At 33.6% G+C, this 59372-nt stretch overlaps 1 protein-coding gene across 9 annotated transcripts; it reads left to right on the top strand.

Annotated features, from left to right (window-relative positions):
• Positions 1-26808: 26808 nt before the first annotated feature.
• On the top strand, positions 26809-56274 carry LOC105793878 (phospholipase SGR2). Of its 9 annotated transcripts, none has more exons than XM_052628202.1 (23): positions 26809-26837; positions 27092-27192; positions 27339-27555; positions 28607-28707; positions 29344-29538; positions 32718-32873; positions 33197-33268; positions 33359-33511; positions 33677-33727; positions 34689-34859; positions 37669-37818; positions 42573-42638; positions 42746-43267; positions 43436-43496; positions 43617-43744; positions 43975-44047; positions 44634-44736; positions 45171-45264; positions 45400-45462; positions 46327-46375; positions 46553-46650; positions 47426-47472; positions 55487-56274. In XM_052628202.1, the coding sequence occupies exons 3-23, from the start codon at positions 27339-27341 to the stop codon at positions 55725-55727; spliced, it is 2811 nt and encodes a 936-aa protein (XP_052484162.1). In that variant the 5' UTR covers positions 26809-26837; positions 27092-27192; the 3' UTR covers positions 55728-56274. The 9 variants fall into 9 exon arrangements, 8 of the variants coding, with proteins under 8 accessions (XP_052484162.1, XP_052484164.1, XP_052484163.1 ...); XR_008194338.1 differs by lacking the exons at positions 26809-26837; positions 55487-56274 and adding exons at positions 48942-49123; positions 49213-49905 and having other exon boundaries at positions 26844-27192; XM_052628204.1 differs by lacking the exon at positions 26809-26837 and having other exon boundaries at positions 26844-27192; positions 43436-43493.
• Positions 56275-59372: the final 3098 nt, after the last annotated feature.

The raw sequence follows: 59372 nt of genomic DNA, 5'->3' as shown, positions 1-59372 counted from the left end.
AACCCAATATGATTTAAACTCGAATTAAAATCTCGAAACTCGTAATTTTTGTCATAATCCCATCCAAAAATTCTGCTCACAAAGTCTTCACAAAAACAATCATAACTTGAGCTCCTGAACTTAAAAGCGAGTGATTCAAAGTGCGTTCCGAAGCTAAAAAATAGATCTTCGAATTCCATGAGACATATTAACCAAGAAATTCGTGGATCCCATTCAAAAAGTTGTCGCAAGTTTGATGATTTCCCAAACTTGAGAATTGGCAGCTTCAGTGATTAAATACTAAAGTTACATATTTTATGTAATTAAATTGGTTAATTTATGAGAATGCACCACTAATTTTGTTATATTTATTGAATTTTGTGCAGGAATGCAATTTGGGACTAAATAGAAGAAAAAGGAAACAATTGGGCCAAATTAAAGAAAGAAGCAAAGAAGGAGGGCGAAAGTAGAATTTTTCCAATATTAATTAGCTGAAAATTTTGTTGACTTAGTGGGGTAGATTATTTTGGGATATTTTTGTCATGGAATATTTTTTTTCCTTGAATTTCTAGACTAGTTGGCTCCTAAATTAGTAAATCCTCTAGTATAAATAGAGCATGTATTGTTCATCAATTCATCAATCAAAAAACATTTAGCTTTTATCTTTCAAATTCTCTCCTTTCTCACGTAACCTTTGTTATTTCTTAGTTTGTCTTCCTTCAATTTATTAGTTCCAGTAGCCTACCTTCCATTTCACCTTTATTTTCAACTTTTCACAAATTTATTTATTGTCTTTAGTTTCTTTAACTTTCAATTCCTTAAACTTCTAGCTTGTTACTACTTACCATTTACAATTCTTTTTTTTCAAATTCCCTTTTTCAACCACCCCCCATACTCAATCACATCACCCATCTTTTCACCCTTTCTACCTTATTTAATTTATCAAATACCAACATGCCCCAAACCTTAGCCAACTAAACCCATTTTCACTTTAGTAGAAATTAGCCTCGTCAAAACACGTGAGTTACTGAACCCGAGCCATTTAACTCCTAAAATTCCAGTACTTATTACTTCTCCGGATTAAGAGTATGATTTTGTCAACTCATAAAGTCAGATCAATACTAAGTCAAAAAAGACATCGTTTGATTTAGTGTGATTAGACGTACAGTTGGAATTCCGAAAGGTACGTTTCTAATCGGTTTTCTGTGAACACATTGGCGTGCCAAGTGGAGATAGCTATTTGGTTCCGTCAAGGGAAGTAGTAACCGGATTTGAATGCCCCACGCGGTTGAGGGCACTGGTTCGAGCTAGGCTCTTCTAGAACGCAAAGCTGCCGGAGTTCTAAATCACGAACGTTTCGTGGTTGTTCGATCGGTAAGGGTTAGTTATTGGACGTTCCATAACTAATTTACACAATGAAGAGTTGGTGTCCGAGGCGTCCTTGGTAGCTATAACTAGCTTATTGGAAAAGGGGAGTTCATCCAATTTCGAGGATCGGTTCAAAGACGAGGAAAATTCGCGCCTAAAGCTGAGCTCATTCTAATTAATTTTTCTTAATATTTATTTCACGCTTTTATTATTCATTTTCAACTTTTACTTTTGACGTTATTTTTACGTTAATTTCGGTTTTCAAATTTTATCCCCGAACGTCTTGGGCACGGCATACCGCCCGACATAAATCTGGTCAAGTGAGCAACAATTTACAGTAAACCAGTCTCTGAGGGATCGACCCTACTCCCTATACTGCATAATTTGCAAACTAAGGCGTAGGTTTATATTGGTGGATTCGACACCCATCATTCAGTGAACGGAATTTAATAATTTTTACCCCATCCATGCATGTATCAAGGGAGATCAGTGGTTATGGAGAAAGAGTTAGCGAATCTGAATCCTGTGGATGAGGAGGAGGTGTTGATACAGTTTTAGGCAGATTCGGAAGCGGTAGAGGAGGACTATAGTTTGTGTTTGGTGGGAAGAGTCTTGATGGATAGTGTAGTTCATTTCCCTTCTATGAGAAGGACTTTGGTTTATTTATGGCATTTGTTGGGAGGAGTTTCGATCACTGATATTGGGGAAAAGAGGGTTATGTTCCAATTATATTATGAAGTTGATATAAAAAGGGTGATAGATGGCATGCCTTGGTCGTTTATGTAAAACCCCTAATCCATATCCGTCGCCGAAATAGGGTTACGGAGCATTACCGAAATTTACAAATCAAGTAGAAATATTTCATAACATTTAATATTTATACCAAAAAGAGTCATATTCAATCATATTGTCCCTTAAATTAACCCTCAAGGCCCAAAATATACATTAGAAACAAGTCAGGACTAAACTGGGTACTCAGAGAATTTTTCGTAAAATTTTCCTAAGGTGCAGGGGACACATGCCCGTGTGGTCAGGCCATATGGCTCACACGGCCAAGAGACACGCCCGTGTCTCAGGCCATGTGGGCATTCGAAATAGGGTACACGGTCATGTCCCAGCCCGTGTTAGTACCCGTGTAACTTTCTAGCTTAGGTCACATGGCCAAGTCACACGCTCGTGTGCTAGGCCATGTGAACATGAAAATTTGCATTAAATAGGTGCAGGGGTAACACAGCCAAGCCACACGCCTGTGTGTCAGGCCGTGTGAAAATAGTTAATCATTCCATTTTGAATTTTAAAGATGCAGGGGACACACGGCCAAAACACACGCCCATGTGCTAGGCCGTGTGTCGTACTTGGCTGAGACACATGCCTGTGTCTCTGCCTGTGTGGACAAAATAGGCCATTTTCAAGCCTCATTTCTCACCCAAATTCTGTCATCACTCTAACTCAACCAATTTGCATATCAACACTTCAAATCAATACATTCAATTCAAGCTTGGATCATGTTTTAATCATGTAATATTGTCACATTTATTCTTGTATCCAAACTTACCTATTTTATCAAATATTCATATGCATAATCTCTCCTCACTTCAACTTTAATCATTTTACCATACACATTAACTAGATAAAGACACACACACATATATAAATATATATATCAAAATATATCAATCACAAGCCATTTCAAATGACTAGTTACAACCAAACATTTATGTACCAACATTGGCTAATTAACCTATACATGCCATTATAACCAAAATTAATTTACTATTTATACTGAATTGGGCCAATGGATAGTGTGAGTGATCTTCGCCAAGCTTCCAACCCAACGAGCTTCTGAATTACTATAAAACAGGGGAAAAATAAATCCAAGTAAGCATGTAATACTTAGTAAGTTCGTATAACGGGAATTTAACTTACCATTTATTTACATTTAAGGTAAGTATTCAAGACACACTCAAATTAAATTGGCCAAATGCCATAAACACATATTCTCATCAAGCATGTTAGTCATGAGATTCATGTAACAAATCATTTTCATAAATGTACATAGTCATCAAACAAGTTTCATACACATGAATCTTTCATCCCGTTTTTCAACATGTTAAATATTATCACTTTCATGTATTTCAGGAATATACGGGTAATAATTCATCTTATACTCATGTTATTTCAGATCAAGATTTTGCCTGTTAAATCATTTAAAATATCAACGGATACACAAGTAGTACACATGAAGCTTACGAATTTGTAATCCGTCAATTCATATTTGGGAATGCTTATTAGAGCACATAATCAGGAAGCTTTCTCTTGAGCCATATAACAGGAAACTCATGTGAGCCATGTAACGGAAAGCTTATCCGGGCTGTATAACGGGAAGCTCATAAGAACCATAATTAGGAAGCTCATGCGAGAAAATAATGGGTAGCTCCGAAGAGCCATTAATCGGGAAGCTCCGGATAGCCATTAATTAGGAAGCTGACAAAGAGCCTTTAATCGGGAAGCTCACGAAGAGCCATATATTGGGATGCTCATAAGATTTGTTGTGTGTCTACAACAAATGTAGAATCACAACCAATCGGGATGCTCTGAAGAGCTATTAACGAGAAGCTTGCAAGAACCATATAACAGGAAGCTCGAGAAGACCATAGATCGGGATACTCATGAGAGCTAATAACGGGACACTCTTTCAAGCTGTGGTGTGTCCATAACATATGCAGGACCACAACCAATACGAGAATCCTGTATCCATCGAATTTCATTTATTCAATCAAGACTTAGTGTTTGTCGGGCATTGTCGGATATGCAATTAATTTCATATACATTGCAACAATACAATCACATACTTACAATTCAATTAACACATATGAATTCTCAATTTAGTTACACGAACTTACCTCGACAATTGTTCGTGTACGAAAAATCTACTAATCTGACACTTTTTCTTTTTCACGATCCGACTTCCTATTTGATCTAACTGGATATATATGAATGAATTTAACATTAATTTATATTCATTTCAATTCAACTGACATCTTTGGCAAAGATACCATTTTGCCCCTATACTTTTAATTAATTATGATTTCGTTCCTAGGCTCGGAAAATAAAATTCATGCAAGTTAATCCTTATTCCAAGCCTAGCCGATTTTTACATATCACAATAGCAGCTCATGTATCTCATAAAATTTAGAATTTTTCCATTAATTTTACAAATTTTCAATTTAGTCCCTAAATCATAATTTCATCAAAATTCTCTTTACAAAAGTTGTTTATCTATCAACAACCTTTCATTTTCTACCATAAAACTTCATAATTCAACTATATTCATCCTTGGCAAAACCCTAATACTTTGATAACTTTACAAATTAATTCTTGAGATAGCTAGATTAAGCTATTACAATCTCGAAATATAAAATTACTAAAAGCGAAATAAGAAAACATACCTAATTGAGCCAAATGAGTTTGCTCAAACCCAAATTCCATGGCTAGGGTTTTCATGTTTTTGTTTTAGGAAAGATGATAATATGATGATATTTTATGTTATTTTATTATTTATTATCTTTTCATCTTTTCTTTCCAATTTAGTCCTTTTTATTTTATTTTTCATGGATGAATCATCATACTTATCTACTAACTCCTCTTAATGGTCTATTTGCCATATAAGGACCTCAAATTTTGAATTCCATAGCTATTTGATACTTATAGCTACTAGAACTCAACTTTTTCATTTTATGCAATTTGGTCATATCTATTAAATTAAACATGTAATCAGTAAAATTTCTTTATGAATTTTTCATACGATATCTCTATCATAATGTAGATCATGAAATAATATTAAAATAATTTTTCTTACGACCTCGAATTTGAGGTCCCGAACCTACTGTTCTGATTTCACTGAAAATGGGTTGTTACAGTTTAATAGGCATATTAATATATTCCATCGAATGGGGCCAAAGGAAGATCCGTTGCAAGTACCACTAGTTTACACGAATTTCTGGGTGCAAATTTATAATCTCCTGATGGGAGTGATTTCAGAGGGTGTGGCACGTTAGTTTGGGAATTTCATCGGACAATTTGTTGATGACCAGGGGAATTAAGAGGGATATACGAATTCGAATTAAAATAGACATGAGAATTCCCTTGAAGCAAAAGAAGATCTTGTGATGCTTCATTAAGAGCACCACCGAGAAGGGAGGCTGTGGTGAGTGTAGGTGGTTTTGGGAGGACTCTTCAAGCATTAAAAAGGCAAGTGGTATTTTGCTAGGTATGGATGTGGACGAGAGTGCGGATGCAAGGAGTTTTAGTGATATCCAAATTTCTAACACTTATTGGAATGGGTGGAATGCGGAAGGAGTTGTGACTGGTCAGGTAAATATGGGGCAAATAGATATGGGCTCTAATTTAGATGACAACCCAATTGAATAGGTAGATGGGAAGAAGAAGCAACGAATGTAGAAAGGTAAATTACATGGTTCTGGCTCTATTGATGTGGTCTTTGGAAAGCAGGCAAGCCAGAGGCAATAGAAGCCCTAAGTTGGAACATTCGTGGGTTGGGGCATCCACGGGTGGTTAATCATCTCAAGAAGAAGTTGAGACATGTACAACCCTAGATTTTGTTTCTAATAGAGACAAAGTTGAGTGCAAGGAGAATAGAGCAAGTCCGAAGGAAATATGGATATGTTAATAGTATAGACGTAGGAGCGTATGGGTCGAGAGAGGGATTGCCGCTAGGATGGAGAAGTGATTGTGTGGTTCATTTGAGGAGTTTTTCTTCTAGTCACATTAATGTAGAGATACATGAGGGGAATGGATTGTCATTTTGGAGGTTAATAGGCTTCTATAGGTCACCTAAAGAACATAGAAGAGGGGATTCATGGGATCGGTTGAGGAGATTAGAGAGAGATCAAAGTATGTCGTGGTTGGTAATGCGTGATTTTAATGAAATTATGTTTTCTTTTGAAAAAAAAGGAAGTAGGTTACGAAGTGAAAGTAACATGGCAAAGTTTCGGGAAATGTTGAAGGAATGTGAACTTAGTGATTTGGGATTCTCGGGGTAATGGTTCATGTATGAGAAAGGGATATTGCTAGAAAATAACGTTAGAGAAATACTTAATAGGGAGTGGCTAATTCAGCTTAGTGGGAGTTATTTTCGGGATATTCTATGAAGTATCTACCACATGTCTTTTCCGATCACTGCCCAATTCTAATTGACTTGAGGGATAACAGGAGAGATAAATCGGCCCGAGATAAGGGGCGATTTAGATTAAATGAAAATTGGACAATTGAGGAGATTTTTAAACAATAAGTGAAGAACTTTTGGGAGGAGAACTCCAGTAAAATTCCTATGAAGTTAGAAAAGCTGGGGGCAGTTTTGAAGAATGAAATGGGACAGATCTATGTTCACTACACCAAAACAGGTTTTTAGCGGCGTTTTTTAAGCCTTTAGCGGCGCTTTTTAGAGCCACAAAAAGTATTTGAGGTGCTTCTTAAAGCGCCGCTAAAATTGCCGCTAATGACAACGCCATAAACATTTGCGGCGTTTATTAATAAAAGCGCCGCTAAAGAACATGTTCTTTAGCGGCGCTTTTATACAAACGCCGCTAAAGTTCATGTTCTTTAGCGGTGATTTTTACACAAATGCCACTAAAGCTCATGTTCTTTAGCGGCGCTTTTTACACAAACGCCACTATTTGTTTGGTTGCTTTTAGCGGCGCTCTTTTAAAAAACGCCACTAATTTTGGGGTTTTTGAAAAAATACCAATTTTTTTTACCCCTCCTGTAGCAACAAATCAAAAGCAACTAAATCTAAACCAGCCAATAGCAATAAATTTATATAATATTTCAAATTAAACGAATAATATTATATTAATATCAATATTCTATTATTTTCACAAAAATGTTAAAATGATAAAAATATTTATACAATACACTATGACGACGGAGGTTGGGATTGCTGAAACATCTTCATCACATTCTGAAGCTGCTGTTGGAGTTCGTCATACTTTCTGCTCTGCTCTTCTTCTCTCGCTGCAGCCTTTGCTTCTCTGGATGCCGCATCAGCTTTAAGTTGTTGCTGGAGTTCTTCATATTTCTTTTGAACCTCTGTTTCTCTCGCTGCCGCCTCTGCTTTAAATTGTAGCTAGAGTTCTTCATATTTCCTTTGAACCTCAACTGTGGTCGCTTGCATCTGAGCCGTCTGATCTTTTAACCTCTGGACTTCAGCTTGAGACTGACTCCCCGAAGGCATGTATTGCTGCGAGCTGGATCCAAAATATTGGGTTGGGCTAACAAAAGATCCTTGAAATCGAACCCGGCCATACCTTTCAGGACCCATAACTTCAGTAATAATCTGGTTATCAATGTCTTCAAGATGAACAGAACTATCACTAGAAGCAATCGCTTCGTACTCCGCCTTTTTATTCTTTAGTTTCTCCTAATAAATAAATCACATATTTAGGAACACAATATATATTAAAAAAACAAATGCAACACAAGTTAACAATAGTAGCATTACAAGCAATGAATTAAACTATTAGAAAATCGTATTAAGTAAACGTACCATTATTTCTGCAGCTTCAGGAGTCATAAGAGATCCATCTTTCTTCTTATGTGTAATCTCAAAAAGTTGAAGGCGTCCAACTTTTTAACCGGACGACCGTTCCTACAATATAGTAGTAAAAATATTATTTAATGGAAAGTAACACATATTTGAAAGTATTAAAAAATTAAAAATACCTCAGCCTCAGCTACACAAGCAAAACTTTTCGACCCGGCTGTGTGCGTGAATTTTTGTTTTTCCCTGCTATTTTTTCCAACCCGTTCACGATCCTACGTTATGAAATTATTAGTAACGTAAATAGTAAATACAATAAACCAAAAAAATTACAAGAGTTTAGAAGTACATCATACCTTGCCTTTCTTCGAATGCCAAAATCTAACCGCATCTTCCCATTGGTACCTCGGCATACCCGGCGGGACATTTTGCAATTTCTCATCGAGGGTTGTTTTTACCTTATAATAATCTCTCTTTAAAGTACTTTTATGGTCTCTCCATCTTTTTCCCAATGCCTTCTTTACATAGGCATCCGAGACCTCTAAAGCAAACATCGCCTACAAAAAACACAAGTTAAGAAATTAAATATAAGTGAAACTAATTCCCAAGTATTACAGATGACATTAACGTTTTGTTACCTTAATATTATCGAGGGCTTGATTTTTGTTACTATCGGGCATTTGATGCCATGACTCGTAGTTGATAGGCAACATATTCGCATTTCGTGCTAAAATGCCCATGTATCCTGCTAATAGTCGAGCTTCTATTCCAACAGGCTGACCAAAACTGTTTCTGCATACTTTGACACGCTCGACTGGATCTAACTCGTACAACTCGTTAAGTAGCGTACGACCTCGACCTCTGCGCGGCCTACCATTTTTAGCTGAAAAACATATATTATAATATAAGATTTTGAAAAATAAACCAATTACAAGTCAACACGTATGTAAATTAAATGTAAAATTACTTTGAACTTCTGTAGGATCCTCAGGTATAATCGGAACATTCAAGATCCAATTCACATCATTCTTCACTATTTATTTCGCTGAGTTTGGAGCACTTTGAACAATGCCTACCTCTCGCATTTTCTTACGGGCATTTTTACGCAATACATATAAAATAGTTGAAAACTTAGTAACTAATTACAACAGTAACAGCAAATATAAAATAGTTGAAATATATAATAAGACCAAGATTTAAATTATGATATACATATAATTAAACAATCGTATATTCTTACTACATCATTATTCGTAAATATCTTCATCTGCATCCTGGCGAACCCATTGAAATTGCGTACTAGTACTAGGGATATTTTCGTTTAAGTGTTGTTCCGGAAAGGGCAAAGTTTCTGATCTATCATCGATATTATCTCTACTTCCACTACCCATGTCAAACAAGTCTCTAGGGATGTTACGGAGTACAACGTACCAACACTCGTCGGTTGGATCTTTTGAGTAAAAAACTTGTCTGACTTGAGATGAGAATACATACGGCTCATCTATCAGTTGTTGTCCTGTGTGAATCAATCGAGCGAAATTGACCATTGTAAAACCAAATTGATCTTTCTTAATTCCACGAGCAGTATTAACATCGGCCCAATCACCTCGAAATAAGACAACTTTCCATCTGCCTTAGTAATCTAACTCAATTATGTCAATAAGAAGTCTGAAATATTCCACATTTCCCTCGACAGGATTATTGTCCCTAGCACTAGCATAACTTGTAATTGAGGAATTAACAACTATTCCACAATTTTGCGTTCTCCTCAATCTCTCGTGATATTTTGTATGAAATCTGAATCCGTTGATGAGGAACGCACTATATCTTTTAACCACTCGATTTGGACCTTGGGAAAGCCATTTAACTTCATCATTCACATTCTTCCCACTCCAAACCTATTGAATGGAAAGTAAACTGAGTAATTAAAAATGTAATGGGAAAAGTATTACTTTTAAATGAAGCTCCAATTGCATACCGTTTGGCTTAACCATTCATGAAAAGTTTCAGTGAACAACTTATTGATATCTCGATATTGTGTTCTTCGGGAGCGCGAACGAGATCTCAATATTTGTTTGTACTCACTATGTTAAAAAAATGTTCACTTTTGTTAGAAGATAAACAATTTTAGATTGATGAATATTTATCAAATTTCTATAACTTACTTCCGTAATGGTTCCATTGATTCATGGTGAAACAGAACATATAGATGTGCTTGTACCCACGATAAATCATCTAATTCTGTAATATCAACTTTGCTGATTGGTTCTCCAAAACTTTGGAACAGAAAAGAATCGGCAGAGTTATGTTCCGTGAGTCCAGCATTTCTACTTGGTCTGTTCAACCTTGTTTCAACATCTTCCAAATATCTTGAACAAAAGGTCATACATTCTTCTGCCAAGTAGCCTTCAGCAATCGATCCTTCTGGATAACGCTTGTTGCGGCAATAAGACTTTAATTTGGATAGGAACCTAAACACAATATACAAATTATCAAAAGTTGTAACTAAAACAACTATAGATGAATGAGGAAAAATTTTAAAAAGAAATTAACACCTTTCTATGGGATACATCCATCGATAGAAAACGGGTCCGCCGAGAATTGCTTCATGCGGGAGATGGATTATCAAGTGAACCATAATAGTGAAGAAGGAAGGTGGGAAGATTTTCTCCAAGTTGCATAAAGTCAAAGCAGCTCGATCTTGTACCTTCTGAAGTTCTTGAACATCCAAAACTTTGCCACAAATGGCTTTCATTATATTGGACAGTTCAATTATACAAGACTTTACCCTCTTCGACATACAACATCGTAGAGCAACTGACAGTAAATCTTGCATCAAGATGTGATAGTCATGTGATTTTAGCGAATATAGTCTTCGATCTTTAACACTAACACATCGAGATATATTTGATGCGTACGCATCTGGAACCTTTATATCCTTCAACACCATGCAAAACAGTTCTTTCTCCGTCTTGGACATTGAGAAAATTGAAGGCGGCAACCGATATTTCCCATTCGGAAGTGGATTCGGATGAAGATCAGGTCGAATTCCCATCTGAACTAAATCAAGTCGACTCTGAAAATTATCTTTTGATTTTCCGTCTACATTTAAAATTGTACCGACAACGTTCTCGCAGACATTTTTCTCAATATGCATAACATCAAGATTGTGTCGTAATATGTGGTGCTCCCAATAAGGCAACTCAAAAAAAATACTTCTTTTTTTCCACAAGTCCGCCTCATTAGGATCATCCTCTTCATCGGAGTTATCATCAGCTTCATCATTTGATCTTTTATTTCTTTGCATATATGCCGGTTGGTTCATCTTCCCATAACTGAAATCTATATCTTCCAACATTAACAAGATTTCAGATCCAGTTGTCTGCGAAGGAGCTTCTCTGAACTCTTCATCTCACAAATACGTAACTTTGAAATCTAAATCTATGATTTTCTGGTAACCACCGACGATGCCCCATGTAAGAGAACTTCTTCCCATTGTACAACCATTGCGAACATGTTTGTGTAGCACAACAAGGACACGCATAACGACCCTTGGTACTCCAACCGGATAAATTGGCATAAGCGGGAAAGTCATTAATGGTCCACATCAAAGCTACATGTAAATTAAAGTTCTCCTTTCTCAGCACATCGTATGTCTCGACACCAGCCCATAATTATTTTAACTCTTCAATAAGTGGCTGTAAATAAATGTCGATATCATTTCCGGGTCCTTTCTCTCCAGGGATAATCATGGATAAGATAAGAGAAGATTGCTTCATGCAAATCCACGGAGGCATATTGTAAGGAACAAGCACTACTGGCCAAGTACTGTACGCAGTGCTCATGATCTTGTAAGGATTAAATTCATCAGATGCTAGCCCAAGCCTCACACTCCTAGGATCGTTTGCAAAGCTTGGAAATTTATTGTCAAATGATTTCCAAGCTAAAGAGTCTGCCGGATGCCTTAGTAATCCATCATCAGTTCGTTCATCATGGTGCCACGTCATAGACTCTCCTGTCTTCGACGACATGAAAAGCCTTTGAAGCCTCGGTATCAGCGGAAAATACCGCAAAATCTTTACTGGCTTCTTTCTTGACTGTGCATCATTTTCATCGTCATTCTCATCCTCTGTGTTTTTATTTATCCAACGGGATTGGCCGTATACATGACAGAACTGTTGGTTTCTCCGATCGGCCCAATAAACATGCAGTCATTCGGGCAACTATGGATTTTGGTGTACCCAAGGCCTAAATATTTTATCATTTTCTTCATATCTTTGCATGATCGAGGGATTTTTGCAAACGGAAACATATCTCTCAAAAACTCTAACAGCATTGTTAAAGAGTTCCCGGTCCACCCTCCCAAACATTTTAACTGAAAAAGACGAATACAAAAAGACATTTTTGAGAATTTTGATCCCTCATATAGTTCTTCGTTCATGTTATTAAGTAGCGCGTAGAACTTCGCCATTTCTCCATTCGGCTCTTCATGAGGTACATTTCTTCCCTGTTCGGCAAAAGCATTTCCACCGAGATTACAATCATCAAATGCCACAAAGTCGGCTGAGAACGACTGCAAACCATGATTGTGCATATTAAATGCATCCCGCAACATCCCTTCCATGTCATCCCCTCTAACAGACTGATAGTAAGCATTACCATCATAAGATACATCCATCCTTGAAGAGGAAGTACTAGGCGGGCATTCTCCATGAAAAAGCCATTGTTTATAACCCCGAACAAAACCATCAACAATTAGATGCTCGTATACAACTTCACGATAATGCCAGTTTATGTTCACACACTTCTTACACGAGCAAAGAATCATGTTCTCTTGGCTTGCATATTGAAATGCAAAATTTAGAAAAGTCTGTACTCCATTTCGATAACCGTCGCTTACCCTTGACAAATTCATCCAAGAGCGATCCATTTCTTAATTATGTATGTCTGACATTGACAATAAATTGCACGGGTTTAGGATTTAGGAATAAGTGTAATTAAGGTATGTAAGTTATTATTTAAGTTAAGGTATAGTAAATATCACGGTAACTTATAAGTGTATTTAACTTATTTGAGTTCCACCACATAAGGGATATTTATGTAAGTTATGTAAGTTATGTATTAAGTAAATTATGTAAGTTATGTATTATGTAAATTATGTAAGTTATGTATTAAGTAGGCTATGTAATTTATGTCTTATGTAAGTTATGTAAGTTTTTGTTTTTGTGTATTATGTAACTTATTTAATTTGATCCTGTTATGTATTATTATGTAAGTTATTATTTAGGTTATTATGTAAGTCATTATGTTGGTTATGTAAGTTGTGATATGATTAATATTTATGTATGTAAGTTATGATATGATTGATAAATTTAAGTTATATAAGTTATGTATTATTACGTAAGTTATTTAAGTTATATGATTGATAAATTTTACAAATTATTTTAGTTACGTAAGTGGTGTATTATGTAAGTTAAGTAAGTTACTAGTAGGCTATGTATTATGCAAGTTATTTATGTTAGTGGTGTATTATGCAAGTTATTTATGTAAGTGGTGTATTATGTAAGTTATGTACGCTATGTATTATCTAAGTTTTATGTTATTATGTAAGTTATGCAAGTTTCTATATAAGTTTCTATGTAAGTTATGTAGGTTATTATTTAAGTTATGTATTATGTAAGAATAAATAAAATTTTATTTAAGTTATGTATTATGTAACTTTATATATAAGTTATGATATGATTGATAAATTTGAGTTATGTAAGTTATGATATAATTTATAAGTTTTGGAAAATATATAAATTTTAAATATATATTAAAAATTATAAAAATATTATTTAATGTAAGTAATATATTACAAATTTAAAGAAAATTAATTACTTTTTAATTAATTATAAATTTTCATCAAATTAAACACTAAAATTAAACAACCTACTTTCAAACATTAAAATGTTCATCAAATAAAAATTATAAATATCACATTAAAAAAATGTTAAACTCGTTTTAAACCTTTCATAATTACGTACATATAATCATGTCTACATTAGTGTCGTGTTTTAATTACTCATAAAATGACACATATTTTGCAATGCTAGTGAGGAAAAACACCTTAGTTACAAAACAAAATAATGAAAGAATAAATCAATGTCACCGACCTCTGTGAATAACATCATAACACAACATGCCTGTTGTGGGGCAATGGGACTTGGCCATTGCCAGATTGGCTAACTGCCACTCAGACCCTACCACCCTCACATGCATAGATGTGCTTCCCCAATATGCCTTTACAGTTAAAAAAGAAAAAAAAATTGAAAAACTCACTCATTTCTCTCGATATTATCTCTGTTTATATAACCCCATGAAGGAAGAGAGGTTTTTCCATAGTTGGAAAAAGTAAAGAACTTGCTTTCTGGGTTTTCAGGCTCACCAACTCTCTTCCCAAGCTCTCGTTTCAGCCAATTAAGAAGACATGGAAGTGGCTGTTGAGGTAGAAGATGATCTATTTTTTTGCAGATTTAAACAAGCAAATCTCTTTGCTTATCATGGATGATGAGCAAATAAATCCTCAGGTTAGGTAGCATTTCTTTGGTATCGAAAACACTCAAGAGTTGAAATAAATCCTCCCAAATATAATGCAAATCTTAGTAATTCACTGAGAAATAGCAAAAATAAAGAATGAGGATCATCAGGTTAGGTAGCATTTCTTTAACATTGCATGATGGAATTATGTTTTGGTAGATATTCACCAAACTATTAATAGTCACCAAGAAACCTAAGAAGAAAGTTAAATATTTTTACTAGAATTTACTTTGACCGAATCAAATTAATAGACAGCTGTCAGAAATCAAGGTGCTCTTCTCTTTTATACTACATTTTCTCAGCTACCAAACAGAGCATCATGTGAGGGGGTAAAAAAAAAAGTTTCCAATGTTGAGAAATTACAAAGCCAAGTTCATCAATGGCTTCAGTTGAAATGCAAAAAGAAGATCTAATCAAAAAGCAAAAGATCTTAGAATCAAAAGCTCGCTTCAGCAAAACTTTAAAAATTGAAACCTCACCGACAAAAAAAAAAAGAAAAAAGAAAAAAAAGACCATCTCAAATGAAACATTTTAGTCTGCAAAAACTCAGTCTTATTTGTCTTGCAATTAAAAGAAACCAAAAAGAAACAAAAACTAAGGGCAGAGGGAAAAACATAAGAAAAATAGAAGAATAGAATAATCTTACCGATTTCTCTGACGGCAGAGGAGTGTGACGGTAGAGGCTGCGACGGTCCACGAAAAGCGACGATGCGCAGATTTGGGGAAGGTCTGTCTCGTCAAGGCAAAGAAAGTTAAGGTTCTTGATTTGGGGAATTTTGGGAAAATAGGAGGGAATAGAACCAAGGTTTTCGGTATGGGGAAATTTGGAAGCGAAATAATTGAAAATTTGTCTGCGTTTCTCAAGATGCCAAGAATGCCCACAAAAACGGTGACGTTTTGTTTAAACAACACTCAACATCACGGCGTTTTATAAACGCTACCGCTAATCTTGCACATTTAGTGGCGTTTTCCCTAGCGCGCTAAAGCCATTAAAATCGCAGACTAAAGCTATGCCGCTTTTGTCTATAAAATTAAGAATTTTGTATGCGTTTTATGCCAAACGCTAATGTCTCGTTTATTGTATGCTTTTAATGGAAACGCCACTACTAAATCAAATTTTCTATTGAAACAGCCGCTTTAGGTATTCCATAGTTTTGTTAAGTAATATTTATAATATATAGTAGTAAAAATTATAAATTTTAGTGTTTTTATTTTTTATTTTAATTTAATTCCATTTGTTAATTTGGTCCTCTCCTAAATTATCAAATGTTATATATTAATTTTTTAACTTATTTATTAGTTTCCTTTAAGTAATATTTATAATAAATTAGATAAAATTAACATTTTAGTGTTTTAATTTCATTTTTTCTACTTTAATTATCTTTTATTTTCTTCCACATTTGTATGCTTTTAAAGAAAAACGCCACTACCTAAACCAACCTATTGAAAAATTGCAATACATATTTGCGCGTTTTATCAAAACGCCGTAATGTCTACCTTTTTGCAGCGTTTTTGCTAAAAACGCCACTAAAAAATTTAAATTTTTCTACCCAAACGGCACCGTTTTGGGAAATTTTAATACATAGTAGTGGCGTTTTTTGCTGAAAACGCCGCTAAAGCTCGCATATTTTTTTATATTCAATTATTGTATCTTTCATATAAATTTTACATAAAGAATTATTAAAATTTTAAGTAATATTTAAAAGAATTAGAAAAATTTTTATTTCAATTTTATTTTTGTATTTCATTTTTCTTATAATTTGGTCCTATCCAAATTATAAAATTACATAAAGAATTATTTTTATTTCATTTTATTTTTGTATTTTATTTTTCTTATAATTTGGTCCTATCCAAATTAAATAATTACCTATCTATCCATATTAAATATATCAAATGGTTTAGATTAAATATTTTTAAATATAAAAGCATTAATTAATTGTATAAAATTGTATCATTTAACAATTCTAAAATAAACCTTAAATCTTAAATTAACCATTCAATATACATAATTAAAGTCTATCTATTATATATCTCTTAAATAATATAAACTATACTCATAATTTCAATATATTAAACTTATTATTATATCTTTTACAATTATATAAGAACATATTTAATATATAAATAAAAAAACTAATTAGTCTAAACCTTAAACCTTAACCCAACCCTTGAAACCCTAAATCCCTAGCTCTTAACCCCTAAACCCCAACCATAATCCCTAAATCCATATATAATCCCCAAACCTTAAAATAGTAACTCCTAAACTGGCCTTCAATCTTAAATTAACCATATACCGTAAGCCATATAAACCCTAAACTATAATGATAATTAATTAAATATTTTAAAATATTTGTTATCTTATCCTTTTCAATTATATATGCAATTATTTAATATATAAATTTAAAAACATATTTAAAATAAAAATAAAAAAATTAATCTAAACCCAAAACCCTAACTCGACCCATGAAACCCTAAACTATAAGTCCTTAGCTCTTAACCCCTAAACTCTTAAATCTCTAGCCCTAACCCTTAAACCTTAAATCCTAACCTGACCTTAAATCCCTAAACCCTAAACCCCAACCCAACCCAGAATCCTTAACCCTAAACATTATTTAATATATAAATTAAAACACACTAATTAATCTAAACCTAACCCCTAACCTCTAACCCTTAAATCCATAAACCCTAAATCCATAAACACCATATTTGGTGTTTTATATTTACTTTATTTGATTTATTTAATCGAACTATCAATTTAAGTTTTATGATATTTTATTTTACTCATAATTTAATATATTTTTCTAGTAAAGTAGTTTAAATAAACTATATGATTGAAAAAAATAATAAATAGTTAGGAGGTAGGACTTCTCTTTAATAAAAACATTTTGTATTAAACAATATTATTTGTTATCATTTAAATGTAAATTTGACTATTATATAATGAATATAACGAAATATCAGTTTTTTCAACTTATAATAAAAAAATATTAGCGGCGCTTTTTCAAAAACGCCGCTAAAGATCTTAACATTAGCGGCGCTTATTCAAAAAATGCCGCTAAAGGTCAGAGCATTACCGGCGCTTCTTCAAAAACGTCGCTAAAGGATACAGCATTAGTGTCATTTTTTAAGAAGCGCTAATGTTCGCCTTTAGCGGCGCTTAGTCAAAAGTGCCGCTAAAGGCGAGCATTAGCGGCGCTTACTCAAAAGCGCCGCTAAAGGCTAGAGCATTAGCGGCGCTTCTTAAAAAACGCCGCTAAAGGCCGGAGCATTAGCGGCGCTTTTTCAAAAACGCCACTAAAGGTAGAGCATTAGCGGCGTTTTCTGAAAAGCGCCGCAAAAAGCCTACCTTTAGCGGCGTTTTTATAACAGCGCCGCTAATGCTCGATTTTTAGTGGCGTTTTTTGTCCAAACGCCGCTAAAAATGCCGCTAAAAGCCTGTTTTGGTGTAATGGTTGATAGAAGGTAGATGTTAACCTCGTTGAATATATATTTGTCAATTTTAAATTTGGCTGAACCAACCGAAAAAAACTTAGCAGAATTGGAAGAGGTTAAGTTGGCACTGAACATAGAAGCCGATAAAGAAGAGTTGTTTTGGGAGCAACGAGCAAGGGCGAATTTACTCCATTTTGGTGATAGGAATATGTCCTATTTCCACAATTTTGCAAGTTAGTAGAAGAATAAAAACATGGTAAAGTGGTTGAGAAGTCCGAATGAGGAATAAGTGGAAAGGGGGAAAGATATAGCAAAGGTAGCAAACAACTATTTTAAGGATTTGTAACGCCCTTAACCCATATCTGTCGTCGGAACAAGGTTACTGAACATTACCAAAATTTACAGATCAAGTAAATAAACATTTCAAATCACATAACATTCATACCAGAATTCTATCATAATGTCCCTTATATGGGCCCCTTGAGGCCCAAACATACATTAGAAACAAGTCGAGACTAAATGGGGTACTGAGAAAATTTTTCGCAAAATCTCAATTTTTTTTCAATGGTGTGGGGGACACACGCTAGTGTGGTCAGGCCTTGTAGGCATTCGAAATAGGGCAAACAGCCGTGTCACAGCCCGTGTCCATACCTGTGTAACTCTTTAACTTTGGTCACACGGCTAAGTTACATGCCTGTGTGAACATAAAAATTTGCATTAAATAAGTGCGGGGGTCACACGGCTAAACCACACGCCCGTGTGGCAGGTTGTATGATAAATTATGAGCATTTTGTTTTGAAATTTTAAAGATGTAGGGGACACACAGCCAAAACACACGTCCATGTGCTAAGCCGTGTGTCTCACACGGCTAAGACACACGCCCGTGTGGATGAAATAAGGCTATTTCTAAGCCATATTTCTCACCAAAATTTTCCTTCCACCTACATAAACAATTAAACATATTCTCAAGTCAATACAAGACATTCAAATCCATTCAAAATCAAGTCTTATACATGATATAATACGTCTTATAACCAAGTATACAAACTTACCTAACTTACCAAATTTACATATATGCATATTTTACCAAATATGCTAACTCAATTTAATCATTAATATACCAATATGATTCTATCAATCAACCATTTCAAACACATATCAAACATAATATAGCCTCTTATATTCACATTAAAAACATGTCCATCACAAGCCATTCCAATGGCTAGTTACAACCAAAACATTTATATGCCAACATTGGCCAAGTTAACCTATACATGCCATTATACAAAAGTTGATTTACTAAATATACCGAGATGAGCCGAAGGATAGTGTGATGATATCTCCGCCAAGCTTCCAACCCAACAAGCTTCCGAATTACTATAGAACAGAGGAAAATAAAATAGAGTAAACATATTATGCTTAGTAAGTTCGTATAACGGGAAATTAACTTACCATTCATTTACATTTAAAGTAAGCATGCAAAATTCATTCAAAGAAATTTGGCAATTTGCCTAAACACATATAACCTCAAGAAACATGTTAGTCATGTACCTCATGTGAATATCAAGAAACAAGGATGAGCTCATCATGTAACAATTTTATATACATATGTTTTCCACATCATATATTCATATAAGATATACATTTCCATAATCATTCATCTCAAGTTCAAATTATACCATGTCGGAACTTTGCCCGTTGAATTTATTTAAAATATCGAAGGATACACAAGTATTACATGTAACAGTCCGACTTTTGACCCTAATCGGAATAGTAGTTTCAGGACCACAAATCCGAGTCTAAAAATATTTTAATATTATTTTCTATGTTAATTATGTGTGAATTTACATATGTAAAAGTTTCGTGAATTTATTTTATTATTTGTGTGCTTAATTTGAGAAAAGGGCTTAATCGCGTAAAATGAAAATTTAATGGTTAAATATGAAAGTGCCTAATTGTTGTTGTCTTTATAATTTAGAGGTTTTACGATGCAATTAGCTACTATGTAAGTTAGTGGGTGGCAAAGGACTAATGTCACCTTATTATATATGTTTTATATATATTAGTAAAGGTTAATTAAGTAAAATAATAAGGTTAATATATGTTATAATATATCAAATTAAAAGCCATTGTCATTTTTTTTCATCAACACTGAAACTTAGAAAATAAAAAAGGTTTAAGAGCTTTGAAATATTCGGTCATCATCTAGCTTAATTCAAGGTATGTTTTACTTTGATTTTTGATAATTTTTACGTTTTTAAGATCGTTGCTTCGAGTACTACAAGACCCATGCTTGAATTTTTCATTTTGATGAATATTTTAAGTTATGCCTTTGATGAATATTTGTGTTTTGTGATGTTTGATGATGAATACTGAAAGATATGTTTTAGATTAATATGTTTTGTACTGGAATTTTTTATGAAATTGAGTAATTAGGGCTAAATTGTAAAAATAATATTTTTAGAGACTAAAATGTGAAATAAATAAAATGTGTGGACTTAGATGGTCTATAGGAAAATTCGGCCTAGCTATGGTATATGCAAATTTTGTGTATTTTGTGTTCTATGCAATAGGGACTAAATTGAAAAAAATGTGAAATGTCAAGGGCAAAATGGTAATTTACCCATTTATGTGTTTTTGGATTAAATTGAATTAATGTGTGATTAAATTAGTTAAATTTGAATTTATTTAGTCAATAACGGAAGAAAAAGGAATTAGATCAGGGGAAGTCGAAAGTAGTCGAATAGTCGATTATACAGTCCGCCGACATCTGAGGTAAGTCTATAAGCATATAAATGTCGTTAAATTTGATAATATATAAATGTTACATGATGAATGGAATTTTTGTGAATAAAATTGTGTATGGCCGAATGTGTATTGAGCAAAGGAACTATGTTTCGAGTTCGATTCGATTGAAATTCAACGTTCAAAAGTCCCGTACGAACCCTAAGAATAGATAGGATACAAATTTCATCACATAGGACCTTCGATATGTGTTTTTGTGTAAGACCACGTCTGGGACGTCAGCATCGACTTGTGTTTACATGTAAGACCCTGTTTGGGACAGTGGCATTGATATGTGATTACATGTAAGACCACGTCTGGGACGTTGGCATTGTACAAGTTTTCCAATTATCCGCATATCCTTTTTAATTCCGAATGGTTCAACGGGCAGTAATAAGTTAAGATCGAGTATAAAATCAAGTTAGAAATGCTCAGGTATGTACTTATAATAAGTTATGAAGTTAAGGTAACTTGAGTATTTGAATTGATAATATACAAATATTATGTAATAGGAATTATATATTGGTATATTTAAGCATATATATATTTGGGATATTGATGTATTTTTATTGTGAAAATAATGGTTATTTATACTAATGCTTAATAGGTATCCGACTAAAGAAGAATTTATGCATAATTTATATGTTTTGGTTATACGAAATCAAGTTGGAAGTGTTCATGAGTTGATAATAACTTATTTTGATTTAAATAATTTAATTTTTGTATATGATTAAGTATTTGTTTGCTTATGACTTACTAAGCTTTAATAGCTTACTGTGTGTATGTTTACTCTTTGTTTTTATAGATTTTTTTTGCAGTCACGATACGAGCTCGGGGATCGTCAGCAAAGTCTACACACTGTCGACATCTTTTGGTATTTTGTTAAATTTTGAATTTGATCTTATGGCATGTATAGGCTTGCTTATGTTTTGGTTAGTTTTGGATCATGTATATAAATGACCATGCGAAAATGGCTTAATTTCCATGCTTATGATCGGTTTGGTTTAAAAATGACTCATCTATGATCATTTTGTTAAAGTTAGGTTTTTTATGAGTTCTTGATCAAGTGCTTAATGTGTTTGGTTTTATCATTTCGGCTATGGATTATTTATATGTGATATATGATTGCTATATTTCGTTAATAATGTGGTGAATGAGTTGATATATATAATATGTGTGGTATGTATGGATTTGGTAACTAATTGAGTTAGATGATTATAAGTTTGGATGTATAGGTTATTTTGATTCGATTTGTATTGATAATGTATTTAAGTGTATATTGGTTGCATATGTTTGATTGTTTAATGGTAAGTAGTATACGTGTTTCATAATTGTTTTAGATATGAATAAAAAAGGTAAATGATGGATATAGGTTAAGTATGTTTTGGATAGTTTTTTTTTGGATAGTTAAAAGGTTAAGTTGGTGCTAATGTTAAATTAGGTAGGTTTACATATGTGCTATAAACTCGTTCTCGTATTGGTCCATTATGATAATTGTATAATCTTGATAATTGTATGACCGAATCAATGATTAGTTAATAGGATAAATGTGAAGATTAGGTAAACTAATATGCATATGAGAATTTAATATACATAGAAATGTTATTTATGTTTAATATTAAACGTGACATTTGTTTATAGGGCAAGTGAGCATTACAATTATATAAACATCAATAGTATGTTCGCCATGACATTATGTTACCATGCTTGTATCTACATTTGGTTATTAAATGGTATGAAATGGTTCGGTTGGTTTAAGAGGCACATATAATTGAAGTAATAGGATTGATAATCAATTTATGTTATATATGTTTTGATCTATGTTCGATATATACTATATAATGATATATGCTGGGATATGTTTTAAGTGTATAAATGTTATTTATGTTAAGTCAGGTGGTTTGGACATTTTTATGTATTAAGTACTTGTAATATGATTTATTGCACATTGTTAAACCGAATACATGATTATTTAGACGATAATAATATGGTTAATTATTGAAGCACGATTTTTATGTGTGATATGACTATATCAAAAGTATAATTTGATTTTGGTTGACTATGTGATCCAAACATATATACAATTTTGCTTAATGCTTGAAATTAAATAAATGTTTGTTTTGAACTGTGCTATGTTCGGTAATGCCTCGTAACCCCAATCTGGTGACGGACATGGGTTAGGGTGTTACAGTACACTTGAAGTGTACAAAACTGTAATCTGTCAATTCATATTAGGGAATACTCATATGAGCATATAAACAGGAAGCTCTTTCTCGAGCCATATAACAGGAAGCTCATGTGAGCCATATAACGGGAAGCTTATTCGGGCTGTATAACGGGAAGCTCATAATAACCATATTTTAGGAAGCTCATGCGAGCCAATAAAAAATAACTCTGAAGAGCCATTAATCAAGAAGCTCTAGATAGCCATATATGGGGAAGTTCAAGCGAGCCATATTGGGAAGCTTCGGAGAGCCATTAATTAGGTAGCTCACAAAGAGCCTTTAATTGGGAGCTTCGAAGAGCCATATATTGGGACGCTCATAAGAGCTGTGGTGTGTCCATAACACATGCAGGATCACAACCGATTGAGATGCTCCAAAGATCTATTAATGGGAAGCTTGCAGGAACCATATAACGGGAAGCTCGAGAGGGCTAATAACGGGACTCTCTTTCGAGCTGTGGTGTGTCTGCAACATATGCAGGACCACAACCAATATGGGAACCCTGTATCCATCGAATTTCATTTATTCAATCGGGACTTAATGTTTGTCAGGCATTGTTGGATATAAGATTAATTTCATATACATAGCAACAATACAATCACATACATACAAGTCAATTAACACATATGAATTCTCAATTTAGTTACACGAACTTACCTTGACAAGTGTTCGTGAATTGTAATATACTAATTCGATACTTTTTCTTTTACTCTATCCAATTCCGTATTTGGTCTATCAAGATCTATACGAGTAAATTTAGCTCAATTTAATACAATTCATATTCAATTTAATCCAATTCACATCTTAGGAAAATTTACTATTTTGCCCTTATACTTTTGATTAATTACAATTTCGTCCCTAAGCTCAAAAAATAAAATTCATGCAATTTAATCCCTATTCCAAGCCTAGCCGATTTTTACATGTAACATTAACAGCCCATGTATTTCATAAAATTCAAAAATTTTTCGTAAATTTTACATCTTTACAATTTAGTCCCTAATTCATAATTTCATCAAAATTCACTTTACAAAAGTTGTTTATCTATCAACAACCTTTCATTTTCTACCATAAAACTTCATAACTCAACTATATTCATCCATGGCAAAACCCTAACACTTTGATAACTTTACAAATTAATCCCCGAGATAGCTAAATTAAGCTATTATGATATCGGAAACATAAAAATCATTAAAAACGGGACTTGAATACTCACCTAATTGACCCAAATAAGCTTGCTACCTTCAAGCTCTTCTAACTAGGGTTTCCATGTAAAAATAATTTGGGAAAGATGATAATATGATGATATTTTTTAATTAAAATATCATCTTTTATTATTTCTTCTTTCCAATTTAGTCATTTTCTTTATTTAATTTTCCGTGGATGAATCATCATACTTATCTACTAACTCCTCTTAATGGTCTATTTGCCATATAAGGACCTCAAATTTTGAATTCCATAGCTATTTGATACCTATAGCTACTAGAACTCAACTTTTGCATTTTATGCAATTTGGTCATTTTATCAATTAATCATGTAATCGGTAAAATTTTCTTAACAAAATTTTTATACGATATTCCTATCACACGGTAGACCATAAAATAATATTAAAATAAATTTTCTTCCGGGCTCGAATTTGTGGTCCCAAAACCACTGTTCCAATTTCACTAAAAACGGGCTGTTATAGGATCTGTTCACTGCTTCACTGGTAATGAATTGTGATAATGTTTTATCTGGAGTTCATATTTGTATACAGAAGAATATGAATAATGAGCTTATGACAGAATTTCGGCCTGAAGAGGTTGGGGAATCAGTAAATAGTATGACACTGTTAAAAGCATCAGGTGTGGATGGTTTTCCTGCGTTGTATTTTAAAATTTTTTGGCATATTGTAAGAGGGGAGGTGAGTTAGTATCTTTTAGACGTGCTGGATATGAGTAATTAATCAAACCAGTATTATTCTCAACCTGAAAATAAGTAAGCTGAGTGATATGACGCAGTTTTAGTTGATTAGCTTATGCAATGTGATTTAGAAGATGATATCCAAGGTCATGGTTAATAGATTCGAGAAGGTGCTTGATAGATGTATTAATGAAGCATAAGCGACTTTTATTCCAAGGAGACATATCACAGCTAATGCCTTCGATTATTCCATATTATTATGTTTTAGTTTTGGTTGGAACAATGTTGAACATACCTTAAAAATAAATAATTAAAAAAGCTTTAACGATTTTAAGTTTTAAATATAACAATTGTTAGATAACAAATAATTAGTGATGGTGATACCTATATATTCTACATATTTTTATATAAGCTAAGCTTATTATCCATTGCGATACATGGCATTAACTTCATCGATACATGCCATTCATCGATGACGTTTACACATTATTAACCCATTTTATACCTGAATAATAAAACATAATATTAAAGTAATGGAACATAATTTTAACAATCCAATTACCTTGCAGAATCAAGAATTATAAACATCTTTGTATGAAACCAAAAGCATTATATACCATTTTTTTAAGAATGTTGAACCCAAGAACATGGACATACTGCAAAATTTACAATTTTTTTATCTAATATTCTTAAATTGTAAATTTGAAATACCTGACACATATTATAGTTTAAATCCATGCAAACAAATGTTTTTATAAAATTACATATTCAACCCATTAATACTAAAACATGATTTTATTTTATATTTTGTATATCCAGCCCCATTAAACAACAATTTTGTATCTTCTATTTTCTCTTATTCTTTTTGGAAATAATATGTATTCAAAATAATTTAGAAACATATTAACCCAAATTGGCACCAAATTTGAATATTCTATTTCCTATTATTCATTACTTTAATAAAGTAAAATTTTATTTTCTTAAAACAATATATACAAAAATTTAAATAAAATATTTCAACTTTTAAAACACAATATTTAAACTTAACTACTTAAAATTATAATTAATATTAAATTATGCACTTTTTTTGTTTTCATCAAACTTTGAAATTAATATGTATAATAATAAATTCTAGATTTTTTATTTTTATTAAAATAATTGCACATTTTATTTAATCTGTTACGAAATTCAAAAAGTAATATTTTCTTAAATTTTAAGTTTTTTTTAAAATTTTTGTTGAATTTAGTTAAATATGTTATAAAAATCATAATTTATAAAGAATTTTAAAATATTATTAAAATTTATAAATTAACATTATTTATAACATATTAAATTGCAAATTAAATAAATTTTCAAACTAATATAAAATACTTTTGAAAATGAAAAATAAAAATAGAAAACAACTTTAAAAATTAATAATTTAAAATATTATTGAAAAACATATTGTTAAAATGCATATTAAAATACTTGTAAATTTATAATTAAAATTAATATGCATATTTACTTGGTTTTAAACTAGTAAATATACTATTGAAAATATTAAAGCATAATAATAATTTAAGTAATTAAGATTATTGCTAACACACATTATTAATAAAATTTATTAAAATATTAAATAAATTAATACATTTTAATTTATAAATGCAATCAACCTGTAAATTATACGGGTAAAAATTAATTTTTATTATATTTTAAGTTTATATATTTCATATGTCAGTCATACTACTAAGGAATTTGAGTTTATATATACCATAATATTAATTACTTAATAAATTATTTTTAACTTTTATTATAATTTAAATTTATATATTAAAATATTAATAAATTAAATATAATTTAAATACATATTTACTTTTTTTTTAGAGCGATTGCACTTTTCAATCTGAATGTTAAACTCGCTTTAAGAAGTGCGGTCCGAAATGGAAAGCCAATGGGCTGAATTATAAATTATAGCCCAACAATGTTAGGCAATCAAGCTCGTCTTCTCTTTCGATGCTCTGCTTCTGTCCACAGTAATGAATCATCGTCATCGCTCGGCCTGTTGCCTCTGCCTATCTAATCATTCTTGCAAAGTTTTCTAGACTATTTTTTAGAATTAGAATTGGACTTAGAGCTTCTCTCTTGGAAAATAATTTCTCTACTTAATATATTACTATTCTTGTAAAATATGGTTCCTTGTCTTCATATTTTGCCTTGCAGTTTATTACTGCAATTCTGATAGGAGCAAAGAAAGAATTACTCCTTACAATCTATCTTGAAATTTCAGAAGCAGCAGCAAGAAGCATCACATAGAGAGGCAGCTGCTGCGAAGAGAATTCAGGATCTTATGCATCAATTTCCATAAATATTTTGACGTTTTCTTTGGCGGTACTTGATCATATCTTCTGTTTCCACCTCCTAAATTTTGGTCTTCATCTAAGTTACTTTCTTCTAGATCTCAATTTATTAATAAAAATTTAGGGGTTTCGCCCTGCTCCACACAGTGCAGGTATTCTGATTAGTTTTGATTTTAGATGGCGGATTCGTTAGCAAACCCCTCGGTTGTGGAGGCAAATGGAATTGACGAAGCATTACCGGATTTGTTGAAGAACACGCCGTCTAACATTGCGAGATTGGAGGATGTGATAGAGCATTGTAAGGGTCGTCAGATGTATCTTGCGCAGACAAGGAGTCCTTCAGATGGGGGTGATGTCCGCTGGTACTTTTCCGATGTTCCTTTGGCTGAAAATGGTTAGTTTCTGCTGAATTTCAAAGTCTAGTTTTAGGTTGCAATTTTAGCTTCCATTTGCAGTTAACATTTAAAGTAAGCTACAAATTCTAATGCATTTGAAATTTGAAACATTTAAAGAGATTTTTTGTTCATAGTAAACGCATGTGCATTCAATGAATTGTGGTTGATCACGGGAATCCATGGAGTACCAAGTTAGAAGATAATTGAGGGCCTCCAGTTGAGACGAATTTGCTATGCAGGCTAGGCAAGCTGATGGAGTGGAACGGATGCTTTATATGTTAGCTTTGTGCACAATTTGAAGGGGCAATAAATTTGCATTCTGTTGGTCTTATTGTCTTTCAGTTTCTCTTTGGAATACTTAGGTTTATCAACTTTTTGACAAGGATGGCACTTGGACGCGGTTACCAAGGAAGGAATAGTTCATTCAGGAATTGGAATTTAATTTCTTATCCATTTATAATTCTTATTTAAATAATAGTAACATGAATTCCCAAGAGAGAATCAAGCTTACTAACCGGAAAGAACTAGGCATGTTGGAGAAGTTGGTTGCAACGCCTTCTCTGAACATTGTCTGTCGAGATATCTGTTTGCCTCTGGCTATAATTTTTTGAAGTCATTAGTAGACAAGAAAACATACTAGGTGGAACAGATGTAATAGGTGTTCTTAATAAGGGCATGGGAAAGAGGAGACAAAAGGTTGCGGTTGGCTGCTGGTTGTTAGGATTCATAGTTTAATGTTATGTAGCTTTTCCATGCAAGGAGATAAGACATTTGCTCTTGATTTCCTTCTGAAGTAGGTACTCTTCTTTTTGGGTTATATATACTTATTTTTTTGTGCTTCTGCAGCCATGCTTGGTATTATTTTTCAAAATTAATTAAGAGAAGGTTTATTTTCTGTAGTTGGTGTTATAAATTTATAACATTTATTTAGAACTCTTCTCCACCCTGACCCCCCACCCTGCTGGGTGTAGGATAGCCTTTTTTTTTTTTCCTTTGAGGAATGGGGAGTTAGATTTAATTTTTGTTGACTTTTTTTTTTTTCCCTTACAGAGTTAGCGGCCTCATTTCCTCGAACTGAGATAGTGGGAAAGAGTGACTATTTTCGTTTTGGGATGAGGGATTCTCTTGCAATAGAGGCATCTTTCTTGCAGGTCCTCTTTTCAAACTATATTTATTTTGCAGATTAAGCTGCAGTTTTATATTAATCTTGGGGCTAGACCTCTTTTTGACACTTGAACTTTTTATGGAATTTAATAGGCCTATAGCTCCTTATTCACCTAAATGCTAGAGTAGGTTAGTTAGGTTTAATAAGGAATCAGAGAATACTTTCTCATTGTTTATGATATTGGAACTATTAAGTAATAGGATTACACCCTTTTTTTTTAAGAATTACTTGTCCCATCAACTGGCTTAGGCAATCTAAAAGGATGGGATTTAAAAAATCTGGTAGGATGAAGAATTTGAATGTCAACTTTCAAAATGGAAAAAGGCAACATCTCCACTTTCTTTTCTCCTATCTTCTTGTTCAACAACTAGTCCCAAATGTATAATGATGGCCTCATGTTTGTGTCTGGTCCTGCTATTGGTCTTATGTCAACCAGATATAAAAGTAATCTTTATCCTATCATATCCTCCCTTTTCTTTTTCCTGATACATCTAGTGAGTCCCTGAGAAATTGTTATTGTTTTAGAATTGTCTTCTTATTGTATTTTTTGTGAAAGGGACCTTTTATTAATTAGGTTGTGACTATTCTTTGTTCATCTAGTTCTTTGTTTATGATTTGACAGATAGAAGAAGAGTTGCTGTCTATTTGGTGGAAAGAGTATGCTGAATGCAGTGAAGGTCCAAGAGCATCGAGTAGTTTTGGAAAGAAGTTGGACATGGTAGAGGATTTATCTTCTTCAAAGGGTTCTCAATCAGCCCAACTATATACATTTGAAGAAGAGAGGGTTGGTGTCCCTGTAAAGGGAGGGCTCTATGAGGTATCTTGTTCTTACTCTAGTTTCCTCCTGTCCCAACTACTCAGGTCTTTGTATGCGATACTGTTATGCGCCTTGGCGTAGGATCTAGTCACAGGTCTAGTCGAGTGAGAATTCTTGCTTTGACCTATGGTTACTCAAAGAGGCAGATTTGTCCTTCACTAAACCCCTTCCAAAATAACGTTTCTTTTTGATAGAATAATTGTTTATCTCTTTATTTCATATTGGAAGCCTTTTATAGACTTTTAATAATGAAGGACAAAGTCTTAATAGAATTCCTAACTTAGAGTTTACAAAGGAAATAAAAAACCTAATATAATAGAGAATATAAGTAAAATTAAAACTCTTAATAAAACCTGATATAATAAAGGTCATCTTGCTTGCCTTCAACATCTGGTACTTCTATCCAAAATAACCTTTTACATTTGTGTCCCATGGAATAGGACTCGTCACAATTATAACACAGCCCCTTAGCTATTCTTTCCGCCATTTCTGCTCGTGTCAATCTCTTAATAAATGGTGAAGAAGAACCTATTTTGCCATTGTTCCTTGTTGGTTTCGTTGTTTGCCCCCCTCCCTTTGCAATGCTCTTAGTTGTTGGAATGATTGAATTGCTGCCATTGTTTTGGGAAGTTGGCCAGTTCAAGATGGTTTGAGACAACAATTTGGAAGAGACATTTTGTTTACGTTCCAATGTTTGAGCCATATTCATTGGAACTCCAAGGTTTTCCGGTTGTTGTATCTCAATATCAATTCGAATTTCCTCTACCAACCCGGCAGTAAAGAGGTTTACTTGTTGTCGAGATTTAAGATCAACAGTCCTAGCCAATAGTAATTTGAAATTGGCGTTGATATTCCTCTACAGTCCTAGTTTGTCTCAAGTTGGCAAGTTCCCTTGAGGGGTTATTACTCATAGGTGGCACAAACCTTACATGACAACACTCTTTGAAGCGCCCCCAGTCAAGATTTGCCTCCTATTCTTCCATTTGATCAAACCACAATTGTGCCTCTCCTAAGAGATGGAATGAAGCTAAGCCTACTTTCTCTTCTTCGTTAGTCTGTTGATTGCCAAAAAAATTTTCGCATCTTTTCAGCCACCTTAAAGGATCTCCAACACCGTCATAAATGGGAAATTCCATCTTAGAGTATTGTGGCACCATGCACCCACCTTGTTGCGAGTCTAAATTCCTTTTTCTGCCTTCGCTGCTGCCTTGCTCCTCACTGTTTTCCTCTGTATACCCTTTCGCTGTCTTTTGGACCAAAACAGATAACACCGCTATCTGCTCCTCTAATGCTTGTTGCCTTGTAGCCATTTGTTCCATGAAAGCATCCAATTTGGCTGCCAAAGTCTCTTCGCCACCCATGACAGAAGGCTCTGATGCCAAGTTGTTATGCGCCTTGGCGTAGGATCTAGTCACAGGTCTAGACGAGTGAGAATTCTTGCTTCGACCTATGGTTACTCAAAGAGGTAGATTTGTCCTTGACTAAACCCCCTCCAAAATAACATTTCTTTTTGATAGAATAATTGTTTATCTCTTTATATCATATTGACAGCTTTTTATAGACTTTTAATAACAAAGGAAAGAGTCGTAATAGAATTACTAACTTAGAGTTTATGAAGGAAATAAAAACCTAATATAATAGAGAAAATAAGTAAAACTAAAACTCTTAATAAAACCTGACATAATAAAGAAAATAAATAAAACTAAAACTCTTATTGCAATAAAAGCATCCATATCAGATATCTTGAGCGGAAGGTCTCGTTGTCTTTTATCTAACCAGATGAAGTTCTTTTTCCGTAGCCATCAGTTTTTCTGATAACCAAGTCATCTTTTTATTTCAGAATTTAAACGATTTTTTAATGTTAAGTGGTGCTATCTCACATCTATTAAGTGTTGGGTTTCTTGTGGTCTTATGTTCAAGTTTGGCCCTTGCACAAAATGCCAATTGGTATTGGTTGGATGCCTAACAGGATATTAGATTTGTTCTATTGCACTTGCTTGTGCCCAACTGCATGTGAGGTTCATGACCATCATTGAGGGTTGTCCATGTTTAGTCTCTTGTTGAGCTAGATGTGAGAGGGAGTATCAAGTGGTGCTACCTGCTTCTATTAAGGATTGGATCTCTGATGATCAATGCTCCTTTTCCTACAAGCAAATGGTTTAGTTGGGGTTCTTAACACTTGAGAATCTAGGCTTCATTCATTATTCTTTGAAGGCATTTGACTTTATTGCTTGTTTATTGGTTGATTACAATCAAGCTTGGTCTTGTGCTTAGTATTGAACACAATTATGGTAAATTGAAGTTTGGGATTCATATTTCATACTACTTTTCTTGTGTTAATTTGTTGTCATTTTTACATCTTTGTCCTTATCTCTTCTCTCTTGTTTAGTTTTAAGCCTATTTTTGGTAACAATATCAGTGGATGATGAACCTCCTTATTTTCCTTTTCACGTGTGTCTTTTTTTATTTTTATGGTATTTATTAGGGTGTATGGCCATGCTTGCTTTTTGTGTGTGTTTGTGTGGTTTGTTGAATGAGTACACAGTACAGTTATCAATTCTTGTTAGTGTTCAACAATACATTAACTGTATTTGAAATTAGGTAACTGGATAGCAGGGGCGAAGACAGAGGGGGGGCAGGCAGTGGCCTTGGCTCCCCCAAAAATGGTAGATTTTCCATTTAGTCCCTTAATTTTTTTATGAAATTACATGTTAGTATAATGATAAAATTGCACATCGCCCCCCCCCCCCCAAAAGCAATTTTTTGGCTTCATCCCTGTTGGATAGAGGTGGCAGTGTCATGCATTCATGAATTTGTGTATCGTGTTTTAATCCATTTTATTGCCAGTTTCAAGCTATCTCCATCTTTGATATGTTTCAGCTAATTGCTTTCTTTGATGTATTTCTGTATGTTTTTTCTGCATTTGGCATGTTGTTTGTATCTGATGCTATGCCTTTCAGGTTACCATTCCATATTCTTTTATTATCATTGGCATGATGACAAGAATTTGTCTCATCCTCTGGATCATGTTGTTGCATTATTTATTTTGTTTATGAGCTAGGACATATTCATACAATTGAGAATTTTAAAATAATTTTCTGGTCACTATCAAGCACTAGGTTTTATTTGCTCAAATCAGGTATTGTTTTTTTATAACTGGTATGATGTAAATAGTGCAGGTGGATTTAGTTAAGAGACACTGTTTCCCCGTATACTGGAATGGAGAAACTCGGCGTGTCCTAAGGGGTCACTGGTTTGCTCGAAAAGGGGGCATGGATTGGCTTCCACTCCGTGAAGATGTAGCTGAACAATTAGAGATTGCATATCGCAGCCAGGTTTACTGCAATTTTGATGTTATAAGATCATATTTTCTCCGAATAAATTTTGATTGACTTTGATTGCATTGTCTATTGTATTATAACTCCTAGAACTTTTGCTCAAATGCTGACACCATGTTGCTTCTTAAATCCCTAGAATTTGAGGGCTATGTGATGGTTTTCCAATTATTTCCACCGCAATTCTGTGGTTGTTTTAAATTGTTCATTCTTGATTTCTATCTTTCCTTTGAGTTCAACTTGGGCATAAATATGTATCTGTTTTTTTAACATGTATATTTTTATATGGTTGTAATAGCTGATGAAGGTAGACTTGTTAACAGGTTTGGCATCGAAGAAAATTTCAACCATCGGGACTTTTTGCAGCTAGAGTTGATTTGCAAGGCTCTACCCCAGTATGCTTTTAATTTTCTGGAAAGGGACAATATATTCACTTAAATCGTATTATGTAATGCCTAAATTATCAGGTCTAACAATGAATGCAGGGACTTCATGCACTTTTTACTGGAGAAGATGATACTTGGGAGGCATGGCTCAATGTTGATGCTTCTGGTTTTTCTGGTGTTATTAGTTTCAGTCGAAATGGAATCAAGTTAAGACGTGGTTACTCTGCTTCTCAATCCCCCAAACCAACCCAGGTTTTCTCCTTTTCCCGCTCTTATGCTTTAACGGCACAAAACATTCTATGCTTTAATGATAGATATGCTAATATTCAAATTTCTTGAGTGGGCCTGAACTTGGAACAGTGTTTGACATTTTAACACGTGTTTTTTTATATTTTATTTTATTTTTATTTTATGTAGGATGAATTACGTCAAAGAAAAGAGGAACAGATGGACGATTATTGTTCTCAGGTATGCTTTAGAGCATTTTGCTTCTTGCATAATGTCTGTGTGTTTCACTAACATGATTCTGTAAGATGTATATTAGTTTTTCCTTAATGCTTTCTGAACTTTGTAAATATAAGGAATTTCATAATATTTCTTAAAAACTATAAATTTGGCTTTGGGGAAAAATTGCTGCATTGAAATATTATTTCAGTTAAAAAAGTCATGGCATCTTACTTTTTGTTGCTTTTTATTACTATATTAGCAATCAACAGCAACACCATGTGGCTAGTCAAGTCTTCTCTACTAACATGACATCCCATATTTAAAGCTGCTCATTAATATTTGCCTGGTTTTCTATGTCTTAATTACTTTACTGAAATAAAATGTTGCTTGTTGCAAATCTTATGGTTCCCAGCTTTTCTTTAAATGAATTTGTTGCTGGTTGTACTATACCAAAGTATGCATTGTTTGGGGATTGACTTGGACTAAAAACTACCACGGATAAACTTTTTCTATCATTTAGCATTTTATTATTGTACTTAGAATTTTGGTTTTGTGTATATTATCCAACTACGCTTTATTTATTTATTTTTGTTTATTGTGGTCTACTTGAAATTTTCCAATTGTTAATGTAATGCACACTTTTTAAGTCGATGAGTAGTTACATGGTTTGATATTAGCAATTGCCTAGAATATAGAGGAATATTTTCTTTTTCACTATATGCTTAATTTTGTGCTGGCAAACCTTTGATGTCATGGATATTTTACATGAAAACATATTGTAGATTTGTTGCTTGTGTACAATTTCAAATTGTTTTTAATTTAATCCTAAACTTCTACCTGTGCATCTTGTTAAGGACTGTAACCTGATTACTTTTCTCTTCCTCTATTCTGGTTTTGGTACAAATAGTGTACATGTGGGGCACATATCAGATCTTGTTCTGTTTAATGAAGTTTAGAATAAGACTGTTTAAATTTGATCTAGGTTCCTGTTCGACACTTGGTCTTTATGGTCCATGGTATTGGTCAGAGGTTGGAGAAATCTAATTTGGTTGATGATGTTGGCAACTTTCGCCATATCACAGCAAGCCTTGCTGAGCGACACCTGACTTCACATCAACGACGCAAACAGAGAGTCCTTTTCATCCCATGTCAGGTAAAATTATTTGTTTGTCTGTAATGATTTTACACTTGGGCTGTTTGGTTGCTTTTCTTATTAAGAAAGTTTTTATAGTATATGTGGTACAAAAAATATTCTGTACTTGAATGAGGCTCTATATCATTATTTTAATTGTCATTATTATCACATTCTCTCTCTTATCATTTTTATTATGCTGCTTGCTAGCTGTATTATTGGATGATGATTTGTGTAATTTGAATGGATAGGACTGCTTAGCTTGATTGAATTAGTTGACTATTTAATATAATGTGACAATCTGCTTCCCTTTAAACATTATAGTGTTCCTTTCATACAAATTATAAGGGACCTTGTTTGGCAAAGTCCTATATTGGCATCACTGATGTCAGGGCACATGCCTTGGTGCTCAGGCACAGCGACAAACATAAAAACGCTTCAGAGCCTCCTAGGTGAGGCATCTTCAAACAGGCGAGTGCCTTGTTGTGCCTTGTGCTCCAGTCCAAGGTGTCAAAAAAGCTAGCTTTAATTAATTTTGCAATTTCCTCCTCTTTTTATTATTTATCTTTTCTTTATTTTGAAAGTTAAATACCATATTTTTTTTCCTTGATTTCCATTATTATAAACCCAAGCACTGCTTTTATTAGGTTTAAATTTACAATCAAATCCCTTTTTTCTCGGTTCTTCTTTTATTTACCCTCTCCTAAAGCATATTTCTGTTGTTTAAAAACAGGGGAGAAATCATGCTGTTTTTGGTTTTCAAAAATTTCTTGTAATTATTTTCATTACTTTTGTAATCTGTCTCTGTCATGGAAGCTTGTGTCGGCCGCCTTGCATGTTTGAAAACTGAAATTAGACACTTGGAGAAGGCAGAAGCTCAAATTTGTGACACTAGGAGTGGTTTGTATATTAAATGATAAATAGATGAAAAACAAGCCAAGCAAATACAATGGAAGTGGCCCAAATTTTATTGCAAGGACAACAATTCAAGAGATTATGGAAGTGAATTTTGACAAAAAAAGGATTATGGAAGTAAAGGAAATTTAGAGTTATTGTCAATTTTTAATTACATATCAGGTTTTATTTGAGATTTAATAATTTGAATTTATAAAATTATAAATTTATCTTATTAGTTATTATATATTATTATTTGCACATATTTACACCCCTTATTTTACTTGGGCGAGTGCTTTTTTTGCACCTTGGGCCTCAGGCTATATAAGAGGTCTTAGCGCCTGCAGTGCACCTAGCACCCTTGATAACATTGATTGGCATCTTCTGGATTCATATTTATATACAAAAGAGATATGGAAGAATTGTTTGTATAATCATTCCACCTCGGAAACCAAGTATTTATACATGTTTTGGAAGCTAGGAAATAGAAAAAAGATCAAATCCATAGAATCCATCCTTCTTCTAATCAGCCTGTCAATCCTACACTTAACCAAGTATTTCAGTTAGAAATTGAAGCGATTTGATGTTAAGAATGCTTTTTTGCATGAAAACTTGAGCAGGAAATTTATATGCAAATTCCTCCAAGGTATGAAAAGAAGGTGGCTACCCATATTATGTGTAAGCCTGGAAAGGCATTTTGTGGCCTAAGCAATCACCACCGACATGGTTTGGGTTACAAAGCCAAGGGTTAGATTTGTATTTCTTTTATGTCTGCCCATGTTATGTTAGCCATGGGTTACAAAGCCAAGGAGAAACTGGAATGTGGTTTGATTTGTATTTCTTTTATGTCTGCTCGAGGCCTAGTTGTTGATATTCTTGCAAACGGATTAAGTAGCTTGGATTTTGAGAAGTTCACATCCAAGCTGGGAATGGAGAATATCTATTTGCCATTTGAGGGGGAGTGTGGGAAAATAGGCTATTAGGAGATATTATAAGACAATAGAAGTAATTTTAGGAGTTAAAGTCTGATATATTCTCTGGTTTCTTTCTTAATATCCTTTATTTCTTAGTTGATTTCTTTCATTTATTAATTCTGTTACTTAGTGAAACACTATGAATGCTATTGCTGAATAAAAAATTATCTGTTTTTACCTTGAACTACAGAAACCAAAATAATGAAATATTAGAAAGATGAATCTGAAAAATGAATTTGTAATGCACTGCTGTTTTAGCGGGTATACATTCATAACCTGATCAATACTTTTTGGCTACAAAATTGTTGTTCTAGTTCACTGTTTCATTACAATTATGAAAAACTTCTCTGGTTTGGAACTTAAATTTTAGTTGGTTGAGTGCATAGACAATACTAAAAAGAGTATCAAAATAGTATAGTGGAATGTTGAGTTTTTCATGTTGAAACATTTGAAGAATTTTTTTATTTGCTTAATGAATTTGGAGAAATGATGATGAAATGCAAATTTGAAGGACCTTTCTGTCAGAGTAATTTGGTTAGGATTGCTTTTGACATTTTCGATTTACTATCATTAATTTTTAGTATGCTTTTGTTTGTTCTGACCAAAGGTTTCATCATTTATGATAGATGAAGGTGAAAGACCATGACTTGTAAATTTTTTATTGGTATTAAAGAGATCTCAAATGCCAACCTACAAGGCTCACATGTGCCACCCCACTTTTATTTTTTTAAATCAAATGCAACAGCCGTAATGATGGGCAATTTAAGAGAAATACTTTGTTTGTCATCCTGGCCGTATTAGCTATTTAGTTTGCACAAAGCATTACTCTCCTTTGAGCATGCTGAACTGCAACCCTTTCTTACTCCTTTTCTTTTCCTTTGTACTTAAATGAAAGTTTCATTTCTTCCTTTTATTTTATGATGTTCTTTTATGTGGTACCTCACCTGGCTTTTGTGTTTCAGTGGAGAAAAGGCTTGAAGCTCAGTGGGGAAGCTGCAGTTGACAAAATCACCCTAGATGGTGTGCGGGGTTTGCGAGTTATGCTGAGCGCTACTGCTCATGATGTGTTATACTACATGAGTCCTATTTACTGTCAGAGCATTATTGACTCGGTATTGTGTTTGCTATTATACATTTTATTCTTTCTTTCATTTTTAAGTCTGCATGATTATTCAAGAAGGCTTCTCTTTTAGTTTGTGCTTTGGATATCATCGCATATAGCTCTAAATAATGGATGAATTTTAGAAGAAGTTTTCAAACAATTTCAGCAATTTGAGATTCAACTCATTTTCAAAAATACTTTAGCTCAAGTAATAAACTATATCATTTTGGCTTTGCCATGATTAAATTAGCTCTTGCACCCTTGAAGGGCTTTCCCCTTAGATGTCTAGTCTTGCATCCTTAATTATCTTGCTCCTGAACTACTAAAAAGGAATTTCAGTTTTTCATATACATGTTTCTTGAAAACAAGGGATTTGCTTTAATCTAAACAACTATTGGAAAAAGATTTTTAGCTGCATCCCCCTTTCTAAACATGATATATATATTGACGTCTAAACATGATAGCTTAGCAAATTGGTTTGGTTATAAGTTAAATGATAACAACTTAGTTGAGTAAATTACATAAAGATTTAATAAAATAGTAAAATAACATAAGAATGAGTTACTTGTTGTTTCCCTTCATATGTATTAGGATTGTTGCCACATTGAATACACTTCAAAAGAAAAGACTACCAATTCCCTTGCACAGGAAAAAAATTGTACCTTAACGAGAAACTACTTTTTAATTACCTCTCTTTTGTTCTTTTTTCCTCCATGTTTTCATCCATGTTAGTGGGTGAGTTAGGAATTCAAGTCTTACAAGGGAAAAGGTACCACATCTTGCCTTCATGTAAAGAAAGAGAAATTATAAGGGAAAAAGAGTGTTGAGAAAGAGAAATTTTCGGAGAAAAAATAATTTATTTTTTTCCATACTTTCTGTTAATTACAATAGCCTCTATTTATACATGATAGAATCCTAAAACAGAAAACTATAACAAAGCATGATTTTAGGCCCTAATAATGAGCATTATTACAGAATGCAATAATTACTCCTAAATTATCTCTACCAACCACTAGTTAATAAATGATTACTAAAAGTCTTCACTAAATCTTAATCAATATAGTTACTCCAAAAATATTCTACCAAATACCAATACACATCCTTTGAGAGCATATAGTGACTTGTGGAGCTTGCAAACCTTGCCAATATTCCCTTGGGTTTCTAATCCTAAGGGAATTTTCGCTTAGACTTCCTCCTATGTTTTCATTTAAGAAGGCATTTTTAACATCTACTTGGTGAAGAGACAAGTTTAAATTTGCCACCAAAGGCAATGGTACTTTGCCAAATTTAGCTTGGCTACTCGAATAAAAGTCTCATCCCATGGGATGAGTTAACTTCTTTGCAATGTGAGATGAGATTTGTCCATGTTAATGCTACCTTCAGCATTGTGTTTGATTGAGAAGATCAATTCCCAACCAATAAGAATTTTTTCCTTTAGGCAAGTCAATGATTTATGATGTGTTCTTTCCTAGAGCTCGGATTCCTTCCAAAAAAACATTTTTTCCACTTAGGTTGCAAAAGGGTTTCTGAATGTTGTTTGGAATCTACTCATTGGTTAGAGCAAAGACAAATGCTCTAAAACTAAGGGACAACTTTCTATAAGAGGAAATTATGAATAGGATGTTGAGTACAAGACTTTAAACCTTTTCATAAGGCTATAAGTTGATGAAGATCTTTTACCATTACAGAAGGATTTGGTTTAGTAAGAGTTTACTTGTTTGAGTTTCCATATTCTCTAGGGTTGGTTAAGATCCTTGGATTGCTATGGTGTTAAATGTCCTAAGTTCTCTGGACATTTTTGTCTTTGAGAATAGATTATTAGCTCTTACTTGACTTGTGTGGATTTTGGGCTAGAGGGATTAGATTGGTCACCCATAAGGTTTGATGTATCAAGCTCAAGGTGAGATGATTCATACTCGAGGATATAAGGTTTAGGCTTTGGTCGTTTGAAGGCTTGGGCTTGTGTTTTGGTGATAGACTCATGTAGGTTGATAAATCTTAATTATGCCATCCCAAAACTAATATTCCCTTGTGAATAGGATTCTTCCCTTGAATATTAGTTTTTGCATAATATGGCTGATTTTTAAAGAATGACATCCATGGAGTTGTAGAATTTTCTTTTTTTTTTTTTTGGGAATAACACTTCTAGCCTTTTTGATTTAGAGAATATCCTAGAATAAGAATTTGATGGATTTCTAAGCCAACTTGCTTCGTTGTTGTTGGTTGATGTGAACAAATGTTGTGCATGCAAAGACTTTGATAGGAAAGGTGGAGATAATTTGAGTGTGTGGATACGAAGCAAGGAGTTCTTGACATGGTGTTTTGAACTTTAATACTCGAGAAGGCATTTTGTTTATCAAGTTGCTTTAAGTACAACTTCCCCCCCAAAAGTGCTATGGCACATGCGTTGAGAGCATTATGATCTGGCAACCTCAAAATTTGTTGATTTTTCCTTTTGACAACTACGTGTCTTGTTTAGTGTCTACACGAGCTTTGATGTTATTCCTTGCTCAATGGGATAAGCTCCAAGGATTGAGTTAAAAGTATTTCCTCCTGTTATCTATCTTGAACTCTTATAGTTTGGCTTGAAATTTGGGTTTGAAATATTGTTGAAAAATTGAAAAATATGACTCATGATTTATAAATGACACAAACCATGTGGAGTTGGAAATATTGTTGATTAGAGATGTTGGCCCCAAATATCTCTGTGAATTATTAACAAGGGATGAATGGATGGTATGGTTGATTTTGATAGGTACCTCATACATGTTCGGATAATTGATAAACCTCACATTATTTTTTTTTTTTTGAGTTTTTGTTGAATGAGGGAAAAGGTTTTCTAGATATTTGGAATTCGAATGACCTAATCAATAGTGCCACAACATGATTGCACATATTCACTGGTAGTAAATAATGAAGGCACATATTGAGTTTTGAGATTTACGATATGTCAATTTCGAGAAGGTATAAGCCTACACACGTATCCTAGCATAGTCAATTGTCTTCCTCAAGTCCAAGACTTGAAATTGACACATGCTTGGAAGAAATTTAGCAACATAATTGGTGTCTCTAGTAATCTAGCTTATAGATAGCATATTCCAATCAAGGTTGGACACAAATAACTGATCAAATGGTATATCCTTGGAGATAATAACTGAAGTTGTTCTAATCAACTTAAAAGATGAAATTTAGTTTTCTCTATTGCCTGCAATGGTTGATTTAGGAGGTTTTGTTTATGCATTCTTCTTTTGGATGGTTTAGAACTTGCTTTGATACCATGTTGAGAAAGAAGTTTTGGAAGAAAATGAGTTTGTTGAGAAGAGAATTTTTGAGAGAAAAATCTTTATTCTTTTCCTTACTTTTTGTTAGTTTTAGTAGCCTATATTTACGCATGCTAAAATCCTAGAATAGGAAACTATCACAAAGCATGATATTAGGCACTAATAATGAACATTATTACAAATTGCAATAGTTACTCCTAAATCATCTCTACCAACTAGTAGTCAATAAATTATTATTAAAACATCTTTGCCGAACCTCAATCAACATAATTACTATTTACTCCATTGATTTCTACTAAACACTAGTCAACATCCGTTGATTTCCACACTTCAATATGAATTTCAATTTCGTATTTTAAGTGGTTTTTATTTGTCAATAATGCCAAGGAATGTAGTTCAACTGCATAAACCTATTTTCTTGATGCTTTGGGAGTTGGCATTGAATGAATTTTTTGTGGTGGTGAGTGATGTTAGTATGAAGGTAATGATCTGGTTATATTTGTTGCATTTATAGTGGTAGTTCATGATTATCTAACACCATTGAGGCCTTTGATATCAAAGGTAGTTTTGATGTAATGAAAACTTTTGGATGAACTTGTATGGTTTTCAAGTGGGGAGCTAAAAACACAATTGACTATAGTTAGCTGCAGCATTTTCAAGTTAGATGGCTTAGTTATGTGAGTCACCGTGGATTGTGCCATATGGCTCTATTCTAGGTCATCAATGATCTCATTTCCTTCATAATTCTCTATCTATTTGGATTTGCATATCTCAAATGAATCATCTTCTATTAATGTGTAGATGGTAATAGTTTTTGCAATATAATAAAAATAATATCCAAATTAATAGTGGTTATGAGAAAATTCTTGTGATTTGATGTTTCTTGTGTCTCAAAATAGTTCAAGGCTTCTTGGATGAGAAAAAGTGCAAAGATTGTTGGTTGGTCATCTTGGATGTGGGAAAAGGAATAGATTATAAAAGTTCCTCTTTTAGCATATAATCAATGATCTATGAAGAGAAGTGGAGGAGGCTTTATGCATCAAAATGTAAGAAGTCTACTTTACATTTTCAGGAAATTATTTGGTTTAGTATTCATATATGAGGAACAAAGGGAGCTGGTATAGGTTCAGGCTAACAATAAATATTAATTATAGGATATACATTTTAGCGCAAATTATTTATGTGCAGGGAGGATGGTTGGGGGGGCTCTTACATATTAGGGTGTGAAAGTGCATTAGTTTCCTGGAAGTTAATAGGTATTGCGTTACCAATGATACACTAATGGTTTCTATGGCATATTTTTGTGTAAAGATGCATAAAAGTTTTAAGGGCCCTTACATTTATGATTTTTTAAGGCTTGTTTTATGTTTGAATGTCTTAACTTCATGCAACTTTGGTGGACCCCTTTAATGAAATAAGGTTGTTACATTCTGAAAAGGATTTAACTTTGAAACCAAATCAATATGTAATTCTCGTCCTGCAGGTTTCAAACCAATTAAATAGGCTGTATTTAAAGTTTCTTAAACGGAATCCTGGTTATGATGGAAAGGTATGTGTCTAGTTGAATGAGTATGTATTGTATTTCATTAAGTTATATAACTGTTTTGACATTGTTTCCACTCAATGTTTTTTAATTATGGCATCAATTCTGTTTAGGTTTCAATATATGGTCATTCTTTGGGAAGCGTCCTCTCATACGACATCCTATGCCATCAAGAAAATCTCTCCTCCCTTTTTCCAATGCAGTGTCTGTATGAGAAAGACTCAAAAGATCTAGAATGTTCTCCTGATATGATTGACCAGTCTTTTGAATGCAGTTCTTTGGCTAATATAGAGAAAAATGACTCAACTATGAAGACAAAGGACATAGTCGATTGCCTTGGGGAAGAAATTCTACTTCCAAATCCATCAGTAATAGAAGGACATGTTGAAGACAAATCCTCAGTGTCAACTAAATTTGATGTAGCAGCTGAGGACCCTATGCAGAAAAGTTGCAGGGAGGACGTGCATCAATCACTTAATGATTTTAGTGGAGCCCCTTGGCTGGAGGAGAGTGGGTCTGGGGAAACTACAGAAGTAGACTTTGTTGTCTCAGACGGTTGTTGGGAGAAAGCTACTGAGGAAGAGAGCGAAGAAGCCAGAGATAGGGATAAAACAATCAAAATGCTTAAAGAGGAGGTAAGAATTTCAATTTGCCTATATAGGAACATACACATACTTATGCATTCAGGAAGGGTATCTTGTTTCTATGGATACTGTTTTTTGGGCACATGCGACCACCGATAGATGTTTTTCTTTTGCTTCCTTGGATTTCAATGTGTTAAATGAACGTTTCCCCTGCTTCAGATCGATTCCCTAAAAGCAAGAATTGCAGAGCTGGAATCAAATAACTCTGAGGATATAGGTGGTATGCTGATTGAAGGATCCCCCCTCGTTTTAGTGCATGGAAATCTCTATTCTTGATATTATCATTTGGTTCATTCTTATGGAGGACATCTTATACAAGTTTTGATGTCTTATATAACAGAAAATAAGGAGATGCTTATGCAAAAACCACCTATGTTGCAGAAGTTTGATCAAAAGCTGCCACTGAAGCTAGAGGATGCAACAAAGAGCTATACCCCCTATATTAGATACACAAAGCTTGAATTCAAGGTATGATTAAAAGAATATAATTGATTTTCTTTCATAAAATGTTTTTTTTTTTTTTTTGGTTTTCCTGTGATAGAGTACCTTCTCTTTAAGATATACTAATGTTATTTTAGTAGTATTGAAAGATACATAGGAACATACAACCAAGGTAATCCTTCCCAGAAGAAGAAAAAGTGGATATTTAACATTTTATGGAACTTGTGACTTATTCAGTTCAAATTTTATAATATCAGGTCGACACATTCTTTGCAGTGGGATCACCTTTGGGAGTGTTCCTTGCCCTTCGCAATATCCGTATTGGACTTGGTAATGATAAAATTTGGAAGCCTTTTATGTGTATACTATTGGCACATTTAAATCCTTTAAGCATACTTGCAATTTTCCTTTTTCTACTTTGTAAAGTTTTTGTGTTCTATTCATTATTACTTTTAATAAAAGTTGGATACCATTGGCCGGTGGAAGATAATTATCGTATTTTTTATGAAGTCACAGAGAGTTATCACGATTCTAATGAATGCTTTCACTTTATTTCAAATATTGCTATTTATTATGCTGTGCCTGGTTCTTCTGATAAATAATCTCACTTTATTTTTGTTGATCATTTCACTTAATCTTTTAAATTGCTATGTCCTAGTTATGTTTTTAATTGCTCTACTTAAATTAATACAGTTTTTAGTGTGCCACAATTTTTATCGTCTTATATAAGGTGCTATTAGCTACTATATTTCTCTCTTACTTTTTGCTTCCCTCATATCTTCTGTTTAAGTTGAATCTTCAAGTTCTAACATTATGTTTCTCACCTTAGTTTTCCTGATTTCCAGCCCCGTCACAACAGTTCTCTTTGTACTTTATATCGTGCTTGAACTGCTAACTATTTTTCTCTATGTTGCAGGCAAAGGGCAAGATTATTGGGATGAGGAGAACATATCTGAAGAGATGCCAGCTTGTCGTCAAATGTTCAACATTTTCCATCCATTTGATCCTGTAGCATATAGGTTGGTGTTAACCTGTAATGAACTGTTTTATTCATCATTGGTGCAGAGAATATCAGATCTTAAGTGAAATGGTTCATTTGTGGCGGGGCATGAGCTTCTTTGGTTTGGCTCATCTAAACTGGCAGAATTGTGAAGCTATAGTTGGGTGTAGACAAGTGTATGATCTTTTCTCCACTTGTTTTTAGGAGAGGGGTCTTGGGTGGGGTGAGGAATGGACTCACTGTAGCTCTGAGTTTGATTTGTTGATATCATGTGCGTATCTATCTTTGTGTGTCCACAACCTGGCAGCGTCCTAAAGGAAAACAAAAACAACTGAAAATTTGTATTCCCTTTGCCATCTGTTTCTTTCTTTCTGGACATGTTTCATTTTTTCATCTTAATTTGTGATCGTAATCTGTCGTTAAACTTTACAGAGCATTTTTGAATTTATGCAGAGTAGAACCACTTGTTTGTAAAGAATACATCACTAAACGTCCTGTCATTATCCCTTATCATAAAGGTGGAAAAAGGCTGCATATTGGGTTTCAAGTAAGGCCTTTGATATATGCTTATTATGTTATTCTTTCTTTCTTGAATTCACCCGTTTTGGTTTACCCCTTTCCTCTCTTTCACCATGTACCCTAGCCATGTTTAGCTTTTGATATGCTTGTCTTTTTTGTTTAGGAATTTACTGAACGTTTAGCTGCTCGTTCTCATGTAGTAATGGATCATTTCAGTACTGTAAGGGTGAGTCCAATTAAACTTCCCCAAGTTAATATCTTTTTGTTATATATGCAAGCTTTATTTGGTTCCATTGCTTCAACTTCTATGGCAATGAACTTCTCAAAATTTTCTCTGTTCTGGATTTGGTCTAAGTGTGGATTCCTTGATTATTCTGGTAAAATTATACATGCGTTCACGTATAGGAGTAATGGTCAAAGTCCAATTTGTTTCTTCTGAGTGCAAGTTTGAGTACAAGTCATTCTCATTCACTTATTGTTTGTTTCTTTTGGAATGATATAACAGTAATAGTTAGCAGAGGTTTAATTTTGTTTTGGGCTAATTCTACTTAAAACAGTCTGTTTTTTTTCTCTTTCTTTTCTCCAAAGCTAGAAGAAATGCATGTGTTGACAGTTTAGTGCTGAACCTTATGAGGTTATGATGAAGCTTTTATCCCTGTTTGGTTTATTCGGTGTCAAAAGCATTGGCTGTTAATGTTGTAGAAATTTATTCTGAATTTTTAATTAATAGTTAATGAATATTTGAACCTTGAAAGCATTATCAAATTATTTCCATATATAACGTGAAATACATGGATCATTTAATTAGTAACCTAAAATCAAGAGTCTAATTTACATGTTTAATACTTGGTATCTGGTCATGTTTAAGTTCCAATCTCTACAAAGATACATGATCATACTGGTTTCATTGGAGTTCTTAGTTGCCTTAAATATTCCATAATACACAAAATGCTGAATTGTTGCGTTAGTTTTTGATTGTACAATTATAATGTATTGTGAAACTTGAGTCTCAATTGGAACATGGCTTAGGGTCATAACTAAATTATATCATTAGTTCTGATTTGGTAACTTCTAGAATTGCTTTGAACAGGCAAAAGTGCTCACAGCATGCCAATCAAGAGACACTGACAACCTAGAAGGTAGTTTAGACTTTTTGTATCACTTGTCATTTCAGTTTCTCTTTTATGTGTACAAGTAGCACTAATTGGTGCACTTGTTGCCGGTGCACTAACAAAAATAGTTTGACCTAATATATGTTACTACTATATTTCATTTATACTCTTCTTCCTTTCATTTATTTATTTTTATGACAATAGGAGAAGAGAATGTAGAAGAAAAAGAAGAGACGTCATATGGTTCTCTAATGATTGAGAGGTTAACTGGAAGTGAAGGACGGATAGATCATGTACTTCAGGTGTGTAATTATACTGTCAGATGTTATCTAATTTCATTTTAATTTCCCTTTAGTCTGTGTGTGTGTGTGCGCATGCATGCATTGGTGTATGCCTGTGAAAATGAGACTGCACATGAACTTTGGTTAATACACTTTACTGCTAGCAGTTATCGGTTCTTTAGTTTTGTTTTGTCAGTTGTCACTACTGTGATGTATGCCTATGAAAATGAGACTGCACATGAACTTTGGTTAATACACTTCACTGCTAGCAGTTATCGGTTCTTTAGTTTTGTGTTGTCAGTTGTCATTACTGTGATGTGTAGGGTTTTACTGGTTTGTACCATTGGTATCTAAATCTAGCACTGAATGTTACTCTTGTAGACACCTGTCTCCAACCTATAGGAGGCCAATAAATATGATGGTATGCATTTAGATTTGGAGATTGAAGCATTATGATGCTCTAACTTATGGTCTTTCTTGGCTTCTTCTATTAGTAATTATAGTTCTACTTATTTAGTCATATACCTGATTGAGCAATACAAATGAGTTGAAAATTGGTATTTGAGTTGGATGAGGAATTATCAAATTTCAAGGAATCTTTGAAAAAATGTTAAGAGTGTATGAGGTTATGCCAACTTCCAATGATATAGTTTTCAGAGTTTGTGTGATCAAAGAAATAGTGGACGGAGTTTAGTTGTCTTTTTCCTCTTATTGTAACATAAGGATTTTCGTCTGTGTTCTTAGTTATGATTGCTGGTGCTAATTTCTCCTTACTAGTCGTTTTGTTTTTCTACAGGATAAAACTTTTGAACATCCATATCTACAAGCTATTGGGTCACATACGTAAGATTCTTGAATCTATATACATATATATATATATACATATGCATGTGTGTAATGGAAATCGAAATGGAGAAGAAAAGTTGTGCATATTCAACTCAAAGCTTAGCTTATTTATGCAAGTTTACAAAGTTTGAAAAAGGAAAGGAAATTGTGGAAATAATGATATGATTTAGGTGCTAAATGAGCAGCAATAAAAGAATTTGGGGCTAAACAAAGTAGTAAGAGAGAAGATGAAACTCTAGAAAACTTAGGGTTTAAAAAAAACCTCTAGTTTCTATATATTAATTCAAAGAAAAATAATAAGAATCATATTATGACTGTAAAGCCTACAACTTATTTATATAGGCTTTCTTCTTGCAAGTTCAGTTACTAGGCTTTCTTACAAATAAAGTTTTATTCTAGCCCTAGGTTTAAACCCTAAAGATAACTAATAACCTCCGGCAGTTAGGGGTGCAGTACTGGTGTTGACATGATCCGACACGGATTCTGACACTGGACATGGATTGGATCCGGTGAAAATTGATGGACGCGGCGGTGGGAGAACTGAGAAGAAAAAACCTGGAGAAAAGGAAAAAGAAAGCAGGATGAGGAGGATACACAGTGGAGGTGGCGGCGGTGACCGTGGATGACTTCTAACAAAGAAATTGCTGGTTGAGGAAAAGAAAAAAAATCTGATACGTAAAGCCCCAATCAAGTTTCTAGGTTTTTTTAGTTAGGGATTTTTTATAAAATTTTTAATGCTGGTCCAGACTCCTGACCAGCCCATGATTTTATAAATTCACAATGGGCCAAAAGCTAAGGCATAAAAAATCAAAAAGGCACCTTTCCAAAAAAGGCAAAGGCTGGATCATCTCATAAATTAGGTTATGAGACGCCAAAAAGAATTATACTTTTTAAATGTGAGACGCCCTGTCCTACTGCCGTACCCAACATTTGGAAAGTGTCCAAGTGTCCGTGTCCAACATGTGGACAGTGTCCCTGTGTCCGAAATTTCGAGAATTACCGTGTCCAACACTAGGAGTCTTATCCATATCAGGCACCTGTGCCCTGAGTCCCGTTAACATAGCTAATAGCACTAGCCGTCTATAATATATATTACTTAAAATAAATATTATAAAATAAAACTGAAATAATAAAATATTATAATAAAAATACAAGCTCTTACATTATTCTTTCTAGCTTGGAAAACTTGACTTCGTTGAGAAAACTTTCTGTACTTAATCATAAATTTCTAGATCAGCTCTTTGCAGTCTTTTGTTCATGTAATTGTCTTGGTTCATATCAATGGTTTGGCAAGCTGTTCCACAGATAAAAATTAAAGCATTATTTTGGTTTCCATGTTTTCCTTCTCCTAACTTTGTAGTCGCATGCAATTTTATTGCATAGATTTCTTCGTCAAGGTTATCAGCACCTTACTAAACTTTCTGTTATTCTTCTGAATGCTTGGAGTGTATCAATGATAATTTCAGGTGCCTTTTCTCCTGGCATTCTGACAAGACTATATACATCTTCTACGCTCAAACCTAGGTTACCAGCCTTTCGAATTTCAGTGCAAACAGCCTTGGTGATCTCAGGGTCAAAATGACTGGCTTATCCTTCATTGAAGGTTTTGACAACAAATGCTCAGCATAACTAGCCATAGCTTCCCAAGGTGACTCACCAGACTTCGGTGCTATGGTGTCATTATTTTTAGACTATTCAGGATGTTTTTCACATTTTGTGCTATCTAAAATCTGCCAGAGGAATGGATCTTTTTTCTCCAAGCATGGTCACCTCCTGATAGAGGCCTTGATAGATGCAAATTGGGTTGGATCTCTGGATGATAGGAGATCTACCTCTAGATATTGCAGATTTGTGGGAGGAAACCTAGTCACTTTGAAGCAAGAAGTGTAGTTGCTCGATCAAGTGCAAAAGCAGAATATAGGTCTATCACTCAGAGTCTTTAAGCTTTTGTGGTTAGGAAAAGTATTGGAAGAAATAAAATTGTCAAAAGAAGACAGATTATCTTTGTATTGTGACAACAAGGTTGTCATCAGCATAACCCAAAATCCAGTGCAACATTATTGAACCAAACACATTGAGATTGATCGTCACTTCATCAAAGAAAGGTTAACTACTGGTTCTTGAGCTTATTTCTTTTGACATCTAACAAGCAGGTAATTGATGTCTTCACCAAAGGTCTTAGCAATAAGATATACCATATTTTGGTCCGGAAATCTGACGTGTGATAACTATGCCCCAACTTGAGGGGGAGTGTTGACTTATTGACAACTAATAATTGTGATAATTGATAGTGTATAGCTGATTTCTAAGAATTTAGTTTCTTCAATTAGTTTATGTTTAGGGATTTAATTTCCTTCTTTCAATTTTGTGTATATAAATACCTATGTATTTTTTCTCATTGAATTATCAACAACAGTGGAAGTTTTTTCATTTTTCCGTTGCCACCTTTGATTTTAAGTTTTAGCAGTTTCATCCATAGATACAAAATATTCTGTGAGCAGAGGTGACGACATTTATACTTCTTTGTGGAAGAAGTACCTACAAAAATGCACTTTAGGGCTCATGGGTCAAGTTTCCCTTTGTTGTGAATATGAGCAAGCCTAAAACACCTTAAAATTTTTGGAGGAAGTTTGGTGGTTATATAAATGTTAGGAAAATGGGATTGAAGTATTTCCATAGGTCTCTTGAAATTAGGAACTTTTGGAGGCATCTTATTTATCAAATGGGCTGCTGCTGAAACTTATCCCCATTTGGTTGTAGTGACATTTATTTGAAGAAAGGGAGCCCTTGTTACTTCATGTAAATGTCAATTTTTGCATTTAGCAATGCCATTTTGCTAAGGAGTATCTACACGTGAGTAATGAATAATCCTTTCCCTTTTAGAGAAATGTGATACATAATACCTTGTGTTATCGGTCCTCAGATTTTCAATGCTCGCTCTGAATTGGTTTTTGATCGATTGAAAAGAGAAGGGAAATGTGTCACTTGGCTCAGATTCGTTTTTAAGAGAAAACCCACATTACCCATGTGCATTATTTAACGAATGTAAAAAACCGCTCTTGTCACGTTAGAAACCCTTGATGATCCCCATATATCTGAGGGGATTGATGAGAAAGGTAAAGATTATCTATTGTTGAAATGAAACACGATGATGTTTAGCCAACTCACAAACATCACAATGTAAACTGTCTATTTCAATAGTTTTGAATAGAAAAGGAAATAATTTCTTCAACAAAGAAAATGGAGGATGTCCTAGGTGGTAATGGTGTAGCCAGATTTCTTTCTTTGAATTTGTGTGCTTAGAATAATAGGAGGATAGATTACCTTTGCTACTCTTAGCCTCTAAGATATGGTATCCATCCCTTCCTTTAGCATGTTCAATTATACTCTCCGTAGCTAAATCATAAAAAATACAGTGTGAGTAGGATAGAAAGTCATTGAGCAATTGAGATCTTGGATTGCTTTTCGAACAAACATAAGGTTCATGGATAACTTGGGAACATGTAACACGTTTTTTAGAGAAGGGAAATAAATCCACAATTCCTTGGCTTGCAAAACTGATTAGAGATCCATCTACAATTTCAAACTTTTTGTTACTAGGACAAAGAGTAAAAGTGACAAATAAATTATGGGAAATCATCATGTAATCAACAGTCTGGAGTCTAGGACCCAAGAGCTTTTGTTAATAGTCTTAGTCATTAGAGCACATTAATTAGGGAACTTGCTTGTTTGAGTTAATACACATGATGTACTGGCTTTTTCAAGAGAGTTAAGTAGATTATGTGACCTCTTATTCTCTTCTTTAAGGAGTTCCGAGTTCAGTTTGGTTTGAATGTTTAGCATTGGTGAAAAAGAACCTCTTGTTGCCTCTGTTCTCCCTTGTCTCAACCTGCACGAGGAGGCTTCCCATGGAGATGATAAGTGGGATTTGAATTTTGTAATTCCTTATTTAATTAACTATGTTCGAGAGGGTTGAGGAATTATGTCAGATATCAACCATTTTCAGGGTGGTATTCAACAATGAAGACGGTATATTTGGACTAAGGTTTCAATAATGAAGGTTGATAAGTTTTCTTAGGCTAAGGTGTCAGTAATGAAAGACTGTTAATGAACGAAGTAGAAGTTTTTTGGAATACCTAGCTCGAATACCATGAAGAACTCTTTACTGTGTTTTATTTCAAATGATAGCTATGTGTCTGCATTTATAAAAGATGCAATAGTTATTCTAGGAAAGAAATCAAACTCCTATAAAAAAAAATCAGCTTATTCTTACAACTCAGTCTATGTCTACAAATCTGTCTATCCTTACAAATCTAGAACAATTATAGCTAAATAATAGGAGATTTACAGCGCCACCATAATTACAGCTAAAGAATCCATGAATTCTCCAACAATAATTATAGTCATTTTGGTCTTTCCAAACCGTTCACTAAATCTGAATCATCCCAAAGATCCTTAGGAACATTAGAAAGCGTGATCACGCTATGTTCTCCTCGCCAGGCCTCTTCAATCTTTTGTTGTATATTATAAATTTGGGAATAGTTGTCGAGATCAAAGTCACATTTTCCTTGAGTTCCTTTGTGCTGTGGGATAATACATGTAATCTGCACTTATTTTTTCATCCATTGAGTTTACCAACCAAGTCACGATCATGGAATTCTTTGCATCCCAAATAACATATGTCAGATCTATCTTCTCGGGGGTTGGAGTTTCACTGGTCAACCCTAATATACTTATGGCGATTGAGATCGTGTGAAATTTCCTTCATTGAGATTAATGGTGATTGTTTGGATAGGAATAAGGTTTTTATTGTGAGGCAATTGGTTTGGGTTGGTTTTGGTAACTCTACTGCAACTTGAGGAAATTTCAGACATCATAAAGAAATAGGTAATGGAAGAGAAACAAATAAAATGTTGATCTATTTTGGACGAAAAAGACAAATTTAGTGATTAAAGCTGAAACAGAAACAAGGGTTTAACAATGAAAGCTGAAACAAAGAATTCAATGATGAAAGCTGAACCATAGAATATCAGATATAGGCTCTAATACCATTTAAGAAAAGATGAAAATGGAAAACTTTATTTTTTATGAGTTAGGGATGGTACATTTTAAGTTTTCAACCTAGACTAATTATGGATCAATAATTAATAAAATCTTCTAAAATCTGCCTGAAATCTAATTCCTAATTACTAGAAATAAATCAATAAATCAAATATTTGTAAATCAGTTAATGAAATCCTTACATTCAAGGAATCTATTTTCTGCAGTTTCGCTAAACAAGCACTTAAGTCATCCTAAGTACTTGAATAATTCAACCTATGAGATGGTTAATTACTTCTGTAAGTTAGAAGGCTTAAAATGTATTAATCTTTATAAACATGTTGATGCCTTGTCTTGATAATACTTCAACCATGGAAGTTTTTACGAACATGTCTTTGATGCATAAGGATCTCTTAAGCATAATCTTGTGTCACTATATTTTAGGAGTGATACTCATGTTGTCATTAACCCTATGTCGCTTGATGAATTTGATCAGCTCCAAGATATACTAACTTTCAAGTCATATGTAGCTTGCTAATAGGCTACCCAAATTTTTTTATTAACAAGAAAAATAGAACTACCAAAACTAACAACGTATTTATAGCCAATAGTTGAATGGAGAACTTTTACACTCCCTATCAAGCAGGGTTGTAGATATTGGTCATACAAAGATGGTAATAGGCTACCCAAGTGTTTCCTTATTAATAAGAAAAATAATGCCAATAATCACCACAAATTTATAGCGAAATTGAATGAAGAATTTCCACACTTCTCTTCAATCTAGGTTGTAGATATGGGTTATTCTCCTCAAGTCTTTAAAACTTATTTTGAGAGAGCTTTGGTTTGAACGTATTTTATTTACTGTCATGTTGGCATGCATTATTATCTATTGTACAATATCTCTTATGAAATGACAATCTACTTCCACATCCTTCGATCTATCATAATGAATAAGGTTCTAATCTGATGCTTATAATAGCCTAAATGTTCCAAAACATCTTCATAGGCTAATCAATGAAAAAATTAGTATCCTTATCAGCCACATTCCTTCTGAAATCTTGTTGGTGTTAAGAACAAAGAAAGAAAGCAAAACAGAGAGTTAGCAGTATAATGAGTGCTCTCAATGTTTTGTTTTCTTCAAACTTTACAATATATATGAGTTTCTTTTCAAGAGAACTCAACAAATCCCACTAATACAATCTTGAAACTTGAAATACATAAAAAAAATTAACCAAACATGTCAATCATTACCTGAACACATAAAAAAATCTACCAAGATTGGTTTTACCTAAAACAAACACGCACTCATCACAGGTAGCGTGCACCAAAACAACTTCATTCTAACTGCGGATACATTCCGCAGGCACATTCCACAGATATACTCCGCATTTCTTCAATCCCGCCATACAGATCGCAGCTTCATGTGTCTGCAAATTTGTTCTCACTTGGACAGTCTGCCAGGCTTGTATCATATGGACTGTCTGCATACTGTTAGTCCGCGAGATAGTTCGTCAAATAACAATCTGCCAAGTGAATCGCATTTGTTGTTTGCCATTTTTGCGAGCTGTTGCATGGTTGGCCATATCGGAACAAATCTCCTGTGCCATTTGCACTACTATGCCACAAATGATTTTTTTTTGGTAACCTGCAATTAGTTGTTGAACTCACTAAGATTTGAATATCTTTGCCTAAGTTCTTTTTGAAATACATGCCCTTGCATGGTCTCATCTTAAAATATCATACAATCCAAAGTTCTACATTTATGTTCCACGATTGAATTGTTCATAAATTGAACCCCATAGCACATGAGAAACCAATATCTTGTCTAGTGTGAGAAAGAGATGTAAGTTCTGTAAACAATCTTTGACATCTGCCTTTGTCAATTGGCCTTCGAAGTTGGATTAGTTGTTGCCAATTTCTTCACTTTAGCTGTCAAAGATCAAATCTTTGTTTCCCGTCGTTACTAGTTTCATGTTGGTTCCATTCTAGGTAATTCTTTCTGTTCAATTTGTGAATGGTTAATTGAAGAGAAGAATTCATACTGGCATCATCAATATTGAAAAGGTGTGGAGGAGATGGTTTTAGTGTTGTCCACATCACCCCTAAAGTTGCTAAAACTCGGTTGGCTCTAGTCATGGTACATCTAGTAAATTTTCCACCCAAGTCTCAAGGATCATGCATTGATACTATTTGAGATTTTTTAAATCGGAATCAATAATTCATTGATTCTAGGAACAACAAATTACATAAAACACTGAACATGCTAACCCCTATCAAACCTAGAACTAACCAGATTTCATGAAAACAGAAATAAAAAACAAAGAGCAACCAAAACTTATCCCTAAAATTTAGGAATTCGTCTTTATGCTCAAGTCCTAAATCTTTCGACACCCCACGAGCCAATACTAAAAACTAAAAAGAAAATCTTGCCATGGGGACAAACAAATTAGGATCATCAAACAACATATTAATCCTGATCATTAATCATGGAGAATTTAGTACTATTTTAAAATTTGATACCAAGCATTTGAACTTAGAAACATAGGAGAATCGGTGGAGAGGCCAAACTTGAATACAAGGCCACATTAAACTTTAAAACTGAAAACCCTATATCTGTTTTATGTTGTAATCGCATGTAGCATCTTAAATTTTGAGTTGGCAATCATAAATGTTTGTTGTAGACGTTTAGACGTTACTATCAAAATGGTTTGTCTATTAAGAAATGAAAAGGAAAAAGCATTAATATAGCATGCGTAGGGTAAAAGATAGAAAATTTGGGGTTTCCCAACCTCAAGACAAGGCCCCAAAAAAATGTGCAAAATTTCATACCATCATTGTGTTCGAATGTTCTGCAGCAAGAATACTTGAGGGGTGGAATAGCTTCAATCCTATGTTTGATGTTGCCTCAGCTTTCAAGAATAAACTTGTATTTTTTGTTCCAATTTTGATTTGTAAACCTTTTGTTTAACAGAAACTATTGGAGGGATTATGATACTGCCCTGTTCATTTTGAAACATTTGTATCGAGATATACCAGAAGATCCCAACTTCCTGGGGGAGTCTATTGAAGGCAGCTTGAAAGATGAGAATGCATCCATGGGCTGGTCTGATGAAAGAGAGACTATTGATGAAGAACTTCCATTGACATTCTCCGACAGAGATATGGTGAAAAACTTCTCGAGGAAAGCTAAGAAATTTATAAAGAAGCCTTGAATGGCAACAGATTTCTTTTCTTGCTGTACGCTAGAACCAAATGCTAGCTGATCTGGCAAGAAGTGATGCACTACTCCTTCGTCATTCCGTTACTTTTGCTGTTGCTATTCGTTCATCTTCTGGTGAAGCTACCTTTTCTACGTGGGTTGGGTTTTCAAGAATTATTGGAAAGAGGTACTGTTTGGAGAATTTTATAAGTATTTCATCAGGGATGTTGATATGCAGCAGTAGACATGAAGATAATACTGCTTTTTGCTTTCAGTGTACATAAAAAGCAATGCAGAGATTTGCTCCCAAGTTATATAGTTTAGTGAATTTAGGTGGCGGGTACAAATGTACAAGTTTCTTATAGTGCAGAAAGTGCATGTAATATATAGATCAAAGGATCTTGTTGGTCACTAACTTCAACTACTATAAATTCTTGAATTTGCTGAGAAATTTGTAGTAAGTTCCATCTGCAATTACTGTGGGATTTTATCATACTGCAACTCATGATTTTTTATGTAGTTAAACTACAAGTTTAGTAATTTATGTTTGCTTAAAATTATGATTTGGTCACCGAAGTTTTAAAAATTAGTATATGGTCTTCAATGCTATGGATTTGTTATGTTACGGTCAGTGAGCCGCCAGTATAATGGCAATATGATGTGGTCGTTAATAGTAATTTTTTTTTTTAAATTTTTTTCATTTCCTCATTTTGGCGTGAATTTTTTTTTCTTATTATTTTCCCTCTTCTCCCATAACCCTGGAGCTGGAGCATCAGTTGAGTAAAATGCAAACGTTTAAATATGCAATGAAGAAGTTAGTAATCTTCCTTTTTATGGTATACTTATTCATTAAGCATGTTATTTCATTATTAGATTAAAGATGATCCAGCTGTGGGATTAAATAATTTCGAGAAACTAACATCATTAGTAAGAGCGATAGATGGCAGTGATTGATTATCTTCATGGTCGCATTAGCCTTCAATAACCTGAGACTCTTCGGTTGTAAAGGCTAGTGCATCAATCCAAGGGTTTAGGTTTGGATACCCTTATTTAGGTATTAGACCCCAACTTGACAGTAGCTAAAAACCTACAGTAAATAGGCCCAGGTGTCGATACCTAACACCTAGGCACTGGTACCTAGGCCTAGGTATTAGAACTTAGGGGCTTAGGTATTGATACCAAGCCTCTAGGCAATGCCCTTGCACTGTTTTGGACATTTTTAGCTCATTAAAGCCTAGTTTGGATCTTAGATACCTCCAATAACTCGTGAATTGTTTCTAAATGGTTTTAACTTGTTTTTAAAACTTCTAAATTTATTTTAATCTATTCATAAGAATTATTTGATTGATATTAAAAATTTTAAATATTAACCATTTCAAGATTTTCTTTTGGTTTATGCTCTGGTGGCACCTTTCACCGTATCAGAGGATGGGACGAGTGAGGTGTTACAGAACTAGAGAGCACATAAGTGCTAAGCGCGAAGGCAACATAGAGTGCACATAGTCAAGGCTTAAAGGCAACAAAAGAGCTCAAATTACATCACATCTCTTAGGCTAAATGCGCATTTAATCCCTATTAGCATGCTAATCGTATCCTAACCATTTCACTAGGTCTACCAGGGCACATTATAACCATAGGTATCATATATAAATTAAGTTCATCAACATAATTATTATTCATTCAAAGATAGATTCAAAGTATATTCAGACAATTCTTTATCTAATCATACATATAGGTACGCTAGGTGCATTTCATATACACGTAATTACAAATGTTAATTTAGGTCTTATAAACATATTTTATTTTCATATTGTGTTTTCCATTTATAATATGTAACAATTTTTTGTTTATCAATATTTTCATAGTAATTTTTCAAAAGGGGTTAGGTGTCACGTCATTTGCAAAGCTAAAACTCCATTTATAAAGCATACACCTCATACCACATATAACAAAATTTGCAAACTCCATTTATAAAGCATACATGACATACCACATATAATAAAATATTAGCACCTAACCTTTAAATCTTTAACATAGGAACTAATATCAAATATCAAGATACGAGAAATGGAAATCAGCATTATTTTTCTTATTGAGATTTTGTCTCTCTAGCTTTAACATTGTCTCTCAAGACCCATCCAAAATCTAGCTTAAAATGGAGAGATTAATTGTTGAGATGAGTTTATGAGGTGATTTTAGCAAAAAATTCAAGGTTAAGGTGTTGGACTTTTGAAAGATTTAGAGAGAAAGAGAAAATATGAGAGGAGAGAAAATTTTCTCCTTTCCCATAGAGGGTCACGGATGAATGGGGAGGGGGAGTTTCTCCTCTTTTTTCCTTTCTTTTATTTATTTAATAATACCCTTTAAAAATATCTAAATCAAAGTCAAACTCAATATGTGGTCAACAATCCATTGCACATTTAATCACATCCAATGACTCATATTTATTCCAAATATCAAATTATCTCATCAAGATAACATTTCCAATACAAATACTTGAGAAATGTCCAAAATCTCTTTAAATTTGTAATTTAGCCTTTGTACTTTCAAATCTTTTCCAATTTGGCCCCAAAGTAATTTTCATAAGAACAATACATATTCCAATTTGTTTTGATGCCAAATAATCAATAATAATTGTATTTCTCTTTTTGGGTAAATATGTATTTTAGTCCTCCAACATTTTAAAATTTACAATTTGGTCTTTTTGCCACATTTTCACATCTACAATTCTTTACATTGATTTCCATTTTAATATCAATTTTTAAAATAAAAAAATCTTTATTTGACTTGCTTTCCAATTTTCTCAAAATATCACTATGTTCGACCCCATAATAGTACCAGATGTATTATCAAAATTCTTATTAGGTTACAACACCCCCTCTTGTAACATTTCATACCCGACCCGATTGCCGGATCTGGGCTATGGGATGTCACATACGTTTTTGGAGCAACTACAATTCAATTTACCCTTTTATATATGCTATTAACAGTATCATTAAACCTTAATATGATTTTTCATCATTTCTGGGTCTTATACAAACTTATGAAAGCTTTCATACTAATCGAAGGTCGAATTAGGATCAAATTGCAAAATTTATAAAACATCGGGTTGACGTTACGACTTCAAGGGTTCCTTGTCGCGCCGTAACTTACTGACTTGGTTTTGTCGCGAAAACAAAGGTATCATGTTGCAAAGTGACCACTTGTTCCAAATGGTCCAATTTGGTACCTAATTAATTCAACCAAGTATACAAGGTAACTCTTCCATTCATTCCATCAAGAAAAATGTCACAATCCAATATTTATTCCTAAGTGTTTAACACATCTTAACATATACTCTACATCAATTACATCATTTCTTTCAAACACATAAATAAATTTCATAATGTTAACCATTGATTTGCCGTAATTCGATATAGTAGATTAAATTAGTTTTTGCATTTTAGGAGATTGAATACAAACATTTTGGTTAAGTTTTAGTTAAGTTTTCGTAATTCTACTTACATTTAATAAAGGGTGTAATTTGAGTCTTTTATTGACCTTATGGGTCGAATGTGGCCTAAGGGTGAGCTAATATGCTTTGTAAGTGTGCAGGAGACCATTAGAAAGTGTGCTAACTCAATACTGATCACTGTATTGCAACACGGAGAGTTAGATG

Source organism: Gossypium raimondii, chromosome 3 (genome assembly GCF_025698545.1).
Source record: "Gossypium raimondii isolate GPD5lz chromosome 3, ASM2569854v1, whole genome shotgun sequence".
NCBI classification, from domain to species: Eukaryota; Viridiplantae; Streptophyta; class Magnoliopsida; order Malvales; family Malvaceae; genus Gossypium; species Gossypium raimondii.
Note: the sequence above shows the minus strand (reverse complement) of the source record. Positions and strands in the feature narration are given on the sequence as shown.

Coding starts and splice junctions, on each gene's coding strand:
- LOC105793878 (XM_052628202.1), top strand. CDS start 27,339: ATGGCGGATTCGTTAGCAAACCCCTCGGTTGTGGAGGCAAATGGAATT. Junction 45,265..45,399: donor GGCTGCATATTGGGTTTCAA/GTAAGGCCTTTG, acceptor TTTTTTGTTTAG/GAATTTACTGAACGTTTAGC. Junction 47,473..55,486: donor CAAGCTATTGGGTCACATAC/GTAAGATTCTTG, acceptor TTTGTTTAACAG/AAACTATTGGAGGGATTATG.